Source organism: Miscanthus floridulus, chromosome 6 (genome assembly GCF_019320115.1).
Source record: "Miscanthus floridulus cultivar M001 chromosome 6, ASM1932011v1, whole genome shotgun sequence".
NCBI lineage: Eukaryota > Viridiplantae > Streptophyta > Magnoliopsida > Poales > Poaceae > Miscanthus > Miscanthus floridulus.
In genome coordinates this window covers 108,139,611-108,210,127 of record NC_089585.1, presented here as the reverse complement: position 1 = coordinate 108,210,127, position 70,517 = coordinate 108,139,611, and the positions used below count along the sequence as shown (strand labels likewise).

Below are 70,517 nucleotides of genomic sequence, written 5' to 3'. Positions count from 1 at the left end.
GCATTGCTAGTGAGCTTAGTTGGATTTGTGCTTTTGCTTACTAGAATGTGTAGGAGCTCCCTCATTGCTTGAAATACTAGTGGCATAGGTTTGTGTGACCTTGCTCCTAGAATTGGTTAGGTGAGCTCTAGTTAGCCCGACACTTTGTTGCTTAATTAGGATCTTTGTAAGGTGCTAGAAAACATAGATAGAGGGGTGTAGTCTTAGCTAGACCGATAGTTTTAATTCCACACTTGTTTTGGTTAGCCGACGCGATTAAGTTTTAGAAATGACTATTCACCCCCCCCCTCTAGTCACCATCTCAACCCTTCAAGTGGTATCAAAGCTAGGTCTCTCATTTGTGGTCTTCACCGACCCGAGAGGATGGCATCTAATGGGCTAGATGTTTGTGAGACACACATTTTTTATGGCACAAACTTTGCACTTTGGAAAAATCACATGCTTGATCATTTTCGTGTAAAGGGACCTAAATTTTGGTGGATTGTCACTAGTGGTCTCACCCATGTATTGGATCATAGAAATCTTACCAAAGCTCAAAGAGTTCTCTATGAACTTGATGCACATGCTTGTTGTTTTCTAATGGATGCTTTGAGTTTTGATTTGATGAAACAAGTAAACATCACGGGAACCGCTCGTGAGATATGGGAGTCCATCAAGGGCACCTTCGGTGATTCCTCCACATGGGATGATGGCAAATTCAAGAAGGAGGATGAGCCCAAGAAGGAGGCGCATGAGTGTGTCGAGCATGATCACAATTTGGTGATTGTGAAAGATTGCTCCACCTCATGGTCAAGTAATGATGATGATGATCGATCCACTACAAGTTCACTTGACAAGGTTGATGATGATGCCACAAGTGTTGCACATGAAGATTCTACCTCAAGCACACTTGGTGGTGATCTTGACGATGTTGGCTCATGCTCAAGCCATGATGATGATGCTACTACAAGCTCTCCAACTACACCACATTGTTTCATGTCACAAGGTGACACCAAGGTATCAAATGCTAATATAGTTGATCATGTTGATTCATGTGATGAGCTTGTTAGTAGACTTGCTAGCATGACCATGTCTTTAGAAAATGAGAAAGCTAAAACATTAAAATTGGAAAATGAAAACTCATTTCTAAAGAACTCTTGTGAAGAACATAAGAAATTACTTGATGCTTTTAAATCTTCACATGATGAGCTAAAATTGAATCATGAGACACTACTTGCATCTCATGATGAATTATTAGAACAACATGCTTCTCTCATTAAAGTGTTTATAAAGAAACTTAAAAATAATGAGAGCTCATCACATGGGTCAATTGATCAATCATATATTGTTGCTAACCCTTGTGATGTAGGCAAGAAGCATGTATCCACCTCTTGTGATGATTTATTAGAAATGCCATGCTCTTCACATATAGATGCTTGTTCTACTTCTATGTCTTGTGAGACTAACCTTTTGAAGGAGAACAATGAGCTTAAAAATGAAGTGAAGAATTTGAGCAACAAGTTAGAGAGGTGCTACAACTCAAAAGTCACCTTTGAGCACATGTTGAAGACTCAAAGAAACTATGGTGATAAGTGTGGCCTTGGCTTCAAGAAGAAGATGACAAAGGGTGAAAGAAAGAGAGAAAGAAAGATGAAGAAGCTACAACAAAGAAAGCTCTCTCATACCATGTGCTACCGGTGTCATGAAGCAGGACACCTTGCAAATGGTTGCCCTAACATTGAGAAGCTCAAGAAGATAAAAGAAGAAGAGAGGCTCAAGCATGTGAAGTGCTTCAAGTGCCGCACTTGGAGTCATCTTACCTCAATGTGCCCAACCAAGCAATTGGTGAAGCAACTAGAAGAGCCTCAACCAAAGCCACAAGTTGAGCAAGAGAAGACACCCCAAGAGCAAATCAAGATAAACCATGAAAATAGTGGTGATTTGATGATAAAGAAGAAGAAAACTAGAAGGGGTGGAAAAGCAAGAGAAAGAGCAATGCGTCCAAGGATGAATCAAGATGCAAAGCAAATGAGCAAGAACAAAGAAGAGAAAATGGAGAAGATTGCTCACATGAGATGCTATAGTTGTGACACATTGGGCCTACCTAGCTTCGGGTTGTCCAAACAAGCTTGAGAAGAAGGCTCAAGCAAATAAGGACAAGCAAGGCAATGAGAAGCACAACATGAGCAAAGAAGAAAATGCTCAAGCAAAGAGAAAGTGCTACTCATGCTGGGAAAGGGGACACATGGCACATTCATGTCCCCTAGGTAACACTCCTAAGATTATTTCAATTGATGATGATTCTATGCTTAGGAAGGATAGTAATGATACCTCTATGGTTGCTATTGCAAAACATTCCGCTACACATACTAAGGCTATGCCTAAGTATGTTGCTCATAACTTGAGAGGACCTAAAATTGTTTGGGTACCATCAAAAAGTAGATGATTGATTGTAGGTACCATTGGCATTGGAGACTTGATTCAATTGATTTCATATTGATCATCATATGTTGAGTCAAGATATGAAGCCTAGTGAACATCCAAACCCAATGCCAAGTGAAAATTGAGTGAAGTCCAAATGCTATCAATATACAAGTGTCATATTCAAGTTGGGGTGATTTATTGGAATATTTGATGGCTTGCAAAAATATTTGAGTTGAAACTTGCTAATTGGATGATCATAAGATAACCAAGGTATATCGCTTGTTGATCATTTCATTTGGGTACATATGAGTTGATTGAATTGGATAAATATGCAATGTTGCTTGCTATAAGTTGATTGAATGGATAATTGCTTAGTAATTAAGTTTGGATTGATTTGTGTTGGATAAATTCATGAGATGACATTTAGTAAGTGGATTGAATGGATTTATGTCTTATGAAAGTATTCAAACAAGTTGGTTTCAAGTTTGATTCATACTTGATGAAGTATAGCTCAAGTGATCGAAATATGTCCTATATTGAAAATCTGAGCTAGCTGTGATCTTAGCCATGTTTGAGTGATCAAAACTTATTGGATTGGCATGAAAATTGGTGTAAATTCTCTATACTTAAGTGTGAGATGATGTAGAAATTTCATGAGAATTGGATAAGAGATGCCTCAGTTTTGGAGTGAAACTTGTTAGCTATAGTGCAGAAGTTTTCAGCATATAGCAGTGGTGGAATAATTGAAATCTGGTAGCAATCTAGAAGTCAAATGAAGCTCAAATTTTTACAACTACTAGATAACTAAGTGAAGCACATCTTCACCAAATTTTGTGGTATTTAGATTTGTACTTTGGGAGATATGCTTATTTCTTTGAAGGGTACAGAATCTGCCAGAAAAATGACAAATGTTGGATTGATCTAGAGTCACTTTGATTGAAAGGTCCTTAAATTAAAAACATGTTTAAGAGTAATTGAGGTACCTAAGTTGGTTTTGAGATGATCTAAAAGCATGACAAGATATGAGTACAAGGCTATTTGATTGTGGAGTGTACTTTGCACACTTTTGGTACTCAAGATGAAAATCAAGATCAAACTTGAGTTGAAGATGAAGTTTAAGTTCAAGTGATGATTGGAGATCATTTGGTAGAAAGAAAAGGACTTAAACAAGTAGAAAGGAAAGGGCTTAAAGAAGGAATCAAGATTACTCATTAAGTTAAGTCCATCACTTGGATCAATCAATCAAGTTATTTCAAGTGAGTGTCAAGAATGGTTCTTGGAGAGAGATCACTTCTCCCTAGTGTAGGGGTTTGCCGCCTATGTGTAGGTGAACCAAGTGTGGTACTTGGAAGGCTAACATGGAAGTGGTGATCCAAAGAACATTTGAGATGCTTAGTTGAAGCAATCAAAAGGGTTGATCAAGAAAAACAAGCAACACCCAAAAGAGAGCTAGTCATGATATTTCAAGTAGTATTCTCAAATTGATGCTCTCACGCAAGTAAAGATGAAAAGAAGAAGCAAGCCAACCACAACAAGAAAGTGCACTTGATCATAAGTGGCATTTATTTCATATGGGTGAAGACTAAAATTCAAAATGGTGTCTATTGGTCTTCACCAAGCTTATAATTGGACTTCACATTGCTATTGGAGTAATGAATTGGAATCTATGTGACTATCCTCTACTCCAATATAGCAAAGGTATCATTGTAATGTGCATGATCATTTCATCCCTTACTAGTATGCGGTTAGTGCATATAGTACATGCTTCATAGGATCATGCATAACAAATGAAATGTTTAAATGCATAGCCTACCATTATTGCTTGAATGATAAATTGATCTAGTTGTTAGTATATGAATTTATTCATGAGCTAGTAAAACCAATTACTTGACTTAATTTGGATTGCTAACAAGTGACAAGTACAACATTGGCAAGATAACCCTTACAAGAGGTGTGAAGAAGCTTATCATTGGTTCAAACTGGATTTGGAAGCTTAAGCAAATCAATTTAGTTCAAGTCAACCATAGAAGCTCATGATAGTGATAAGAGTACAAGCACAAGACAACAATGCAAATGGATATCTAGTTTGTTTGTTACAAGTGGTATCTAGACTAAAGTATTTCATCAAGAATCTACAAGTGATGTCTAGATCAACTCGTAAGTGATATCCTATAAGTGGTACTCATAAAGATAGCAAATGTTCAAGAAATAGTTTTTATTGATAAATCCAACAAGTGGTTCCATACTAGAAGATTCTTTCAAGTGGTATCACATCTACACATGGCATCAATCATGCAAGACGATGGTTCCACAAGTGATCCTCAACTTTAAGTGATCATCAAATGAAGAATGCATCCCTCACCCACAAGAACTCAAGTGTATCAAATGGATGACCCATGCTATCACATAGGGGGAGGTGTCACATAAATTGATATCAAGATCAAAGATCCTATGTGTGGTATCTCAAGAAGCCCTACATAAGATACAAGTGGTACAAGTTAAAAGTGGTATCTTCAAGTGGTGTCATTCCAACAATCAAGTCATGTCCATCAAAAATGCAAGATTCAAGCCTCAACCATCTACCCCAAATGCATACCTTTGCATCAATGAGAAGCACATATTTTATGGAAATTGATGACAAAGGGGGAGAGATTGTACAAAGATATGAAAGCTTTAAGATTAAAATTGTAGATATGAAAGCTTTGGGAGAAATTGAAACAAAGAAGTAGAGGTTGGGCATGTACATGGATAAAGAAGGAGCAACATTGAAGAAAAGAGATGGATCAAAATTCTTAGACAAGAGAAACACACAAATAGGGGGAGCAAGCTCATGAACTTTGATTGATTGCATTTGATATGTGCATATTCATGTGCTTGCTTGCATTGCATAAGTTCTTAAATTCAATATGCATGCTTGTGTGAAGTATGCTAGTTGTAGAATTTGATTGATGAAATGAAAACTAGCATGCATAGGATGATAGTTAGACACTTGGTATGCTTTTCAAGTATTGCTAGTACCTTGGTTTTAATGTTGATCTCATGAGATATCTAGTGATTTTATTTCCAAGTGATATCTAGCTAACCATGGTGCTAAGGATGAACTTAAAGGTGCAACTCCGATTGGTATCACGCTTCAAAGGTTTACTCTATACACCTTAGCATCATTTAGTAGTAATTACTCTCCCACAATTTCAATCTATGCATATGTGCGAGCTTCAAAACAAACACTCTAGCACATATGTAGGGGGGGCTAATACTATCATTTTGGGTTTTTGGTACTTGTCCAAAATCATTTACACATGGTAAAATTGCTTGGGCAAGCAATATGAATCCAAAAGAGCTTAATTTCCATATATTTATAGAGTTGTCATCAATTACCAAAAAGGAGAAGATTGAAAGGTCCTTGTGTGGTTTTGGTAATTGAGTGACAACCCTAGGTGGACTGATTGTGTTTATGTGAGATACACAGGTGATTAGTCCACAAGTACATGTGTGTGAGCAACATATGCCATGAAGGTGAAAATGGTTTGGAGATGTTGCAAAGCTCACACATGTGATGATGAAGGAGCTTATTGCACATGAGACATGACATTGAGTCATGTGATCAAGGTTGAGAAGATCAAGATAAGACTTGGCTTGATGGACCGATTGCAAGCATGAAGGGCAAGTCGGAGGCTTTGGAGCGATGGACCACGTGGCGGTGAAGCTTGAGCAAGACTTAGCGCCGATGGACGAAGGCAACAGTGAAAAGCAAGTGAAGTCAAGATCGATGAACCAATATGATCACATGATGATATGAAGTGGATCATATCATTGTTGATCATGTTGGTGCATGTGTTGCATCGACATTCCAGGAGATGGAATGAAATGCGCAAGGCAAAGGTATAACCTAGGGTATTTCATTTCACTGGTCATAGATGTGCAGAGAAGTTGATGACCGGGTTTAGGATAGATGGCCGTACTATCAAGAGGGACAAACTTGTTTGCATATCGGTCATCTAGTGCCACTCGAGTGATCTAACTTTGCATCATCGCTAGGATCGAGTGGCATGGCAAGTTGAGTGGCTAATCCTTTGGAAAATATTTGTGAAAAGCTAACACACATACACATGGTGGTGCACACTTGGTGGTGTTGGCACATTTGCATAGGAGAAGAAGTTAGAGTTGTCGTGAATCAACTTAGAGAAGAGAAAAAGGTTTTTCGGTGTACTCCGAACTATAGGATGGTCCTTGGATTGGAATACTGTTTTGATACATTGTGATTTGGATCAAGTATGCATGTGGGATGTGTATCCCTCTAAGTAAGCTTTCCAAAATGTTCAAGATCATTGAAATCGGAGTTCGGAGCTAAGAGTTATAGCCATTTTAGCGCTGAAAGGTCTATGACCGGACGCTGGCGCGAAAAACGACCAGACGCTGGGGTCCAGCGTCTGATCAGCACCTGTGAGTCCAGTCACAGCGTCCAGTCAGTGTTTTTAGCGTGTCTAGAAGCAATCGAACGTTGGGAGAGTCTGGTCAGTGATGATCGGACGTGTTTGGTCGCTGAAAAACGTCGCTAGAACCTCTCTGTAAGTGACCGGACGCTGGGTTTCAGCGTCCGATCGTTTTGACCTGCGCGTCCGGTCAGTACGTGCTTTGCCCAGTGAAGGGGTAACGGCTATTTTAGCCCTTAGGGCTATAAAAGGAGTGTGTGGCCGGCCTTGGGCTGGTTGCTTAGCAGCCTAACGCCTATGTGGCTTGTGTAGGAGTGCATGGATATCCTCTAACTCACTTGTGCTTGCAAGAGTGCGAATCGATTGCGAGTGAGTGTGATTCTAGTGCGTTGCATTGTGAGATTGCATCGAGTGGCACTAGGTGATCGAGTTGCAAGCCGGTGGTGCTTGTTACTCTTGGAGGTTGCCACCTCCTAGATGGCTTGGTGGTGGTCTCCATCGAAGCCCGCAAGAAGCTTGTGCGGTGCTCCGGAGAAGAGCTTTGTGAGGGGCATTGTGCTCGCTCCGCGGGAGCCGCGAAGAGCAACTCTAGTTGAGCATGTCATTGAGCTACTCTCACTTTTGGGGTAGGTTTTTATGGTGCCCGACATGCGGGCTTGGCGGGTGATGCCAATTAGCCACCGAACCACCAAGTGAGCGGTCGACACAATGGGGACGTAGCGTGTTGGCAAGCACGTGAACCTCGGAAGAAAATCACCGTGTCTATCTTGTTCTTCCCGTTGGTTTGTAATCCCCTTACACAAGCTTGTGATTACTTTTATATACATTGTGCTTGTGTAGTTGCTCTTGTAATTAGTTAGCTTGTGTAGCTCACTAGTTACCTTCTTGCTTGTGTAGCATAGAAGTAGCTCCCTTGCATGGCTAATTTGGTTTGTGTAACCTTGTTAGTCACTTTGCTTAGTTAGTGTAGCTAAGTATTTGTGCTCTCTAATTTAGCATTGGTTGCCTTGTTATTGAGCATTGCTAGTGAGCTTAGTTGGATTTGTGCTTTTGCTTACTAGCATGTGTAGGAGCTCCCTCATTGCTTGAAATACTAGTGGCATAGGTTTGTGTGACCTTGCTCCTAGAATTGGTTAGGTGAGCTCTAGTTAGCCCGACACCTTTGTTGCTTAATTAGGATCTTTGCAAGGTGCTAGAGAACATAGATAGAGAGGTGTAGTCTTGGCTAGACCGATAGTTTTAATTCCGCACTTGTTTTGATTAGCCGACGCGATTAAGTTTTAGAAATGACTATTCACCCCCTCTAGTCGCCATCTCAACCCTTCACCTGGCCAGATCTTATTAGAGGCCATGGTATCTCCGGCCAAACGCTGGCGAGCATGGACCTCCTCGGCATCCACCATCTACTCTAGGAGTAGGAGGGCCTCCCCAGAGACGTGTAGGATGGTCTAGACGAGGTCGTGAGGCTCGGCAAGGTGGTCGGCCACGTGCGTGGGGTTGTTCCAATTCACGGCAAGGGCAGCGACGGCATTCCCAGTGACCTGTTGTTCCCTCGATGAAAATGTTTCATAGGAGAGGCAACCAAGTCAAGGAGATGCCAAAGCACTGCTTGATTGAGACAATGGAGCAAAGAACGATGCCTTGGCCGAGCACCCACTCTGACGGCCATGGTGGACCACCGCGAGGAAAATGCCCCGCAGTACCTCACTAGAGGATGAAAGCTCGTCGGGTTTGCTCCGATCATGAGCTAACCTCCAGAGCTAGTTAGGTTCATGGTAAATTGGATGGAGGTGGACAGTGCGAGACTAATTTGGTGTATGTCAGCCCCGATCCTCGTTGCTCCTGAACTAGGAGAACCCCTTCTCCCCTACATCATGGCTAGCAACCATGTGGTAAGCGCCGCGTGGGTCATGGAAAGGGAGGAGCTGGGACATCGACTTAAGGTCCAGTGGCCCATATACTTCATCGGCGAAGTACTCACCGACCCCAAGGTCCGGTACCCCTAGGTGTAGAAACTCCTATATGCCATGCTAATGGCGACACGGAAGCTCCTGCACTACTTCACCGACCACGAAGTTGCAGTCATCACTTCATACCCACTCGGGGACATCATCCACAACCACGACACCGCGGGATAGATCTCTAAGTGGGCACTCGAACTCATGGGCTATGACATGAGGTACATCCCCCATATCGCCATTAAATCTTAGGCTCTCGTAGATTTTGTCGCCGAATAGACAGAGGTGTAGCTACCGACCCCGGACGTCACCCATGAGTACTAGACAATGTATTTCGATGGGTCCGTAATGGCGCCTGGCTCGGGGACAGGAGTGGTTCTGATCTCCCCAGGCGGGAGTAGGCTCTGCTATGCCACCCACCTCCACTTTTTAGCCTCAAACAATGCTGCAGAGTATGAGTCCCTTATCAATGGACTACGCATCGCCATCGAGCTTGGTGCTACATGACTCTACGTTCGCGGCAACTCAGAGCTAGTCATTGATCAGGTCATGAAGGAGTCCTCCTGCAAAAGCCCCCTCATGGTAGCATACTACCAAAGAGGTATGCAAGCTCGAGGACAAATTCTAGGGGATCGAGCTACATCACGTCCCCTGAAAGGACAACGATGCCATCGATTTTCATGCAAAATTGGCCGCCAGGCGGGATCCATCCCCAAGCGGGGTCTTCATCAACGACATCCACGAGCTATCCGCCCGCATCCTAGAAGGTCTGATCTAGACACACCTCAATGCCTAGCTGGCGCCCAGGGGCTCCAACCCCACACCAAGCCAGCGCTCAGGGGCTCCGATCCCAATACCTCCATGACGACGTCACCCGCCAACGTCGCCATATTGGCACTCAATCAAACCGACTAGTGAGCGCCGCTACTCGCGTACCTCCTTGAGGAGGTTCTCCCACCTAAAAGGACTAAAGCCCGATGGATCGCTCGACGCGCCAAGACCTTCGTTGTGCTCGGTGTCAAGCTCTATAGACAGAGTCCATCAGGGGTGCTCATGAAGTGCATCCCCACCAACCAGGGGAAGCAGCTCCTCCTCGAGGTCCATGCTAGGATTTGTGGACACCACAAAGCCCCAAGGTCGCTGGTCGGGAAAGCCTTTCGCAAGGTTTTTACTGCCCCACCGCGCTATGGGATGTAGAGGAGGTCGTTCGCAGGTGTGAAGGGTGCCAGTTCTACGCTCGGCAAACCCATTTGTCGGCACAGGAGCTCCAAACCATCCCCATCACCTGGCCATTGGTAGTCTGGGGCCTCGACATGGTGGGACCCCTAAAAAAGGGCCCAGGTGGCTTCACTCACCTACTCATAGCAGTTGACAAGTTCACCAAGTGGATAGAGGCCAAACCCATCACCAACATTCACTCAGAAAGAGGCAGTCAAATTCTTCCTCGACATCATCTATCGGTTTGGCGTTCCTAACTAACCACGGGACTAACTTCACCGGAAAGAAGTTCCTAGACTTCAGTGATGGATACGGCATCAGGATCGATTGGGCCTCGGTCGGACATCCACGAACTAATGGTCAGGTCAAGCATGCCAATGGCATGGTCCTCCAAGGACTTAAGTCATGCATCTTTGACCGACTCAACAAGTACGCCGAGTGATGGGTTGTAGAGGTCCCAACGATCCTCTAGAGCCTAAGAATGACCCCAAACTGATCCATAGGGTTCACACCCTTCGTCCTGGCCTATGGAGCTGAGGTAGTACTACCCTCTGACCTCGACCATGACTCCCTAAGAGTGAAGGCTTTCGACTATGACCAAGCCACGGAGGCTCAGCAAGACGTAGTCGACCTGCTCGAAGAGGCCCGCGATGCGACCATCATCCATTCCGCTTGCTACCAACAAACCCCATGTAGGTACCACGAAAGGAAGATTAGGGGGAGGATACTCGAAGTCGGCGATCTCATACTCCAGAGGACCCAATCAATGAAGGAAAAACACAAACACTCTCCACCATGGGAAGGGCCCTATACGGTGACCGAAGTAATCCGACCGGGCACCTACCGACTAGTGGACAACAACGGCAATGTTCTCATCAACACTTGGAACATTGAACAACTATGTTGTTTTTTCTCCTAATCATTTCATACCGGGGGGTAAGGAGCAAAGGGACGCCCCATGTAGGCCATGTCGACTCCATCATTAACGATGAGCATGGGTCCCGGTCGAACATTTTCGACTAGAGCTCTTCAAACCCCGTCACTCGAGTCATCAAGGTAACACTACTGACCCCCTCTATTTCTTTATAATCATTTCATACATACATACACGCATTCGTTCCATATGCCCATGCCCCTAGACGATTCGGGCCCTAAACTACCCGAGGGCTCGGGAACTAAGCATCGCACATGCAGCGAAATGCATCACAACACTCTGTGTTGCGTCACGAAGTGGCAGTTGCCTCATTCGACATGAGCAATGACCGACCGGGGTTCAAAGGCCAGCCCACGAAGGGCTTGAGGCCGCCCCATGTCAAATAGAGATAGGGGAGAAAAATGCAGATGAGCCCCATGTGGCCCTCGCCTAGTCTGGCAGACAGGGTCATCTCAACCTTCTTGTTCGATCCTAAGCCACTGCTGAACCCATAGAATCTCCATCGAGGGGAGGCCATTAGGCCACCTGGGTCGGTCTCTGGAACGACGTAGGCATCTACCGGGTTATAGGTAAAGGAGCAGTGGAATGTCACAAGGGGGCTATGCTGACCCCATCACGAACGACGGACCCAGATTCCACTCGATCATACCCGTTAGCGAACTCACCGAGCGCATCACTCGAGCCCAAGCGATCGGGACAAGGGACAAACTCAGCCCCTCTAGTTGTGAGAAACCGAGGATGGGGTAACGCACACAACTCAAACCAACCCCTACCAAAAGCCCAATGGGGCTCAGGGGCTCAAGACACCAAACGCCTGGGTCTGTGACCCTGAACTCGCCCCATCTGACTATGCTTTGACTACACACCAAATGCCTAGGTCTATGACCCCGAACTCACCCCATCCGGCTATGCTTTGACTACACACCAAACGCTTGGGTCTGCGGCCCCAAACTCGCCCCATCCGGCTATGCTTCGACTACACACCAAACACCTAGGTCTGCGACCCCGAACTCGCCCCATCAGGATCCACGAGCCCCGGCTCGCCCGATCCCTAAAACTAACTAACTACCTACCTCGCCTACGGCGCGCACCGATGTCAAGACCCACGAGCTCCGTCTCGTCCAATCCCTAAGACTAACTACCTCGCCCGATCTCACGGCGCGCACCGATGCCAGGATCCATGAGCTCCGTCTCACCCAATCCCTAAAAAACTAACCGCCTCAGGCTGCACAATGACGCCTTGGTTGGCGACTTCATCTCAACTAAAAAAACACGCACACGCCCGCTAACAAACACCCTGTTTACACCAGAAATTGGGAGAAAGAATGCAGGAACTCATAGGCTTCTAAGATTGTGCCAATCAAAGAAGATTGATGTCAGCCATGATTCTGTAATCGGGTCTCTTGGGATGATGTCAGCGGATAGCGATGATGAACTAGTTGGCGCCAGGAAACTACATATCGAACTCTACAAAAAGGGAAAGATTAAAGTCCAAGTTATCTTAAATTAGGAATATTTTCATTTATGCCAAGGATTTTAACGAATCGTGCTCGAGTAGGATTCAGGTTTAGACTCTGGGTATAAATATCAGACCCCAGCTATTGTAAAAATGAATCAATCAATCCAAATACAAGTCAATTACTTTTTTTGGCTCCAGCCACCCCTTAGGAGTAGGAGTAGAGTAGATCTCAGTGAGTATGGCTGCATCGATCCGGTCAACCTCCACTGCTTGTCTGTAAGTACCATCATGGTTTATACATCTGTTCATATGGCTGCATCAATCCGGTCGACCTTCACTGTGGCTCTGGTATAAGCTAGTTATCGACTCTTATTTCATTCAAGTATGGCCTGTGTGATTCTGCCTCACACCCCACTGCTTGAATTAGATCAAGGTCAAGTTATTGGCTCTACCTTAGAATGACAGTCTTTGGTAGATTCATTAAGTTACCGATATTGCTTATTGCTTTCATTATTTATCTAATTACAGCAATATCATTCTGCCCGATTGAGATTGATTTAGATCGGCCTTATATCTTATTTGACCCATCATTTGCTAACCTAAAACTGATCCAATCTACACCTTAAACGATGAGTTATGTCTTATCGGCTGTTTTACATCAATCTTGATCGTGCATAACGTGCGGTTAAGGCATGTTGCGTCTTGAGTAGATCTATTGGCTAGAGAGAACCGTTCCATGGCCCGTTATCATGGCCTGTATGATTCTGCCTCACACCCCACTGTTAGCACCATAGAGTGGGGATCGATATTTAGTAGATCTATTCCTAGTAAGGCATGACTTTAACTGTGCGTTATGCCTGAATCGGCTGTTTTAGCCAATATTGAGCGCTTTTATGAATAGTTCGCATCACAAGACCATTGAAGTAAAGATAGGTTGAAAGATATGTTAGCCCCATGATCTTATTATTGTATTATGGCCTGTATGATTCTGCCTCATGCCCCACTGATATTAGTAATGAGTTAGGGTCGTCGAGTCTATTGTTATTTCTACAGCCTGCATGATTCTACCTCATACCCCACTGGTCATGATGATAGATGAGATCTAACATGTTCATTAGATTTATCTTTATTAAATGGTTAAGTGGTGTTAAATTGTTTCTTTATATAAAAAGGGGTTCGGTTAATTATAATCATTGGTTCAGCACAAACCGATCATTGTTGACATCTTATTGCCATTGATTAATATCTGTTCGATTAATGATATTTATCCTAAGTGATAACCGATTCTTCTTACACAACTCCGTGAGCTCTAATTGATTTATTCTCATGAATATACTAGAATCGACTATTTAGTCGATCTCCTTTCATATCGGCTCTCATAGCCGCATATTCGGGACTGCCTAGCAACGCTGGCAAGTTCCACCCTTAATTACTAATGAACTTTCTCTTCTTGTTAATTGCAGGGTCAAATTGACTGGCACGTCTCGGGAGGATCACGTAGGATCGACCACCCCTGCGCTGAAGCTAGGTGGATCTGCTCCATCGAGCGGACACTTCTAACTTGCTACGTGTGTCCTCGGCACGGGGCAAAAATTCTATGTCGACACACGTTTCTAGCACGCCCGGTGGGACACCACAATCGTCATAGTGGTTCACAACAACGATGACATCCTTATGCTACATTATGAAGATCTACCTGATGGGGATAAGGGTATCATCAGCAAAGCTATAGAATAGTTTCAGAACAAATATTTGTTGTCCTACACCAAAACACATGATAACACAATTGTTCAGAAATTTCTACTACCAAGAGTTCTGTTACACGGGCAGATAGACACAAATAAAGCTGAAGACAGGCGTTTCTTTAAAGAGGTTGTGGACAAATCTATTTGTGATGCCATGTCGAGCCATAACGAAGCTTTCGTGGGCGTATTCCATAACACCTTGAAAGAGGCAATTCATGGATTTCTAGTTGGTCAAGGTGGACCGACTTATTACAACATTCTAGATCCATCGACCCAGGGGACCAATCAAGTTGGTACCAGCCATCAAGAAGTAGCATCGGCTAGTAGTGGTGATGTCCAGACAGTTCAGGGTTCACCTAAACAAACTCAAGGAACTTGTGCTTCTTCTTAAACTTGGTCGATGATCAACTAGCTGCTTTGGTTGTTCAAGGAATGCTGCCGATGTGGAAAGAAAAGCTGCCGAGACAAGAATTTGACAAGTTGAGATAATTGGCTCAATGAGTAGTAGCGCTTAATAGCCAATTTCAGAGTATGCGCAGAGATACCCGGTTCTAGAAGAGTACCTCAATAGCCAAAGCTTATGATTCATACTCAATCGATGACGGCTATGAAGATGAAGAAGAAGAGGTTGCTGTAGCTAAATGGAATTGGGGCAAGAAGACAGTGATGGTGCTAAATCCTTGGGAAAGAGGAGTCGAGGAGAGCTATGACTTTGATGTCACCAAATCAGATAAACTCTTTGATTTTTTGCTGGGGAAAAGGCAGATCAAGTTGCCCGATGGTCATGTCATGTTGCCCCCTGATCAGTTGAAGAATAAGAAGTTTTGCAAGTTCCATAATGCTACTTCTCATTCCACTAATGAATGTAGAATCTTCAGGTAGCATATACAGAGAGCTATTCAGCAGGGGAGGCTCAAATTTGATATGCCTCAGAAAATAAAAGTTGATGATAATCCTTTCTCGGGAGATCAAAACATGGTTGATGCTGGGCTATTCAAAGGAAAAATCAAGGTCCTAACATCAACCAAATCAAAAGAAGCTAGAACAATCAATCTTAAGATGCAAATATCGGCTGACGAGTATAGAGAAATTAGGAGACGTTGTGCTGAGCAGGGGAAGACGTTAAGAGCAGAGACGACAAAACCGTGGGTCACATCTCGGATTCTGTTGAATAAATGGTAGTGATAGAAGGAAAAGGATTATCAGAGTTGGTTAAAAGATCAAGCGTACCGGCATCAATTGAAGCAAGAAAGGTATGAAAGGGAATAAGCCGAATTACATTGGAATTGTCCTTTCTTCAGACATTGCTGGAATGAAGGTTTGAAGTTGCCTACTAGACATGACTGTCCAGGATGTAGCAATCAATATCGGGAGTATAGACAGTCTCAAACTAACCGCCGGTCTATCCATGCTCAAGATGCATATTATTATAATAACATGGATCGGCGCTTAAAAAATAAAAGTGTTCATGATCAGCTTGGAAAAAGAGTCGTTGATCAGGACTGGGCTGATCATGAAGAAGAAGGCACTGAAAGAAGATATGTGTGGCAGGAAAGCCTGTGGTGCCTAGAAGGTTTAACAAGAAGCCAGAAGAGAAGGGTGCAACGCCTAAGGAATAAAGAGATGGAACAGGCTCAGGCATCCGGTAAGACTCAAGTGTGGTGTACCAAACAGATAGCCGATAGAATGCAACCATCGGCTAATATCCAAATGGCTTTTCTATTGCCATCAGAATTCAAAGCTCTGGCAGATCAAAAAGTTTATTCAGATTTTGATGAATCAGAGTATGAGGAGATAGTTACCAAGTTGATGGTTATATAGCAAGCAATATTTGATAAGCCACTCAAACATCGGCACTTAAAGGTGTTATATATGAAAGGTCTTGTCGATGGGAAGCCGATGAACAAGATGTTGGTGGATGGAGGTGCTTCTATCAATCTTATGCCTTACACTACTTTTCATAAACTTGGCAAAGGACCAGAAGATTTGATAGAGACTGACATGATGCTTAAGGATTTTAGAGGTAATACGTCTAAGACCTAGGGGGCAATAAACGTCAAGCTAACAATCGAAAGCAAGACTCTGCTCACTATATTCTTCATCATCAATGGGAAAGGGTCTTACAGTTTGCACCTCTGTCATGATTGGATTCATGCAAATTGTTGCATACCATCAACCATGCATCAGTGTTTGATTCAATGTCATGGGGATGACGTCGAACTGGTTCGCACTGATGAGTCCGTGAGTATCACAATAGCCGATCTAGACTTTTGGGAACTAGAAGACTTTGAATGTTTTTCTGGCAAGTCATGGGAAGGAGGCTTCATTAAGAACAGCAATGAAAGCCAATAGCCGATGTAAGCAATTGGCTCTGATAGCTTGTTTTAGTAGAAAAATCACAACTTCACGTCAGCCATTGGATTAAAGGAAAAAATAAGCGTTGAGTCTTGGAGATGGATTTAGGCCGATGTATGTGAGTCAAAGTGTGAGTGCGATTCAGAGTTAATGGATTTCTTAAGAAGTTATGTTTCACTTAATAGGATGCTTGACCTGGGTTCATTAATCGTTTGACCTTTGATATAAAAAGTTCTATGGTATGTTATCCTGACACCCGATCAACATTTGATAGTCGATTCGTTCTCGGCTCTAATAGCCGGTACCAGGAGGGTATCGCCTCTAGTTCAAAAAATGAAAATCTTCAAAGACAATAAAAGCCGATACGATATGTATCGCTTATAGAGCAAAAAACACAAAAGCAATCATATACAAGGGCATTGCACTAAGGCACATTCATGAAAGAGTAGGAGTCTTTGTTCATCAGATTACCCTAAGTATAAACTAATCAAAGACCTTGTTCACCACATCTTGAGCGGATGTGATGTCTACTATGGCCTCTGCTGCCATGGTGAATTCTTTGAGTAGGTCCTTGTGCTCCTTGGGGCCATCGCCCATAGGGAAACCAGTCTCCATGACGTGGAACTCGTACCTAGTTTGGACTTGTGCCGCGGTCAGCGCCACCGCCACACCATGACGGACACCGTGAAGGGTGATCTCCTGAACGTGGATCGGGACATCCTAGAGACGAGCGGCAATAGAGGAACCCCGCGCATTGACGGCATCCGTTGCCACATTCATCGCCAGTTGGAGAGACTCCAACTGCACCATCAGGGCTGACAGTCATAGGAACAAAAGACTATCAAGATAAAGATAATGGGAATCAGAATGAAGTGTTCCTGGAGTTTGTCTTACCCGCCACCATGGCATTAGACTTGGCTAGCCATGCTCGGACGGCACTGGCCTCCTCCTTAGCCACATGAAGGATGGCCTGAGAGACCCTGAGGCGAATCTCAAGTTGATCGTTCTCCCAAGTCACCTCGAAATATCGATTCTGAGCCATTCTCCACTCATAAAGGTAGTGCCGGGTGTCGTCGTCATTATAGGAGTTGGAAGAATCCAATGATGATGTTGGCATAGAAGATACAATGTTAGAGGGCTCACCGGCCCTAGGAGGAGGACAAAGGCTGTCATTCACGATGAACCTAGAAACAAAGTAGAAGAGTTCATCGCTGCGAACAGAAGATTTGCAGATCATCGCCATGAACAAAAGCCATTAATCTCACCTCATACGTCGGAGGCGCTAACTCTCTGGCATGTTCTCCTCTAGGATCTCCTCCGCCACTCGCTTGCCGCGGTTATCCTCACCGACCATGGATTCGATTGGATCTACAAGAAGGGAAGGGAACCGCTATAGGGTTTTGGAAGGCAGAGAAGTGCAAAGGAACAGTTGCTAGTGGAGATGCGTTCGAGGCCAAAACCACCGGCTTGTATTTGAAGACCTAAAGCGAAGAGGCAGACACCTCGGGATGTGTAAAAGGTAGCCGCAATTAATGGAAGGCGAGATGCCATTTCATTAATACTAATGGGAGTACAACATCGAGCAACTGAAGGTAGAAAATCGAAGGGTTCTCTTAATAAAAGTCATGTTTTTAGACTCAAAAGGATTGAGATCAAAAGTCTAGGATCAGTTGTTTTAAATCGGCTCTTTAGCTGAAACGAGAGATACAATGAGATAGCAGAAAAGTATGTCAGTTTTATGCAAGATACATGTGTTAACCTATGGAATACAAGTTCAAAACATCCTGGATAATTTTCAATATTTCTTGTCGAACGACATCAGCTTCTGCAATCTTTTGCTCGTATTCTTCGACTGTTCTAGGAGTGTTCTCAAGACTACTACGAATGGCTCTGCTTCTTTTCACTTTGGCCAACAGTTCCTATTTCTTCTGTTTGACGGTATCGGGTATTTGGGCCAGAGTAAACTTGCGACGGTCAATAGCAGCCTTCATGTTTTCTAGTTCCTTCTCAAGTTCAGCACGTCTGATTTCTAGCTAGGAAAGCTCTGGATCAGTCCTGGGGGAAGAATTTTTTAGATCATCAATCAACCGCATCAACTCTTTAGCCTCTTGCCTATTAGAGTTATCCTGGGCCATCAAAGCTTCACGATTGGATAGGTTCCTTTGAATCGTTTTCACCTTCAGAGCTTGATCTTCAAAGGCAGACAAATACGATAAGACTCTAGAGAGGGCTAGAGATGGATCGCCCTTTATAGCCAAGAAGACTCTACATAGAGTCAGTGTCTCAGACCAAATCGGCTACGTTCTTCTCAAGTATTGGCAATATGTGTCTTAGCCGATTTCTGGTCTCTTTCGATAGGGCTTCGCTAGAAGTAGCTAACGATCTAATCTCATCCTCATCAAGATATTCCTCAAAATTGAGAGAGTAGCTCTAGGCTGGAAGACTGAGTGCCTGTGTACAAAGGAAAACATGATTAGGAGGTTTGAATCGGTTTATCAAAAAATGGATGGCAAAGAAGGTATAGTACCTTCTCTGTAATAGCCTCTATCGGAAGAAGGGGAACAACTGATGATGCATTGACGACATCTGGTTGAATCGGCTCTGAGCTTCCAACATTGGTATCTATAATAACAAGGAAAGATTTTTAATTCATGATTGTTGCAAAGAAACAAATGGAGCAAGTGACTCCCTCACCGTCAGTTATTTGCCGGGCTAGGGAATCAGTAGCTTGAGTATGGACGGCAACAAGACCATCTTCAGCGCCGGTAGGATCGCTAAGCGGACTATCAAGTGTTTCCTCGAGAAGTATCTGGCGCAAGTAAAAGTCAAGAGGAGGGTAAAAGACTAAGTAAATCAAAGAGTTAAAGAAAATGCTTCGACAAGCGTCAAGGAAAAATTCACATTTTCTGCCGTTGTGGAAGCATCGGTTACTTCCACCAAAATCGACTCCTGTTGAGGATCGGCTGACAAAGGTTTGGTTGGGATGAATCAAGTGCCTGAGATAGTAGTCCCGCACCCAAAGCAGACTGGGATGCAATGCTCGATAACTGTGAGAAAATGGGATCAGAAAGTTGAACATCAGTTTGAGGAAAGTATGAATTGTTCACCTAAGTAGCTGATGGCCTTGTTCTACGGAGTCTTTTTCCAGTAGTAGCCTTCTGAGTTACCCCTAGAACTGCCTTGCATTTTGGGGATTGTCGTGTCACGATCATGGGAGTGGTAGGGGTTCTCATCAACTTCTTCAAGGAAGGTGCAGTTGATCCCATCCTTAAAACTAGGCATGACGGTTGGTAATCTGTAGGATGCCCTCTCCTGTCCAGGCTTAGAGGATCAAATTCAATGTCCTAAAAAGATCGGTTAGAACGGTTGGCAAGAAAATTCACCAAGTAATCTCTCTAAAAAGAGGATGAAGGATTACCTCACTATCAGAAGCAAATTCCCCGTCTAGAGCTATACACAGAGGATAGACTGGCCCATAGAAGAGATGGGAACGCCATTCTTGCCACCGGGAGTCAAAGAGGTTGGAAGAAAAACTGGTTCTAACCCAGTCATGCAAGGAAAAGGAAGGAAGGTCTGATCCCAATTGAAATACTCTAGAAGCTTCTAGCACATCACTAATATCCTCTCTCGGCTTCAGGATATTCTTGAAGAACAGGCAAGGGGGAAGTTGACCGAGGCCAAACTGATGGGCCACAAAAGAAGGGTTGTAAAACTCATAGGTTGGAGTATTGCCTAGAATGGAGGAACCTTTAACCATTTTGCCACGACCGTGACAAAATTCGGCTAGGAGAACGCAAGGTTTAATAAAGGAATTGAAGATCGCAGTCGCTATCTCATCCGAACAGCCGGATTCAAATCAGAATTTGAATGGAAAAGTTAGTTCATCATCCTCATTATAAGGTAGCCAAGTCAAGACGGCTACGTCAAACCCTCTGTAAAACTTTTTGAAGAGGTGGGGCCAACGTCGAAGTCAATTATTCTGGCTGATGCAGCCTCGCCATTACTCGTACACTGTTGAGCTCTTCCTTCTTTGCCTCTATATTCCTCATCAAAATTAGAGGAAGGAAAACTCAGGTCTCTGAGATCAGGCCTCACCATCTTGTGCATGTACAAATTGAGCCACAATTGTATCAGCCACCAGGGGCCACTGATAGTCTGTATTGGTTCATTCTTCAGCAATTGGGCAACCACCTGGTACATCAGATGATAAGCAGCTCCTAGCAGATATTTTCCAAGAGGGATATCCTTGCCTAATGCTAGGTGCTCTGGCATGAGTTTGTGATTATAAGTTAGACCACAGGATATCTCACAAAAGATGAATCTCTCTAACCACATATTAAAAAAAGCCACATATTCTCGTTCGCTGACAGATGATTTGTCTTCGACGTGATTCAGAATATAACTTGCCCATCTGGTGCAGTCTGCTATCTTGGCCAATCTTTTGGAGCCGACACTCAAGTACTCATAGGGTTGCACTGATCCAATAATTCGAAGGCCGGTCAACATATATATACATTGGCCAGAGTAATGGTCATTGGGCCATAGCTAAAAATAAAAGCATTCAGAGCATTAGACCAGAAATAAGAAGCGGAGATCAAGAGTGAATCATTCCTCTCCATTTCAGACAACGAAAGTGTCAGGCACTGGTTTAGATCATAAAGCTCCTAGTCTCCACCCTTTTTCATGGATACCCTATAAAACCAATCTCTCCATCCCTTAGGCGCTTTAGGCTAGTTCCTAAAGGGAGTTTTGTTCTAGGAAGATGAATCCACTATAGACTATTTAAAGGGGATCTGGTTGGTTTCTTGGTGGATGAAATCGGATGGATCAAGATCACCCATAGGCCCGAGAAAATAAACATTAGGAACGACAACTGATGGAATCAAGATCTCGTTCCTCATTTCCTAGAAATCGGATAAAATAAATTCGAGAAGAGAAGAAATACGGGGTAATGGCCAACACTTGGAGAATGGAAATTTGGAAACATACCTCAGGAACGTAGTCGTTGGTCACCATCACAGCTGGAGCAGGTTCAGATCTGATGAAGATAGCTTGAATGACGGTTCAATGGAATGGCAGATCTGCTAGGGTTTGAGACCTTGGTGATGACAGCGTCGGCTGTTGGAGTTGGCTTAAGAAAAGAGGAGAAAGCAAAAAGGCCAAGTGCGTCAAAAGGGATACTATTGAGATGTTATATGAGACTTAGGCCGAGAAGTCAGGAGTTATGCGTATATCTTGGGATAAAGCGGTTACGGCGCGATAAACCAATAAGCTAAAATTTTGGAATAAAACCATTTTATCCCAAAATTGGGGGGGCATGTGTTTACACCAAAATTTGGGAGAAAGAACGTGGGAACTCATAGGCTTCCAAGATTATGCCAATCAAAGAAGATCGATGTCAGCCACGATTCTGTAATCGGGTCTCTTGGGATGACGTCAGCGGATAGCGATGATGAACTACAGTTGGCGCCAGGAAACTACATATCGGACTCTACAAAAAAGGAAAAATTAGAGTCCAAGTTATCTTAAATTAGGAATATTTTCGTTTATGCCAAGGATTGTAATGAATCGTGCTCGAGTAGGATTCAGGTTTAGACTCCGGGTATAAATATCAGACCCCGGCTATTGTAAAAAGGAATCAATCAATCTAAATATAAGTCAATTACTTTTTTCGGCTCCGGCCACCCCTTAGGAGTAGGAGTAGAGTATATCTTGGCGAGTTCTTCAGTGAGTACGGCTGCATCGATCCGGTCGACCTCCACTGCTTGTCTGTAAGTACCGTCATGGTTTATACCTCTGTTCGTATGGCTGCATCGATCTGATCGGCCCCCATTGCGGCTCTGGTATAAGCTAGTTATCGACTCTTGTTTAATTCAAGTATGGCCTGTGTGATTCTGCCTCACACCCCACTGCTTGAATTAGATCAAGGTTAAGTTATCGGCTCTACCTTAGAATGACAGTCTTTGGTAGATTCATTAAGTTATCGATATTGCTTATTGCTTTCGTTATTTATCTAATTACAGTAATATCATTCTGCCCGATTGAGATTGATTTAGATTGGCCTTATATCTTATTTGACCCATCGTTTGCTAACCTAAAACTAATCTAATCTACACATTAAACGATGAGTTATGTCTTATCGGCTGTTTTACATCAATCTTGATCATGCATAACGTGCGGTTAAGGCATGTTGCGTCTTGAGTAGATCTATTGCTAGAGAGAACCGTTCCACGGCCCGTTATCACGACCTGTGTGATTCTGCCTCACACCCCACTGTTAGCACCGTGGAGTGGGGATCGATATTTAGTAGATATATTCCTGGTAAGACATAACTTTAACTGTGCGTTATGTCTGAATCGGCTGTTTTAGCCGATATTGAGCACTTTCATGAACAGTTCGCATCACGAAACCATTGAAGTAAAGATAGGTTGAAAGATATGTTAGCCCCATGATCTTATTATTGTATTACGACCTGCATGATTCTGTCTCATGCCCTACTGATATTGGTAATGAGTTAGGGTCATCGAGTCTATTATTATTTCTACGGCCTGCATGATTCTGCCTCATGTCCCACTGGTCATGATGATAGATGAGATCTAACATGTTCATTAGATTTATCTTTATTAAACGGTTAAGTGGTGTTGAATTGTTTTTTTATATAAAAAGGGGTTCGGTTAATTATAATCATTGGCTCAGCGTAAACCGATCATTATTGACATCTTATTGCCATTGATTAATATATGTTCGATTAATGATATTTATCCTGAATGATAACCGATTCTTCCTACACAACCCCATGAGCTCTAATTGATTTATTCTCATGAATATACTAGAATCGACTATTTAGTTGATCTCCTTTCATATCGGCTCTCATAGCCACACATTTGGGACTGTCTAGCAACATCAGCAAGTTTCGCCCTTAATTACTGATGAACTTTCTCTCCTTGTCAATTGCAGGGTCAAATTGACTGGCACGTCTCAGGAGGATCGCGTAGGATCGACCACCCCTGCGTTGAAGCTAGGCAGATCTGCTCCATCGAGCGGACCCTTCTGGCTTGCTGCGTGTGTCCTCGGCACAGGGCGAAAATTCTGTGTCGACACACCCCTAGACGATTCTGCCCAAATCACCCGGGGGCTCGGGGGCTACACCCACCGATGTGCTCGTGCGCACCCGCTGACAAAACAAAAACCTCCCCCGCTGGCAACACGAAAACCCCCCAGACGATTCTGCCCGAATCGCCCAGGGGCTCGGGGGCTACACCCACGGGTGCGCTTGCGCGCACCCACCATCAAAGACAAAAAAATCCCCAGATGATTCTACCCAAATCGCCCGGGGGCTCGGGGGCTCGGGGGCTCCAGTCGAGTTCATAAACCCAGGGTCCCTCGCGGACCGGCTTCCCGACAGAGACTCAGCCCAAGCAGACAACGCGCAACTCATGGGCCGGCCCAAGTATCTAAACAAACAGGCCAGAAGGGCGATCCAATCACCGATTGGAAGGTCTAGCCGAGGAGGAGCGACGTCCGTTTTCCGACTTCGGCCCGCCTCTCCGATCGGAGGGCTCCCTTCGGTCTCCAGCCCACCTCCGAACGGCCTCTCCGACCGGAAGGCCTGGCCAAACACTACTTTCGATTCCGACCCCACGTCTCCGACCAGGGTACGCAAAAACCCTGCTCACTGCTCATCTTCGACCGGCGCGATCAGAACCGACTGGGACCAACCGACCGGGGACGCCCGCTCGGAAGGAACCAGGGAACGAACGAGGAAAGTAAAGCAAGGCGCACAAGTCAAACCATAATACCAGGGACCGTACCTTATACACCTGCAGAAACAGTACTCTGCAACCTCCCTGACACAAATAGTATTGTAGGCGCCGATATTTTTCCTATAATATTGTGGGCGCCATTAACTCCCATACGGTAAGACTTCCCCACACGCCTCTGGGCATCGACAGTGTTGTGGGCATCGATAGTGTTGTGGGCACCGACATTTACCGTACCGAGTGAACATGGTGAAACCCCTCACATGCCTCTAGGCATCAACAGTATGGCAGACGCCGACGTCTGCCATGCCCGAAGAAGACAACAACACCTCCCACGTGCATCTGACATTCAACAGTATTGTGGGCGCCTACCATCGTCCTATACCCATCGGCGTGGGCAGCAAGGCTCAGAAGCATACGTACTCTCTCTCCCTCACTTGTAAGGCTATCCCCTTTATCTATAAAAGGGGATGTGCTCTCTCCCAACATTCAAGACATTCCAGATTCATTAGATCGATCAAGTTCACTAGTTCACAACCACAGAACCGCCAGGTTCAAATCTCAAGTACAGCTTGAACACTTAGCTCATAGCGGAGCTCCTATCGCTCTCGGCCCTTCCGACCAGGTCTATCCGGACCTCTTGTACCCCCCATCTTTCTCCTTCTCGTTTGTAACTCCACTGCAAACTTCGAGCACATGGACTCAGGAATAAAGTCACCAACCGACTCAAACTGGACGTAGGGCACATTGTCTGAACCAGTATAAACCTTGTGTCATTGAGTGCTAGGCCACCTCCGATCATAACGTACGACAAAACTACAAATATTTACTTTTTGGTCACTTTCTGCTCTGACACATATACTATCTTTTAGGATCTTAACAATCTCAAATATAAAAACTCAAAACTAAAAGGTCGTAAATCTTATTGGGAACTATAACTTTCATATATAAAGTATCTTCATTTGACGTCATACAAGAAAGGTATTATTTTTCTAAGACGACAAACACATGCACACGACTAAAAGTTTATATTATTTTTTGGAGCATCTTAGCGATCTTAAATAAAAAAACTCAAAACTAGAAAGTTGTTGATCTTATCGAGTGCTATAACTTTTATATATAAAGTATTTTCATTTTACATCATACAAGAAAGATATTGTTTTTCTAAGGTGACAAGCACTTATACGCAATTATTATGTTGCCGAAGATTTATATCATTTTTAAAACATCTTAGGGACCTCAAATGAAAAAAATCTTAAAATTAGAATGTTGTATATCTCATCGAGCCCTATAACCGTCTTCATCCGACGTCATATGAAAAATGTTGAGTCTTGTCACGCCTATCCCACTAACACGATAAAACAATACTGTTGCGCCAACAGAAGTAGCATGATAAGGTTTTCCATGTGGAAATCGACATCCAACGTGGCACAACTTGCTACGCCAACACATGTGGCACGATAATGTTATTTTATCGTGCCAAGCACGTTGGTGCGACCAAAAAAACAAAACAATAAAAATAGAAATAAATGGGGCTATTTTAATATAAAAAATTAAAACATTAATAAAATTTAAAAATATTCTGGTGCCCTTGCCCATGGGGACCTTACCCAATGGCGCTCCATTAGTCAGAAATGCACCTATAACCTGAGGCTGCCTGTCTGGGCGACTGGGCCCTAGCCCTTAGCCCCTAACCCAGTTTTACTAGGTGGGAGATTGGAGAATTGGGAGACCTAGGCCCTCTTCGGCTAATTGTTTTTTTTTTGTAGCTAATAAACCAACTGATATCATTTTATTGTGAGAGAAAAACATAATACATCATGGTTGATAAGGAGTTCAAGTGAACGGTGCGCTAGCCTCATTCTTTGTTGAGCCAGATCTTGGTCTTTTGAGTATGGATTGGGCTGTTTCGTAAGATGTATGTGGCACATCCTTGTCCTCGTTCGTCACCATAGTGACACAGACCTAATCTAACCTAATGTGTTCGTCGTGTGGGTGTAGGCTAAGATTCGTCGTGTGGGTGTGGGCCAAGATTCAGGAATATGTTTAGTTGACAATAAGGTTAGTCTCAACTATTTATTTATTTTTAAGGCTCCTTTGGATTATCGGACTTTTTTTAGTCTAAGTTTTTTCCATGAAAATAAATTGATTCCTACAAAATTCCTAATCAATTTCTGTGAAATTCCAAATAACCTTAAATTGCAATGTCGCTATCAAGCATACCCCACGCGTTGTCGCGGGAATTGCGGATAACAAAATGCTTATTTGTCTTGCTAACATGGACATTGCAGTTGCATATGCTAGTGAATTTTAATTGTATATGATAGTACATTACCTAGTTGGATAGCTTGCATGTTGAGATAAATAGCTAGTGAGGTTTTGCTTAGTGGAGTTTAATTTTATGAGATATTACATTGTCTAGTTGGACAGCTTGCATGTTGAGATAAATATCTAGAATGATTTTACTTTATAAGAGTATAAGATGAGATAAGATGGGTTTTAAATAATACCCTTGTCAGAGGTTGGTGAAAATTACTGGTTTTGTTAAACAAATAAACATTTTTGTTGCGAAAAAGAAAAATCACCCACGCGTGGAGTAAAGTGTTTGAACTCCGCCTCCACCTCCACAACCCGCGACTCGAGCGGTGCGTCCCACGGCCGCGGGGAAATGGCGGAGCGGGACCGGATCCTGGAGAGGGAGCGGAGGCAGATGGAGCAGATCCTAGAGCTGGACATGGAGGAGCTCCAGGTAGAGGAGGTCGACGACGACGGTTCATCCTCCTCCTCCGACGTCGACACCTTCCTCAGGTCCGAGCGCCCCCCTTGCCCCCTTTCTTACAATCCCTTGCGAGAGCGGAGTTTGACGGGGATAGAGTGGTGTGACTGACGATGTTAGTTATTGTGAAAATACATTACAGACTGAATTCGGAGGCGGTGGAGATTAGGATTGGGGGATTTTTGCAAACTTAAGCTTTTTTTTTTTACACGAGAGTTTTACCTCAGCTTTTAATAAAGCATAGTCGGATACAATACTGGGGAAGCCAGTTTCTCAGGAAAGCCAAAGAACACACGACAGCTTAGTACATGATCTAGATTTCACAGATATCAGTAGACATCAACACACTAGGCCTGAAATTCTTCATCCAGCGCAGGATTTGGTCCTTCACTTGCAGAATGCGTTAGCGATCATCCTCCTTGAGGAGTACACTCCACTTCTACAGGAATGATAATGCAACATAGATGATGTCAGACGGGGCCTTTGGAAACTTGTTTTCAATAACCATCTTGTTCCTATTATTCCAAATAGCCCAAGCAAAACCTGCAAAGATGAAAAGGGTTAATCGGATGGGTAGGGGCCCCTTGCCCTGTAACCATGTTTCAGATAAGTTCTTCACGGACGTTGGGCAATTTTGCCATTTAAAGATCTCTCTTAGGAAGCCCCAAATCATTCTAGCTATAATGCAATAAAAAAAAGATATGATTCACAGATTCCATAATCCCACACAGGCAGCACTTCTCACAACCTTTCCAACCTCTCTTGCTGAGGCTTTGAGCACATTGCAGTTTAAAACCTGCCAGAGAAAAAAACTTGATCTTTAAGGGAATTCTACATTTCCACAGATGACGAGCTATTCTGCTAGTAACCCCACCATTTGATATGAATCTGTAGAGGGATTTTGTAGAGAAGTGGCCTTTTTTCTCCAAGCCCCAACTAACCATGTCAGAGCCCTCCTCATCTAAAGATATTCTGCTAAGCTCTCCCTTGAGCTCAATCCATCTCTCAAATTCCCTTAAAGATTAGGATTGGGGAATTTTTGCAAACTTAAGCTCATAGCAAACAGCAAAATCTGGAGCTTAAACTAAAATTTGTTTGAAGCGCAGAGTTTACAGCGGAGATGGTTAGTGGTTACTTCGCACTCATAGCCAACATTTAGTTCGCAACCACAATTTTACTGATGTACTCAAACTTATGGTTGGTGGAGTCTTGTCTTTTGATCTATATTGGAAGACGGGGGAATGACCCTAAAACTGTAAAAAAAGGTTGGTAGAGGAGTGATGAGGTAGTATACATGGTGCTCACAAGTTCGGTTATATTCAAAGTTTTGCTACTAATGATTAATACGCTAGATAACATCTTAAGGCCCTTGGTTCAATGGGATGAGTGAACATAGTATATGGTCTGCTAAACATTTCCCCACTACCTGTACCTGCATTCATTTAAATGGTATAGATAGAAGTGAATTTGTATGAGCTTGTTGCTACTCAATGTTTGTGTGAACTCTTGTTTTATTCTTTTTTCTTCTTCACATTCTTTAATCGCAGAAATGCTCATGGAGATGGAGGGATTAAAACTTCTGAGGAGCTTATGGTCGATACATCTACTGTTTCCTTGCAAGATCACACCTACCTTGGTAAATATCCATGCTAATCTTATTTGTGTATTTTATATTCCTAGATTCAATGCATGAACAGTGGTTATTTGCTAGAGGCAAAGATTGATGGTGCACGAGGCAAATTTGCTTTCCTGGATGGAGACAGAGTCCTCAATCTGCCGATGTTTTATCTTCAAGGTAGCATTCCTGCTTCCTGTGGACCATGCAGTGTATGACAAAGCTTACCTTAAATTAATTTGAATATGAGGACAATACATTTTGAAGTGGGCCATCCTGTTGTCCTTCCCGAAATCTGAACAGACCTAATATTGACTGTGTGGGATTATATTAAATGTTCTGTAATGGAACTTCTGCAGGAGTTGTTTTGTTTCCTGAAGCTTCCCTACATCTTCGAGTGTTTCAGCCTAGATTAGTGGAAGCTATTGACAAGGCTATTAATCATGTTGATGCTCCATGCATGATAGGCGTGGTGAGTGCCATTTCTCATTGTCGTGATGCATTGTTACATTGTCTGTTTTAATTGGCTATGGTCCAATGTCAGGTTTATGTTTATCGACACACAAATGATGGACATTATACTATTGCTTCTGTTGGGACAATGGCAGAGGTGTGGTTTCTAAGCTATTAGTTACTAGTTATGTCATGTGTACTTGTGGTCTTCCTCCTCATTGAGTTGTTTGTACTAGTGATTGAGTATCTGCTCATATGATAAAATGATAAATTATTTCTATATTAATGTGCATGATCTTTCTATCTAGGAACCAAAAAGAGCAAATATCCTTGATGTCTTCTATAATAAGTTAGTAACAACTAAAGCCTAGACGAGGGGCGACAGAACATAGGGCTAGGGTGCTGCCCTACAGTAAAATGAAATTTAGGTCACAGTTGGCTTGTTTTGACCATATCCTCCTGGTGCACCACTGCCATTTTGGTTCCAGCTTCACCACTGGACTAGACTTGGAATCTGTAAAAACATTTAATGCCATCTAAAAGACATATATCAAGCCATTAAAAAGAAATAATGAATTCACACAGGACATAGACATTTACTTACTGGAAAACATCCTTATGGTATCTGCAGCTTTAGTTGATTATTGTGTTTTTCTTTTCTTCTTTTGAGAAGCTATGGTTGATTATAGTCTCCTTATTCTCGAAAATAGACCCTGCAACCAAATTTCTGGATTTGTACATTGATCAGTTGATGAGTCTATCCCGACTTTCTTGGGACTATCTGTTGTTTTGCATCGATCAGTTGATACAAAACATCTTGGAAGTTGGAATTCAAGTGCACACTAGTGCACTACAAGTGCCATTTTCATGCCACTAACATGTCTCTGAGTCTGACTTCTTTTGGTTAACACCCTTTTACACATTTTGCAATTTTAAAATCAACTTGACTAGTATAAGTTGTGAGTTTAATGCAATACCCAGGCAGTGGCGGAGCCAAGGGGGGGCTGGCAGGGGCCATGGCCCCCCCCTAATATTTCACAACAAAAAAGTTAGTAGTATGACTTAATATTTTTTATTTATATTAAGAGGGAGATTATATAAAATTCTTGTCATATATACCTATTAATGTCTTCTAGATAATATAATCATACAGAACACAACTAGATAATAAAATTATCGCAATGAAAAAGACTGAGTCGGTACTCAAGATTTACAAAATCACCCTAGACGTCTTGCTGTTAACGGGCATGTCACTTACCAGTTACCACTGAAAAAATAGCGCCTTAGATCCTAGGATACATATAAGAAATTGCGAGCACCCGTTCAAGTCAATGAATTAATTCTGACAGTCATCACAAGGAACCTAACGAGTTGAGTTTCACTTAGTTTTTACATGTTGGCTCTTTTGGCCAGCGCCCCCCCCCCCTGTCTTACCCCCCGCAGGTCGAGTTTTTTTTTTTTGTATAAGTTGTGAGCTATATATTGGTGCAAGTTTTATTTATTTGTTATTTCATCCAAACTATCTATATTCACCTGTAGCCCTTCCTTCTCATTGGTCAGACTGTCAAGAGTTAAATTAACTTGTGTGTTTATGTTGCCTTCATAGATACAGAAAATTCAACATTTGGATGACAGTTCATCATGTATTTTCTCTCATGGTCAGCAGCGGTTTCGTCTTATGCGCCATTGGTTGGATGTCGACGGAGTAGTAAGTCTTAATAATCAAGGGCCTCTTTGGATCCACTGCGATTATAATAATCAGCTAAGATATTGTAATTGTGATCCAAACAAGCTAGATTATAAGGTGGTCAGGTGGATTAAAAAAAAAAGGGGCGTACCCAGTGCAGAGAGCTCCCGCTCTGTGCGGGGTCTGGGGAAGGGTGTTAGTGGCAAGCCTTACCCTATAATCCACCTTGGACCTGCTTTTTGGTGATGATCAAAACACCAGGTTACAATAATCCTATAATCCACCTTGGACCTGCTTTTTGGTGATGATGAGTATTTGTCACTTGAACCAAGAATAATCCACCACAATAATCCAGGGATCCAAGCACTCTGATTATTAATCCAGATTATAATAATCCTATGTATAATCTAGATCATAATGATCCAGCTGTGATCCAAACAGGGCCTAAGTAAAAAGTATGTAATTCTCTGAACTAAAAGGAAGAGAGCATATTCTCATGGCATTTTTCTTGTTGACAGCCATGGGGTGAAGTCCAAATTATTGAAGAAGATACACCTCAAAGAACTCCAAGAGATGCTTTTGGACAGTTAGCTGCAACTAACAGTTTCAGGCATTGTGCTTCATCGACAGTGACCAGTTTGCATGCGTCATGTTCTACACAACTTGATCATGTGGATTCTGATATGGATAGGGATTCTCTATCACCCACTAGCACTTCAAGTGACTACTCAGTAACAGATAAAAGAATATACCTTTTAGGTTCCCGGTCCAGTGGCTTGGTAAGGTGTGGTATTGTGGATGAATCCTCAAATGAAGGCCAAAATTCTATACCTGAACAGTCTTGCCAGAGCCATGAGTCTGTAAAAGAAATCGATGGGTATGGTCAGCCAGATAAGAATACAAACACAGGAGACGATGATAATCTTTGTTTCATATCCTCCAAATCCTTTCAGAGAGCAAGAAACAAAGATACTAAACAGCAGAAACACTACTTCGCAACAAAAAATGCATCACAGGCCCCATTGTCATTTTGGCCGCGCTGGGCTTATGAGATGTATGATTCGTATTCACTTTCTAGGAGAGCTGCAGGTACCAAGTTATTTCTCTGCTCCTTTTTATTTCTCTTGAATTGTAGCAAACTGAATTTATGTTACTCTGCATTCATTGATTGTTAACTGTATAATATTTGTTCCTGTAATTTTTTTCTTGGACATGCTGGAAAGCTGCTTATATCTTTATATTATAGAGAAATAAGTCCTGTTATGTCAAAGTATAAATCTGTTCAGTTGTGATTTAAGTGTTGTTGTATGTATGACCTTGGATTTTCTTCATGGCAGATTTGTGGAGACAAGTAATTTTAAACCCAAGCATGGATGATCATGTGAGGAAACCAAATTATTTGTCATTTTGCATTGGAAGCAAACTTCCTATCTCAGAGTCTCTAAGGCAAGAATTGCTTGAGATTGATGGAATCTCATATCGACTACAGCGGGAGATTCAGCTACTCAAAGCCTTCAATATCATACGATGTAGAAATTGCCTGGTATTGTTTACTTTCTTTTAAACAGTAACAGTTACTTTCTCAAAGTTTCTGATCATGCTCCATTTCTTCAATTCTGTTCACATAGCCAAGACTTGTGACCTTATCTCTGTCCAGTCTGCAGTTGGAACCAGTGGTGGTAATGCATAATGCATTCATGCATAGTGCCATAGTGGTGACATGAAAATGAAACTGGATCCAGGATTTCAAATTTTGTTGTCATTTAGGTTCTGCAGGATTTCAACCTTTTGTTTTGCATATGTGCAGTGTTTCGAATACCTAATAAAAAGAAAAAATGAAGCTGACTTATTATTTCCACACTTCTATATTTGAGGTGCATGAATTTTAAGATAATTTCAGGCAACACTCTTGTACAACCTAGTGCAAGTAAATTGTTACTTCTGTGATTTGTAAATGTCTTTGTATCATAACATATCAATTTTTTGTCCTTGTCTAACTATAGAACCAATTGTAAATTGTTAATTGTCTTTGTGCCAGTTTAGATCAGATTTTATCGAGTTTGTGGTTTTGTCTAACAGTTTTTTATTCTCGGAATAAAAAATTGCAAACTATGCCTACATAAATTGCAACAAACTAAAGCTGCAATTTTAGTATAAAATATATGCAATAACCGTCGCCTGAAAGAAAGCTTTAGCAAGTCCCTTATTTCCATAGAGATGGTTACAACTCACTGGTCGAGTGGACTTTTGGGGAGTTAATTTTTGAGAATCAGCACATAAACTCTTGCTTGGTTGCCTGGGGATATCAGCTATAAAACTGATCAAATAGTTTATGCATAGTTTTGACTAATACAAGAGGTGACAGGTTATTTTCTTGTTGTAGACCCGTATTGCAAGACGAAGTGACATGGTGGTGACGTCCAGTGACAGCCCGATGATGACTCACAGCAAGCCCCACAGTTCTGTGGAAGAGATTATCACAGTATACAGTGCCACTGGCCTTGCACTGCGCGGCGACCCTTCCAAAACTCACAGCTGGTTTCCAGAGTATGATAATTTTACCAGCTCCTTCTCTTTTCGTTTCTCCACTTTTTCCTCGAAATCACACAGTTACCATGGTTGCCTGATACACTGGCTAAGTTCTTTTTCTGGTTGCAGATACACATGGACGATCGCGTTGTGCAGTGCCTGCCAGTCCAATATAGGCTGGCTGTTCAGAGCCGATAACAAGAACCTGCATCCGAGATCCTTCTGGGCGATACGCACTTCCCAAGTTTCAGATGATACACAATCAAGATAGAACTGATCAGATCATCCGTGTATAACCTGCGTGACCTTTTGTTGCAGTTGCAGCAGTCCATTAACTTCTGCCTTCCATTATTCTCTACCAGACCCAATTTGCTTTCAGATCCATGTGTGCGTCCGAACTCAAAATTTGCGTGGCATAATCGACTCGTTCTGCACATATTTTGACAAATGCGGTTTGATGCGACAATCCTGAGTTCCTGACGTCCGGATGATGGCGTTCATTTTAAGAGTTTGACGTCCGTTCGTAGTAGCAAGTAGCAGCTAATTACAAAGCATCACGTATTGTACTTGGGAGTTTTAAGAGTCTGTCGTCGCCGAAGCTTGTGTAGAGACCTCAAGACTGCATAGACGCCGGCAAATCATGTACTCAGTACAAGAAACCCCCGACAAGCATGAGAACATACAGGAGTAGACTAGTACGTAGGAATATGTCAAAACTTACATCCCCTGAACTTTATTACACAGCTACATAAAAGTACGAACGTGTAGTATCAGCTCCACAGTAGCGGACTTCGCCACACGTTTTACAAGACGGTCACAGGGAGGATATGTACAACAGTACAAGCATAGCAGGCAGCAGCTCAGCAGTAGATGTCAATGTATAGGCATACGCAAGTGAAGCTATATATATATAACACACCCATCCGTGTATCCGATGCCAGCACTGTTCGCTCTTCACATCACCTGTACGATCGGTAGACGGGGCTGTACATGCAACTCTCAGCGTACTTCACCAGGTCTTTTGGCCGAGGGAGCTGGCTAGCCATTCCTGCGGAAAGTGAAGCAGAAGAATGGAACTTACATGGTGTCTCGAAGTCGCTAAAGTTTTCTAGTAAAATGTACCCCAAAGCAGCAAAAATACCGAGATCATAAGCTTTTGCGGCTACACGGGCAGCTATGTTAGCTGAAATCTTCCTGATGATGGAAAAGGGCGGGTAGATAAGGCCTTTCTCAATATGCTCCGGGGTTACCTGTTCAGCTAGTCCTTCAGCTGTCCAATCCGCAAACCAATGACCCCAAAAAAAGATGCAGAATTAGTGACAACTGTCGAACAGGAAAGCATATCGAGAAACGAATGATCCTCTTGAAATCTTGCAGATTGGGTTTACCAGCAGCAAGGACCATATCGTCTGACACCCGGACTGCTCCTGAGATCACCACCCCTAGTCCAAACCCCGGGAAAATGTATGCATTGTTTGCCTGTTATAGTTTAAGATAAAGTTCACAAGTAGTTGAAACTATCAATAAGTTAAGGACTTTGTGGGCACAAGCCAGTTTTCATACCTGGGCAGGCACAAACAGCTTGTCATTATATTTCACCGGATCAAATGGGCTTCCACTCCCAAATATGGCACGCCCCTGTTTACATATGTATCCTCAGATTGAGGCATTCGAAATAAATTTAGCATGTGGAAAGATGAAACTATGCATGAAACGCTACCTGACTCCATGTATATGCTTGTTCAGCAGTACATTCAGATTGTGACGTTGGGTTTGATAGAGCCAGGATAATCGGTCTCTGCAATTGGAGTTAATTCTAAATACTTGATGAAATGATACAAAACAAACTATCTAGACAAGGAAGTGATGTTAAGTGTCACCTCATTAATCGAAGACATAGCCTCAATCACCTCTTTCGTGAAACTTTGACCCACACCAGCTGATCCTATTAGTGCAGTCGGTCTGACAGCCTGAAAAATGGAAAAAGACTTATGAACCATGAAAATCCACAATGGAAGCCTATTTGTATCCCCTTTGGTTCAGCCTTGTACCTTAACAGCACCTAAGAGATCTTTGACAGGTTCATGCTCATGTGCATATCGCTTCTTAAACGGCTGGAGTGTCTCTTTACGTGAGGTCACAATCAGTCCCTGCAACACACGACAGACTCCTTTATAATGTGTTCACAAAAATAAAAATAAAAATAAATAGGAAGGGAACACTTCTTAACCTTTGAATCAACCAGCCAGATCTTTTTGCGAGCCACTTCTACAGAAACCTTTGCCTGAAAAGAAACATCACTAATTTATGGTCACCAGCAAATTCCTCCAGTTAAGCCAAACTTGAAAAGTTACTACCTGTCTGGATATCTCCAGAGCAACCAGTTCAGCAATGCCCGTACCAGCCTGCAAGATAGACAGATGGACCTTTAAATTGCAGTCTTTATTTTTTGAATTTCAACGGGGGGAGGCGTTCCCCACCTGATTTATATATTGGCCCAAAAACCGGCCCGTTATATAGTTATACAAGGTGTTTGGTTACATATCATCACACAGGTGGTGATGATAGTTGTTTATCAAAAACAAGTATGAGCACTAGTCATCCATTTCTTGCTGATTCGAAAACCTGACACCACTGATCAACAATTGGCCTTTTCCTTCTTGGAAATCTGTATCGCCATAGCTCTGCCGATGCTTTGCAGTCTTTATTGAACATGAAAGTCAATGACATATATTTGTGTTTATGATAAACCATAGTTAATACTAGCATACCAATTATGTACTTATGTTTGCCAAAGTATTGACAATCTCAGGACAACCAAACCATTCTTTTGGAATGTAAACCAGCAAGTACAAGATGATTTCCAATACGATCCTATCCCCAAGACACCAAAGGGCATGTCTATACTGAAAAGAACCTATTGGAACTGATAGTGTTCCCTACTATCTTCATCTGATTACAAGATTCATGGGAATGTGAAGGCAAGTAAGCAAATGCGATGTAGTTTTGATACATGCAGTAATTAATAGTGAGCAGTAGCATTTACTCTACAATTTCCAAAAAAGGGTCGATCACCTCTCCTGCACCAAAGAACAAGAATGTATGATCAGCTAGAGTCCCACCAACAGATTTCAGAGCAGCGATAAGCCCTGCAAGCACTACAGCAGCCGTGCCCTGTAAATATCAGGGTTTCAGAGTTAGTACTGCTGTCTGGAACAAAATTCAATGACTTTTTAAGAAAAGTAAGATAAATTAACTAACATCTGATTTGATTACCTGGATATCATCATTAAATACAAGATGGTTTGTCCTGTACTTCTCAAGAAGTGTAAATGCATTGTGGTTTGCAAAGTCCTCAAACTGTGAGGCCAAACAAATTTTAGAAAGTGGTCTGTTACAGTTCAGTAGGAAACAAATAATTTATTTTCAACTATTTTCCATACCTGGACAAGAACTTTTTGTCCATAGTTCTGCCTAACTGCAGCCATAAACTCATCCAGAAGTTCAGAGTATTCCTGATTCAGAAAATGAATATATTGAGATCCATAATCATAAGGTTAACATGAATCATGATAATTGAACGAGCATAGCCAATGCAAGTAGTATGGAACCTGGCCAGTTGCTCTTCTTTGCTTTAATCCAATGTAGAATTCATCCTTTAGTAGATCTTCGTTATTTGTTCCCACATCAATGGTAATAGGCAAGCACTATGACACAACATGGAGGAAAATATTACATCAGACTGCTAATAAACAACTGTATATTCACATGGGCCAATTTAAAACTGTATATTCACATGTAAAGTACTCACAGCTGATGGCCGTACACCTCCAAGAGCAGTATACAGTGCAAGCTTCCCCACAGGAATTCCCATGCCCTATACATATTTCACACAAAAAAAGATTATATATAAGCAACAAACTCTGCGCTTAACAAAAAATTCAGAAGCACAAATGATCCTTGACAAAGCAAAAATGGCAGGGCAATGTAACTAACCTGGCAACCAAGATCTCCCAGGCCTAAAATACGCTCACCATCAGTGACCACAATAACCTGAATACTCTTCTCTGGCCAGTTTCTCAGTACCTCCAAGATCCTCCCCCTAGCATGAAAAGCACATCATAAGCACCCTTAATCCTTTAAGGCTCTCAGCAGATATAAGCAATTACTGTGAGGAGAGGTGGAGGGACAACGCACTTATCCTTCAGGCTGACGTATAAGCCCTGCGGTCGTCTGAAGATCGACCCATACTTCTGGCAAGCTTCCCCCACTGTTGGTGTATACACAACAGGAAGTAGTTCTTCTACATTGTCAATCAGGAGCTTGTAAAACAGCCTCTCATTTCTCTCCTGGAAAACAAATGCATCGTTCAACAGATAAAAGCACTCACGACTGAAATAATAATCTGGCTAGCTGCAACTGACTTTGTGAATCCAAATTTTCTCTTGGAGAAGTCGATGGGCTTACCTGAAGGTCCATTAGCGCGGTGTAGCGCAGCAACGGGACCTGGAATTGCCGAACATTCTGCAACATCCTCTTCTCCTGTAGAAGATGCACACGCTTCACTGAAATCATCAACTGCTAACGCGCAAAGTCTAAGGTAGAGAAAGTAGAATAGAAGTAGCAGACCTGGAGGTCCTGAGATAGCACTACAGGAGGCAATAATCCTCGCAGGTAGTGCGCGTCCCGCTCTTTCTCCGTGAACGAAAGCCCTTTGTTGTGCCTTGGATCCCTCAGCAGGGAGTGACCACTGAAATCCCGGTAATGACAAAACATCACAATCTTGAAGCCATGCACACATCAGAACACCAGTTGAGTTTCGTCCTAGTTCATGGCCAGATTGCTCCACGATTTTCGTATATCAATATGACACATGTTCAAATGGGCAGGTACATCCAAACGAATATCAACTTCAGAGTTCAGCCGATACGTGGTCGTCTTAATATTTACAGTAGAATCAGAGGATACCAAACATAACAGGAGCAGCAGAATGAAACCCGCACATACCTTGCGATGCAGACGGCCCACGGCGTGACAGGCTGGTCCTCGGTGGCGCGGTCCTCGCCGTAGGCGTCCTCCACGCCGCCAGTCACGACGCCCGGTGCCATCGCGACTTCACCTCCCGCCGGCACGCCGCCGTTTTCCCCCTCTCCTGATCCCGCCATACGGTGCACCGCTCTCGCGCCAAACCTCCCGCCACGGCCGCAGCTGTTGCTCCACCACCAGCGCAGGCCCTCGCCCTCCAAATGCAGCGCAACTGAGTAGCTGGCGGTGCGCTGGAGCCGTAAATATTCTCGGGCGCGCGAGGAGGAGCGCTGTAGAAGCACGGCGGACACCGAGGCCATGGGGTGACGGCGACGGCGGTGCCTGTCGTCCGCGCCGGACACGCTGCAGTAGAGGTGTCGCCACGTGCCCCCGCGGTAGGCCGGCTCTAGAATGTCCTGTTGGGTTGGGCTGGATCCGCACCGTCCGGTTCCACCCGGTCCTGTTTTACGCGGCCCACCCTGCCTCAGCTCGCCATCGCGGAAGACACGTCCAAGCACGCTGTCCGCTTGCGGCTTCTCCAACCAAAGCCGCGCAGCCAAATCAGAAGGGTAGCGGAGGACGGGGACGACGCCATGAGCCGCGCGCTCCTCTGTCACGTCCTCCACCGCCCGCCGCACTTCGCGTACACCTGGTACGCTCTGCTCAAACCCTGACCCTTTTTATTACTTCGCCGTTGATGCTGCAACTTCTGTTTTTTTTTCCGCCGTTTGGTGTCGTAGCTTAAGGAATGGCGTTGGTGCCCGAGGAGGAGTGCTCGCTTCTGGCATCCACCCACTCCGTCGTCTCAATTGCAGCGCGGTTGAAGCCGTTCCCGGCCCCACCGAGGAAGCGTCTGCTCCTCCGGCAAGGAAGTAAGTCCAGCGCCTCCCTGTCAGGGTGGTGTTCGACGTAATGCTTTGTTGCGTATTTTCGGGTTTGTGTGGCATTTTGGCTTTTAGCACGTCGCCTTTGGGAATCCCTCGTGGACCTGCATTTTAGTTTGGCTAATTCACGAGAGAGAGAGAGGAGATTTTACGAGAGAAAGGAGATTTTAATACAATGGTATAAGCCTCTGAGTTTGCTCAGATGTTGATGCGTTCGGGTATACCTTCATTGAATATATAAAGTTTGTGATGTTTTGGAATTCTGCAAATGACCAATGCTAGAATTGAATTGCTGTAGAATGCATTTTACTTGCTGCTTGCAGTCGTGGTTGAGGAAACTCTCTACACCATGGTTGCAATACAGCTCTTTTCTCCATATGCATTTACTAATGATCGTTTGGCCTTCCTTTTGCTTCAACGACATGTTTCGATTGACTGAAAGTTCAACAGAATAGAAGGGGACATGAGACAGAAAGTTTAGCACAATAGAAGGGGAAAAAATACAGGACTAAAATTTCCTTATATGTCACAGAAAGTTTCCATAGGGCCCGTTTGGATGGGGAGGATTTCTCTAGGAACTTTTAGTTATCCATAGACATCGTGCCTATTTCCGTGATGGCTCCTAGTTGTGTAATGAATAGACATGGTGCCTATTTCCATGATGGCTCATAGTTATGTAATGAATTGATGTTAAGGTTGTGATTTGGTTCTGATAAATCTATTTACCCTCTTTTCCCTAAATCGAACAGCTAGCTGTGTTCACTGTTGCAGGAAAAGAGTAGTTTCTGGTGTACAGCCAACAGGACTGGTTCACCTTGGAAATTATCTAGGGGCAATTAAGAATTGGGTTGCACTTCAGGTATTACATATGTTGCTTTGAAATTACAAGTTCCTTTGAATTGCACTGTATAGGCTATGCTTAAGTGGTAGAGAACTAAAAAGAACTTGAAAGGAATGAAAACAATCAGAAGTATTAATCAAGAAACAGTTTGTTCAGTACCAAGGCCTTTTCAGTTATGATATTGTTTCATCTATATTGAACTATATTCAAGAGGTAACTACAAAGTAGTGAACTTATCAGTGTTAATTCATCCCTTGTTCAGGGTAGTTTGCATCGTTATATCTTCTTATATGTCACTTCATTGCAGGATTTATACGAGACATTCTTTTTCATCGTGGATCTTCATGCAGTAAGTTCTTTCTTAGGATATGTCCATCTTACAACAGAAGCATAATAATTGTATTAGTTTAACAGCTTGATAAATTGGTATTCACATAATTGTTATCAATGAATTTTTCTACCCTGTTCTGGTGTCCTTAGACAAATTACAGCCTTCCTATTAACTTGCTTTCTTAAATATCTCTTTCACATATGCTGCATGATATTTGTGTAATACATGATATTCTTTCAACCTTATGATGTTAGCTAAGTGTTTTCCATGTTGTATATTCAAACTATGTTGTTACCTTGCAGGAGGATTGGAGGAATAAGGAGCTGCTTTTGTTCTTGTTCTATTTATTTCATAATTGATTTTTATAAAGATATTGCTGTCTATGGTTCATTTTGTTGCTCTTTTAAATTTGTTAGGTTATGTTTATCACTTTGTTCAAAATATTTGCAGATTACTTTACCATATGAGGCGCCACTGCTTTCCAAAGCAACAAGAAGCACTGCTGCAATATATCTGGCGTGTGGCGTCGACAGCTCCAAGGTCTGCCTCACTGTGTTTTGATTATTCTGTATGTGTATGCTTCTGTTGTTATGTATTATGACTCTGTGTGTTTTCAGGCTTCTATCTTTGTACAGTCTCATGTCCGTGCTCATGTTGAGTTGATGTGGCTATTGAGTTCTTCTACTCCTATTGGCTGGCTGAATAGAATGATCCAGTTCAAAGAGAAGTCTCGCAAGGCGGTGCGTCACTTGCTGTACGACAGCTTTCACCATCAAATTTTGTTTGAGAAATTAAACATGTTATGAGAAGGGACAAGGAATATAGATGTCTCTTTCATTGTCAACATCTTATTTTTTGTGATTCAAACACCTGATGAAATAATGAACGATATGCAACTATTCTTGCAGTTCAAAATGCTCTCCAATAACATGCACATGTCTACATCATACTAAGAACTGGGATAAAGTATTTCATCAAAACATTCCTTTTTGTAACTAGCAATTCCATGTGCTTATGGGCCACTACCATAGTCATGTTTGAGGATACATCAATTCCATGCTAGGGTTTGGCTTTCACATTTGATGGATTATTGAGTCAAAGGTGCAGATAAATGATCTTGCAATATCTTCCTTGTGTTTTAATACTTTTGGCCTAATAATCACTCTTCATTGTGGATTTCTGTTTGATCAACATGAGTGCTTAGTTCACACCATGTGATGTCTAATTTTATCATCAGATCACAACTGTGCCTTGTCACTTTATACAGCTTCAGTGCTGCTTTAAACTTTAAAGCTGTTAGTTCTAGCCCTACTATTTTACTGAAGCATTAATTCCATATGTAGTGATAAGGTGGAGTCAGATTCCATTCTTGCAAAATCCCTCAATGCCTTACATTATGGTGTTAAAGATATTTCAGATTTTATAAGGTTGACTATAATAGTACTGCTGATGCTTTTTTTATCAGGGTGATGAAAATGTTGGGGTTGCACTTTTGACTTATCCTGTTCTAATGGCTTCTGACATCCTTTTGTACCAGGTGAATTATTAACAGCTCATTTAGGTAGCATGAATGCAACATTTCAATTCAGCTGTATTTATTCCCTTGTTTTTCTCACCTCAATATGAACAATGGCTTACTTGAATGATCGCAGTCCGATCTGGTACCTGTTGGTGAAGATCAAACACAACATTTGGAATTAACTCGTGAAATAGCTGAGCGTGTAAATAATCTTTATGGTGGAAGAAAGTGGAAGAAACTGGGAGGGTGAGATAAATTTTTTTGTCCCGCTTTTTGCAGTTCCAGTAGTAGTTTGTCTTTTCATGACAACTCATTTATATTTTTTGCTTGGCAGGAGAGGGGGTTTGCTATTTAAGGTGTGCAAAATGTCATGCATATACACAATTTCACATCCTTCTAAGTTATCTATGCTATACTTAGATTAGAGTACCTTCTGGTTTTATTGTTTAGGTTCCTGAAGCTCTTATTCCTCCAGCAGGGGCTCGTGTTATGTCCCTAACTGATGGTCTCTCCAAGGTGATTAACAATACTGCTAGATATGCATTTAATTTTTGAATTATGTTCTGAGCTGGTTCATATTTTTCTACTTACCTGATTACTGTGCTCTATACATGTACTGTGCTGACTTCTGTTTTGGTGACAGATGTCCAAGTCTGCTCCTTCAGATCAGTCTCGTATTAACCTTCTTGACCCAAAAGATGTAAGGATCTAAGGATAGTGATATGAATTGAATCCTCATGCCTCCATATTTTTATAACTTTAATAACATGTTCATATATTTCTATGATTGGATTTATTCATAAATAGCTGTCTTCTTTTTGGTAGGTGATCGCAAATAAAATCAAGCGCTGCAAAACTGACTCATTCCCAGGGTTTCTCTCTTCCTCTCTTCTCCGCCCTCTCTACCTCTCCTTTCATTGTTATGGAAACTCATTTCATTGAACTCATATATTACAGTATGGAGTTCGACAACCCAGAGAGGCCGGAATGCGGAAATCTTCTCTCTATATACCAGATTATCACTGGGAAGACTAAGGAGGTATCTAATTTTTGCATGCTGTAGTACACCTATACACAGGCTAAACATGAAGCAGAGTTGCCTATATATAGACGTTTCACCTATATCCAGTATAAATTTGTTATTTCAAGTTAGTTAAGATTGATATTTTTACTAATATTGTTTTTCAGGAAGTTGTTAGCGAGTGCCAACACATGAACTGGGGAACATTCAAGACTACTCTTACGGAAGCTCTAATTGATCATTTGCAGCCTATTCAGGTTCCATGACCCTTGATCTGTACAGTTTGATAATGTGCAACCCTTATGCTTACCCCTCCAATTGGACTGAACCATTGTATTTGACAAATTTAGCGATCAAGTTCTTTTTATTTGCATAATTAATCTCATACGAATCCTTTCTTTTAATTCTGTTTTTTTCACACATTTGTAGGTCCGTTACGAGGAGATAATGTCTGACCCAGCCTACTTGGATAATGTTCTTTTAGAAGGAGCAGGAAAAGCTGCTGAGATAGCGGACATCACCCTAAACAATGTTTACCAAGCCATGGGTTTCTTGCGTAGATAATATATGGGTCAAAACAATTGTTCGGGAGCTTTTACCGAATCTTTGGCTTCGAGCTTTGAGCCATGCTTCACATTAGGTGCTACTGTTTTTTTTGCAGACGGACCTGCTGCTTGTGCAGGGCCTTCATTTTACAACTTCAACTCCCTTTGAGTCGTCTCACGAGTTCCTTATCATTGATTCATCTGATAATTTTCTGTCTGCTGTTCCTTCAGATTCTGCTGGAGAAATATTCTAGTTTCTAGGTTTGAACAATTTTTATTTTGAGTTTCTTTACATATTGGAGTGAAGTAAACAAGAAACTGACCTACGAATGTTGTTTCACAGCTGACACCAATGTAGCGACAGCCGACAATCACCATTTATAACGCAAGAAAATTCCTTCCTTGGACCTGAGAAGAGTTTGGTTTTTTCCATCTTTGATCGGTCCTTCTAGATTTGAAATTACCTATTTGGTCTGAAATCTAACTTTCTTTTCGTATATGGCCCTTCCATAAAATTTGGTCACTTTCGGTGTTAAGTGGTGGATGAAATGACAGAACCCCTAAGCAAGATAGGTAAGTTCAGTTTTTAAGGGTTATTTTTAGACTATTTTCGCATAGTTTGAAGTCATCATAATTGTAGAAAATAAGGTACATTCTATCCAAAAGTAGTCTAAATAATCACCAAAATGAAATATATGAAAACTAAACTTACCTATTTCGCCCATGGGTAAAATTGATATTTCATCCTCTACTTAACACCGTTAATGGCCAAATTTGATGGAAAGGTCATAAAAGGAAGGAAAGTTGGATTTTAGGCCAATTGAGTAAGTTCAAATCTAAAAGGACCAAGGAAAGAAGTTGAAGTTTTTTAGGGCCAAGAAAGGAATTAGGAAAGTTGGATTTCAGGGCAATTAAGCAACTTCAAATCTAAAAGGACGAATGCAAGAAGTCGAACGTTTTTAGGGACAAGGAAGGAATTAGGAAAGTTGATTTTCAAGCCAAATAGGTAACTTCGAATCTAAAAGGGCTAAGGAAGCCGAATTTTTTTTGAGTAAGAAAGGAATTTTAGCACATAGAGCCACGAAAGCATTTTCCTTAAAAAGAAATTTACGGGTGGTAATCGCAAACTCGTCTTGAATTATTTGTAAATTACACACCCTACTCGTTAAACTTATTCTGAGTTAGACTTTAAATTGCATGCATCGTACTAGGACTATTGTCGGTGTTTCGAACAAACATCGGCTAGTAAATTTATAATTGTTGCGCGTTAGGCTCGGATGGTATACTAAAGGACACAAGGTTTATACTGGCTTCGGGCAGAATGTCCCCATGTCCAGTCTGCTGCTGCTCATGTTATTAGTACCGGAAAAATGTTCGTAGTAGGGGGTACAAACAGTCGAGAGAGTGACAGTTCCCAAGTCTCCGATGGAAGGGTCGAAAGGACGCCAAGAGCTCGGTTGCTACTTGACTGCGTGTTGTGTGTCCTAAACGATCCGTCAAAAGTCGGTCCCTTAAGTGGGGTGCCCTGTCCTCCCTTTTATAGACCAAGGGGGAACAGGGGATACAGATGGGAGAAAGAGAAAAAAACCAAAGGTAGAGAAGGTCCTTCGGGGGAGTCGGGTCTTCCTTTTTTCGTGTGCCTGCCCTGCTATCATGGTAGACCGTGTCAGAGATGGCGTGTTCGCTGATCCTTATAGGGCCGTGTCCTGGCTTCTGTCAGTAAGTGGGTGCGTCCCATCCTTCGCCGGCCGATGGTGCAGGCGTGTCAGAGGGCCAAGCTGCGACCCTTCGGGGAGTAGGCGGGGAAGTGACCCTACGTCCGTCACTGTAGATAATGTGAATTCTATCTTGGATCGTAGTGGTTGTCGCATGCTTGTGTTAGTATCCACGTCCGAGGACTGATGGCGGCACCTACAACACCGTGGGATAAAAGTCGGCGCCTACAACACTGTTCGGGCACTGTTAGGTCGGAAAGGGCCCTCAACACTGCGGTTGACTCGAATGTCCTGTCGTACCCTGTGCTCGTCTTTATGAAGGATCAGGGTGCAGTCGTCGGGCGAGGCGGAGCTAGCCCTTAGTCGTCAGACGAGGCGGAGCCCGCCCTCGGGCGTCGGGCGAGGTGGAGTCTAGCCCTTAGCCGTCGGGCGAGGCGGAGCCCGCCCTTAGCCATCGGACGAGGCGCAGCCTAGCTCTCAGGGGTCAGGCGAGGCGGAGTCTAGCTCTTAGCCGTCGGGCGACGCGGAGTCCGCCCTTAGCCATCAGGCGAGGCGGAGCCTAGCCCTCGGGGGTCGGGCGAGGCGGAGCCCACCCCCGGACGCCGGGCGAGGCGGAGTCTAGCCCTCGGTGGTCGGGCAAGGCGGAACCAATCTTCCGTCGTTCGGACAAGAAGTGCGGTAGCGTTCTTGTCTGACCGGAAGTGTCAACGTTTAATGGTTATTAGTTCCACTTCATAGGGTATCCCGGTACTAGGTCCCCGACAACCATCTAAACTTATTTTGAGTAAACTTGTAACTATATCATAATATCAGCCCACCTCCTCCCTCACTTCGTGTCGGCCTCACCTAGTCGCGCTACATGTGTCTACCTCACCTATGCATTTGTGTTGTGTTGCATCGTGGTTGCCTTGTCACCACACGTGTCCCCACTATCGTGGCCGTCCTCGCTCTTGCTCATTTGTGTCCTCGCTTGTGTTCGATGAGTGGCCAATCAACTAAAATCAAGCCCCCACTATCGTGGCCCTCTTCACTCTTCCTTGTTTGTGTCGTGTTACACCGCTGTTGCCTTGTCGCCACACGATGTGTCATGGCCCTCCTCGCTTGTGCTTGGCGAGTGGGCAGTCAACGCTGTTGCTCGATTCGCTCCTACCCCACCTTAGCAGCACCAACCCCTGCCATCTCCTTGCATCACTTTCACTCCCCACCCTTCCAACCTTTCTTGCCTCCCGCCGCGATGAGCTCGCCTGCTGCCTGCATGGACGTGCACGGCTACACGACCATGGATGGGTGAGGCACCTCGGCAAGGACACAATATGGGGGCATGCATGCACGTTGCTGCGGCGTGGCGGTGCGACGTTGAGCCAGCGATGAAGCGTAAGGGCACGTTCGGTTCGCACGGGAGCGTGGACCAACCGCATGGGTGAGGTGTGCACGTGCAGCAGGGTACAATCGGAATAAGGATGAGAACCTGGACAAGTTTGGACAGCGAAATATGCAATTTACAAGTAACGAGATCATCAGATCAGAATAAGAACTCTGATAAATTTAAGTATTGGCAGTAAAATTTACAGTTTTTTTCCATATCACATCCACCGCAATACTGTATCAGTCCAGCTACTGGTTTCAAGAAGTTATAGCCAAGGGCCAAGGGCCATGTACCACCAGAAACGGGGTTATTGTAAAAAAAAAATATACTCAAGTTAGACCTCCACTTAAAACTAGCGCTGCCTGATTTATGACTCGAGAGACCCTGTAAATCTCATGCTGTACAGATTGCCAGGATTCAGAAGTATTTATTTTCTTCGCCCTCTGAATGGCGTCATCAACACCTGGATACACTTGAGCCCCGTAATCGTTGTGCAGTGAAGGTGCGTAAATCTGCGTGATTTCGTTTCGGTGAGTCTGGCAATAACATAAGCTGATGACAGTATTTTCTCAGAACCCACCAAAAGAACTTACCAGGTGTTTGTACCATGGCCGTCCAGACAGTCCTTCCCGGTCTGTGAATGCCCGCTCGGTCATCATCAGCCGGTCATTGATGTCTCTGACCTTCAAGGGACTGTTTCTCCATGGGGCCCAAATTTTCCATGTCTGTAGAGCCTATAATAAAAAAATAAAGTAAAAAGTTAAACAAAGTTGAAAACATGGATCAGGCAATAACACGCAGCAATCAGGAGAATGGATACCTTCAATTCAGAATCCACTTTCAGAACTGCCTTTCTGAACTCTTTGATTGACTTGTGCAGGGGTGATAAGCTGACAGACATTCCCAGTACTCTTCCACTTAAACCCAATGCTCCATTCTGATAACCAGGACCAACTGTCATGATTCTCTAAATTTGGACTTCTCATTGAAAGATAGAAAACGAGCAATTCTGAAACAGGTGGATCCATAATTTGTTTGAGAGCTCCGAAGGACAGGTTACCTCAAGCTCTGTAGCATAACTGCTGTAGTTGAAGGGTAGGATCTCCTCATCTGAGAGCCTAAGAGCAACAAGCCCCCACATGCTTGCAACTAGAAAGGAAACATAAAGTTAATTTTACATGTTGCCGATGGACTAACAAAATTTAGCATAATCCACTTTCACTGAAAGTACAGATGAAGGATCACAATCACAAAGGAAATTTCACCCCAACAATTTTATATGCATGTTTCATTCTACAAAGACAACGAAGCTTTTTTTAACATACTGTGGCTGTACGACAGAGCTAATAAGTAAACAAGATGTACTCCCTCCATCCTAAAAAGAATGCAATTCTCACTTATCGAGAAGTCAAACAATTTTAAGTCTAACCAAATCTATACAAAAAAAGTTAATAACATTTACGATACCAAATAAATACCACTAGATTAGTTATGAAATATATTTTCATAATAAACCTATTTGGACACAAATATTTATACTATTTTCTATAAACTTTGTCAAACTTAAGAAAGTTTGACTCATCCCAAACTTAGAATTGCATTCTTTTTGAGACAGAGTACATTATAATCTGACCTAAAGTAGTGTTCTAGAGAAAACAGCATGCAGAAGTAAAAAAGTTCCAGTCTCCTCAAAATGAAAAATGGTTAGAAATGTATCACGTTTCTCCTTCCAGCAGCTAACAAAGCATGCAATGAAATATAGCATGTTAGTATGTAAACCCAAGGGTCAGACACATCCGTGACAAAGGTACAAATCCAAGTCATTATATGTAGGTTGGTGTAAACCTACCTGCAACATGCCTCTTGAACAAGGGATCTCCAAACTTTGCCATCCATATGAAGTCATCATACAAGCTATGATAGACTGCATAGTCTGCAAACAAACAGCACAAAATGGAAACAAAAATCGATAGAATTCCCTCTTTTGCATTGTTTCTCAATGAATTGGCTATGCTTCAGAATTATATTGTGAAAGGGAAGGTATCTAGTAAAAATAATATTTTATTTGATTAATCCAAAAAAATAAAATTTAAAGACGAATTTAAACAACAGTATAGCAGATCATTTCAAGGAAGGTTGTTAATGAAAGCAAGTATATATACAAGAAAGTAGAACAAACCTGACCCAATCGTCATGTCCACTGATGGAATACCAATGTGTTGAACAAATGCAGAATAATCCGATCCTCCACCTCCTAATCGTCCAATCTTAATGCATACATTTGTCAACAGAACTCTCATTAAATCATAAAAAATCTTAAACTTGCATCTAATGCAGCAAAAGCAACACATCCTGAACTTGGAACAAAGACGAAACAAAACTAGGTCTATGATTCCCTTTACATGCTAACCACTTGAAATACTGAAAGATGACAAGCTTGTGTCAAGAAAAAGGAATGGCTTTAGCTAACATTAACTACTTACCAAAGGAGAACTGTTAGAAGCCATCCACAAATCATAGAGACTCTGTGTCCCATTGTCTGGATTTTGGACCTTCCTCAATAACAATGAAAACAGAAAAAAATTAGAGAGACAGAATAATTGATTCGTATGGGAAGTCACCATTTGACTTTAGTCATAGTCAGCAGATGTTCATACTAACAGCAATTGTATATCCAAGAAAACCAATTACATCACAAATCAAACTGCTAATAGTCAATAATAAGCATTTTTTGTTCCTCTGATTGTACTATTTTTTTTGGAACTAATGTGATTGTACTAATTATTGGACTGTACCCTTTGCATAACTACAGTATCCATACAATTAAGGCACTTGTACAATTTCTGGTCACATAATGAGTTAAATTCTCTCTGTTAACTCCAAAATTCTGCTATAATTCTTTCAAATTGCTATACCTTCTTACTAGCTTCTTTAAGCAATTCATCAAGTTGAGGAGTTGCAGATGCGTAAAATCCATAACCATCCACCGCACAATCAACATTTAGGTATGCAACAGTTCTTGAAGTTAGCATTGCCCTGTTCTCCTCGACCCATTCAGTGGATCCTGTCTGCAATGTTCCCCAAAGAAAATTGTATCAAGAAGACATGTTATTCAAAAAAACAGGACATTATTATGAGCAATTGAGTCGAGAGAGAGACCAATCCATACTCTTCAGCATCCCAGTTGCACAAGATGATGGTCCGTCGAGGTCTCCAGCCCTTCTTTTGCAGCTCAGACAACCGTTGAGCCAGCTACATCTAATGGAAGTTAATAAACAAGAAGTCGAGCAAATCTTAATTAGAATATAAAATTGGGTGACCAGATATAGCATACCTCAAGCAGGGTTGCTGTCCCACTGTTCGGATCAACTGCCCCAAATGTCCATGCATCGCGATGATTTCCAAGGATTACATACCTGCATGTTTTACAAAGATAATTGCACAGAATTTGTGCAGTTTTTTTTTAACTTTCAAAGAACGAGATTGGTAAGCGATTAACTAGCTTGAAATACCATACAAGATCTGTGGTATATCTTTAACACTAAGTGGTTCATGGTGACTGTTTCATCACTAGCCACCCAAAGTTCAGTAAATGATGGTCACCACACGAAATATAACTCTGCCTTTATAGTATGATTACAGATACTTAGTGTGTGTCAGCACACTGTTTCAATGAAAAAGTGTGTCATACACTGTTGAAAGAAAAAGTGTCTCGTACACTTCAAATTTTACGAGTCACATTTACCTTCCATTCATAGCATTCAAGCTGACGCTTGAGGCCACAGACGGATTTGTACTATAGATGCTACAGTGTCCCTTTCCAAAATTGGAGTTTAGATGGGGCATTGGGGATAAGGTGATAGTGTTGGTTTGGGGATTTTGATCATACCGTTCAGGTTCTTCTCTCCCTTCAATCACCGAAATGACGTTCTGAATAGTAACCATCGTCTCATTCCCCTATACAAAGAAAACAACAAATATCAAAAGAAGATTTTCTCTGTCCTTTCCAAGTTTCCATCTCCAGCTCCTGTACAGCAAAAGAGCCACTTACTATGTAGGTCAGGTTGAGCACTGCCGGGCCGGGCCCAATCCTGTAAGCCGCCGCGCCATCGCCTCCTTGCCAATCCTTGGGCGCCACATCGCCGCCGATGAGCTGTAGTATGGTCTCCCCATCCTTCCAGGACACCGGCAGCGCCGGTATCCCCGGCATGTCATCGGAGCTCATCGCCTCCGCGATGCTCAGGCGCTCGCAGCCCTCCGCCGACGGCCACATCGGCGTCGTGGGGTCCCCGACCCCCTTGAACGTGCTACCCACCTGCACGCCTGTCGGCGGCATCCACGGTCCGTCCGGGAAGGCCTTCCCGGCCGCGTAGTCCTTCGCGTCGCTGTATATTACCGCCGCGGCGGCGCCGGCGTCGCGCGCGTTCCTGACGATATCGCCGCGGAACACTTTGCCGTAGCGCGCGACGGCGACCTTTCCTGTGACGTTGATGCCGCGGGCGGCGAGGTAAGCGTAGTCCTCTGCGCGGCCGTAGTTGGCGTAGACGGCCTCGGCGGCGACCGAGCCGGAGGCCGCGTAGGCGAGGAAGGTGGGGACGGCCTCGGCGGAGACCGCGTCGTAGGGGTCGCCTGCGTAGGTTTCCTGCTTCAAAGCGAAGAGCACCGTGTCGCGACCCGGCGTGGAGAGCGAGAGAGAGCGGTGCGCGGGGTAGGAGAGGAGCACGGAGTAGCTCGTGAGGCGGGTGGGGAAGGAGTGGGAGGAGAGCGTGGAGGCGACGTGCGCGGCGGCGAGGGCGTTGGCGCCCGTGCCCGCTAGGTGGGGGCGGATGGTGAGCGCGTGGAGGTGCGTGGCGGCGGTGTCGTTGGAGCCGAGGGAGAGGAGGAGGGACTGGTAGTAGGACGGCGCGGGCGCGAGGTGGAAGAGGAGGCGGTAGGAGGCCGCGAACGCCGCGGCGATGAGGAGCGGGAGCGGGCGGAGCCTCACGGCCGCGCGGCGCGGAGCAGGGGGCGGGAGGAGCGGGACCCGCGCCGCGGAGTCATGGACCCCGTCCTGGGGAGGAGGCATGGCGCCGCGTCGTCAGGGAGGGTGACTAGGCGGTGGCGTCGTGAGAATTGAGATGGTTAGCCGGCGGCTGTACGCGGCGGAGACGCTGCAGTTACACGAGAGAAGCGGAGGAGACGCCGAGTCTGGGAGGGTGTGTCTCCTCCGGCTGTGACTGGCGCAGGGTGTGTCGCTGACAGCTTGGGGCCGGCAGCGTTCGCGTATCGGATGTTTTCGCCTTTTTATTTTTAAAATTTTATATATTATATTTATTGTAAAAAAAAGGAGCAAATTCCTTCATTGCCACTAAAACATATAACACTCCCTTTACTGCCATTTAAAATTATATGTTCTCTTCACTGCCATCCATTCTAAATTTCAAATTCCTTCACTACCATTGCAGTCTAACATGTAGATTTCGTTCCCTTGATTGCCATTCGTACATATATTTTGTTTCCTCCATTGCCACTGAGGTAACGGAACGGCGTTAGAAGACTATCCTATGTAAATGTTGTACCAATTTTACCCTCCTCCCGACGATGAAAACAGAGACCACGAGTGGTCTGCTCCCTCGTCCCAAATCTTCTCGAGCTAGAACCCTAGATCCCCTCCGACCCTGCCCGACGCGACGCCCGCCTCTGACACCGCCCGACGCGACGCCCCGCCTCCGACCCCGCCTCCGACTCCACCGACCCGACGCGACGCCCGCCTCCAACTCCACCGACGCGACGCCGGACCCGCCCCACGACGCCGTGCCTCCGACCCCGCCCGAGCCTCACCACCGACCCGCCCCAAGCGACGCCCCGCTCCAGCCGTCACCCGGCCGCCGGGCCTTCCCAGCTGACGCCCCACTCTAGCTGTACCTCGGCCCGGGAACTGACTGGAAGGAACCTCGGGGCGACTCGGCGGCGCTGCAGCAGCTCCCGCCGGGGGGCGACTCGGATGTGACGGCGACTCAGCGTTCTCTCCTGCGGCGCCTATCATCTCCAGCCGCCTTCTCGCCGGTAACGCACCGCCCTCCTTTTCCTTCCTGTATTCTCAGTCCTAGGGTTCTTGGGTGCGCGTTCTTGATTCCGTCCTATGGTTCTTGGGGGCGAGGAACCGGCCTTGGGTGCGATCAGATGAGAAATCCTTGTGGGCATGGAAATATGCATGTATCCGTTTCCAATTTGTGGTATGTGGTTGCTCAACACCTTTCACTGGTCAGATGAGAAATCCTTGTTGCCTGGTTGTATATTTTGATCATTTGCCTATAATTAGTCCATTACTGTTCTATTTCATTGTGGCCTGAATCTAGTTATCAATGTTACAAAAGACAGCATTGCAGTAATATGCTGGAGCCATCTTGTGGACCATTGTGACCTGTTCTTGTCAAACTAAGAATCATGTGTGAGCTTTAATTTATACTCAGCAGAAACTTTAAGTAGTCACTATGCAATGAATTAGCCATACTTCTTTCTGATGGATTGCCTGGAGTTATTTCCAGTTTGAATTATAGGTTTATTTCCTTTTTTTCATTTATTTAGGCCTCATACTAACGATCAGTATACTCAGACTTAAGTAGTCACTACGCAATGACTTGGTCATGCAGTCATGCCTCTTTGCTTATCACCTAACATAAAAATCTTAACGGCTTGCACATATAAGGCACTAAGCATCAACAAGAAATCATCTCCGAAACAAAAGAATAATCAACCAAACAAAACATAGTATTGCATGAATTTTCAAAGATACCAACCTGGTTTATTTAAAACAATCATGCTGGTAATCGGACAAGCCTGTCCTCTACTGAACAAGTAAGCTATTAACGAAAGTGTACCAATATAAGGCCTTGTTTGGATTCACTATCTGATAGTAGTTATCTAGATAATAGCTCATATCTAATATTAGCTAGATAATTATTATCTACCTATTAGCTAAAGAGTGTTTGGATTCACTATCTGATAGTAGTTCTATTATAGATACTATTAGCTGAAGGCGTTTGGATGGAGAGCTAATAGGTGCACATGCATTTGGCGCCACTGCACGTATGCTGCTGCTGCTGCTTCGCCTGCTGACAAGCAGCGACTGCACGCATGCTGCTGCTGCTACATGCCCTGATGACAAGGCTGCATGCCTGCTGCTGCTGCCGACCTCCATCACAAGCACATTGCCATTCAAAAAAAAATCACAAGCACAATGGACTGCTGACATGAAGCATTAACAAAAATACATGTTTAAAATTCATACATAAGCTGGCTCAACATTCATACAAAGATAGGTTTGTTTCCTTATTTTCATTTATTCAGGTATGATGTAAAAATTATAAATGAAAATCTATGAACTGAAATCTCTATACCTATATTTCATGTTTAAATCTATTTTATTTTCTTTCATTAGTACTGATATGTCCTTTTCAGACATGAGTGAGCATTAACTGCTAGGATTGAAGGCTAATTGGGCTCATCAATACCCTTGTCCTTGTAAATTTTTCCATCCTGAAAAGTTGATAATGCCGTTCATGTACTTGATCTGTGACTACTTTTTTGTACATAAATGTTTCTGAATATGCTCTTTTCTTTGCTTAGATACTTTCGAATTATACACCTTGTGGGCTAGATTTTCAGACTGACCAGCAAGACTAAGCCCTTTTATAATCAGGTCAAGTATGTGCCCAATATCCAATGTTATTTGTTCTTAATTATAGCATTCTCAATATTATTCTCTAAAATTGTAAAACTCACTCACATGCAGGTCTGGTAGTGGCTCAAACCAACCTGAGACACTTTCCATTGAGTACCCTTTATTCACTTTAGGTGAAACCACACCACCAGCTGCCACATCCATGCCTATAGTAAAGAAAAAGGGTAAAAGGAAGGCAAAGGCACAAGGGAAAAATAAGAAGCAGCAAGTTACAACATCAACAGATAGTTCAGCAATGGGGACTAGAAGCAAGAACCCTCTAAGGCAAAGCCCTGCTGCACACACTAGAAGCAAGAGAAAACTTCCAGATTTGAATTTGTAATTCAAGCAACTCATTTGTATGGTCTGTAATGTCGTACAACCCTCTTATTTTGCTTGATATATAAACTTATGGCTGCTTATTTTGCTTAGAAAGTATGAGCCTAGTTAAGAATTAACAATGGCTGCTTGAACCTGTTATTTTGTTTGGTCTGTAATCCAATGAATTGCTAGTTTGGTTGGTAAACATTTGAACTAATGAATATCAATATATTATATGGATTGTTGTCATATTTCTATGCATGTGTTGAAATGTTATCATTTTTGTCACTGTATATTGCTGACAGGTCTTCAATTGATTTGCGCGTGTTCTAAAGTTCAATGGCAACCAAAGGATTGATATAGAGAAATTTTTAAGGGTAAGATTGTCTTTTACATGCTATCTAACAACAATCTCTCTGTATTGGACGGCAATGGCAGTGAAGGGATTTGAAATTTAAAATGGATGACAGTGAAGGGAACATATAATTTTGAATGGCAATGAAGGGAGTGTTATAGGTTTAAGTGGCAATGAAGAAATTTGCTCAAAAAAAAGGCGCGGGCCTAGCCGAGGGATTGAGGTTAGGAATTAGTATTTGGCACTGTAGTACTTTTATTTGTATTTGATAATTATTGTCTAATCATGGTCTAACTAGGCTTAAAAAATTCGTCTCGTAATTTACAATCAAACTGTGTAATTAATTATTTTTTATTTACATTTAATACTTCATGCATGTGTTCAAAGATTTGATGTGATGGAAAGAAAGTGAAAAAACTTGTAATCTAAACTAGGCCTGGATGGGGATGTGGAGATTCGGACTGGGCCTTTTTAATCTCTTGACTTGACATAATGATTTATTTTGGAGGTGGGTTGGAGTTGGAGCGACGTAGACTGCTGGGAGGGAAAAAATATTGGGCAGGCTGATTTTCGCTTTCTTTTTCGACTTTCAGCCTGTTTTTTTAGTTAGTTTTTAAGTTGATAAATCTAATTGATGTTGATTTGGTGTGAGAGAAAAATATTATAATATAACTAATAAGTCCTAACTAAAATTAATGAGCTGTTGTTGCCTTCAACTCAAGAGCATCGAAGATGTGGTTGGGCTTGGGCCGAAGGCTTCCTTACATCAGCTTTCATGGCCTACTGCTCTGCAAAGAGTCTCCCCTGGAAAAAAAAACCAGCCTCACCTATAGAGGAGTTAAGGGAGAGAAAAGAAGGAGGCTTTTACATGTGTGCCGTTAAAAAAGTTCACAGACCATTAAAAAAGTTGACCGTACATATATGCCACCGTTCTGAACTTCTTCGCTCTCTAAGCCATTCCGTCCGTTTTTCTACTTAACGGTGTCAAACCGACAGGTGAAATGACCATTTTACCCACGGTGAGGTCTGTTTGTCAGCTACCCAAACTCTCTTTTTCTCTCTCTTTCTCTTGCGCCTCCATTCTGCGCTCCCCGTGCTCCTGCTCGTCGTCGCGACGCAAGCGGTGTGCTGCCGCTTCCCCTTCACAGTGGTGGAGCTCATCGTGCTCGCAGTCGTGGGCGTGCCCACCGCGCTGTGCCGCCGCGCGCTTCGCGCCCGGGCAAGGCGCAGGCGCGCCTCCGGCGCCGCCACGGCCAAGAAGAAGGAGATGGCGGGGATGGACACGGTGAGCAAAGGGGAGCTGCAGCAGCCGAGAGCGGAGCTCCCCCGCGCACACCGACACGAGCCCCGACGGCGACAGCGAGGGCCCCGGTGTGCAGGGAGGCGGCCTCGTCCCCAACGGCGGCGGCGAGAGCCAGGAGGAGGCACGCGTGGAGCTGCCGCAACGCGCGTGGAGGTGACGCGAGGAGGTGAGCTCCACCCCGCCCTGCCGACGTGGGCGTGGGTGCGGCTGTGGGGGAGCTCCGCCCCGGCCACCACGGGCGCGCGCGGGCGAGCTCCGCCCCGACCAGCCACGGGCGCGCGCGGGCGCGGGCGAGCTTCGCCCCGGCCGCCGCGGGTGCGCACGGGCGAGCTCCGCCCCGGCCAGCCACGTGCGCGGGCGAGCTCCGCCGGGGGCGCGCGCGGAGAAGAGAGATGAGGTCGAGTTTGAGAGAGAGAAAGAGAGGATAGAGATGATAGGTGTATTATGGACTTTTTGACAGACCTGACCCACTTGTCAGGACTCCCAAACGGTGAAAAATGAATGGAATGCGGATGGAATGGCTTGGAGAGCAAAAAAGTTTAGAACGGTGGCATATGTGTACGGTCAACTTTTTTTATGGCCTATGTGTAATTACAAACTTTTTTAATGCCACACATGTAAAAGCCTCGAAAAGAAGCCATACAAGAACTAGTTTCGATACAACGGCCTATTCCATGATATGATTGATCTAAACATGAGGCCAGATGATCCAAACGATGCAACTAAAATTTAGCTAGCTAAAATTTTAAAGCTAACCTTTAGCGGCTAAAAGTTCTTGCTACTAAACTTTAACCGGGACATTTGGATCCTCCGGCTGATAAACTCAGCTAAAATTTAGCTTGTCTTTTAGTTAAGTCGTTTAGATCCATAGCAGCTAAATTTAATTGCTAAAGTTTAGTTGATGTATCCAATCGTCCAAACAGGCCCAAAGTATGGGAGGCTGGAAAACATAAATAAAAAGGCCTAACACCAGTTTGCTGCAATCTGCTTATCTGCTCTTGGGAGCCTTGCTCCCCAGTCCCCACAACTGCGCTTCTGCCTTGGAGGCCGCCAGGGCTCCGGCTAAAGTTGTTCGTTCCGTTCTGAATACTCGATTATTGCGCCATTTCTAGATGTGCCAACAACATAGGAGTAGGAAGGTCCCAAAGTGCGGATGTGGCTCGGGTGTTGAAGGTCAAGTTTCTGAATTTGCCAGTCCGGTGCTGTTGTGATGCCAATTGCATTCCAGAAACTACCCAAAGCTGCACAACCAAAGAAGATATTATGTATTGGGTTCTCATCCGAAGCATGACAGATTTCACAAGTTGCACTGCTGATGACACCTTTCTTCACCATGTTCGTCCTACACTGACTTCATTCGCCCCTGTGATAGCAGCCAGGCAAAGAATTTCACCCGCGGAGGCGCTTTGTTTTGCCAGACGGAGCCATCGGTTTCAGCGCTTTCCCTGCACGGAACGCGATTTTAAAATGCAACCGACTGCGTTTACACTGAATTGCTTGCAAACTTCATCACCATGATGACGATGATGCCCCCATCTCGCGCTTAATGCATGACCGCAGCGCCGCAAACTGACAAGAGGTCGGTGCGTGACGTACAGGGGCCTGGCCGGCGGCTTTGATTACGCTAATGATCATATGCATCGGCTGATCTCTCGATCGATGACGCGAGAAAGCATGCCAGACCGGCCGATCGATCGGCAGCCACCGAATCCACCACTGGTCGCTTGCTTCTAAACCCGTACGTACTGGAACGGGAGTGATTGCATGCAAGCTGCCAAGCTGGGTGATCTAGCGTCCCTTTTGCTCTAGTGGACCGCCGACCCCGGTGATCCTCTGATTCTGATGTTGTACGATCAGCCGTCACCATCACCATAAGCAAGCTCGTGGCTGATGAGAGAGAAGGTCCACTGCCGCACGAATGGACGCCTAGACGGAGACTGTCCTGGCGGTTCCTAAAGTTACACAGGTACACGCAATGCGAGAGAAAAATATAAGTGAAGATGGAGTTAGTCAGTGCCTGTGCCGGACTGCCGGTGCCGGTGCCTGATTGTTAGCAATTGCTTAAGCAAAAACTAGAGGCCATCACTGACCAACGCAGAGGAAGTACGGGAACGTGAAGAAATGTTGTTGGTGGCCGATAAAACGGACCTGCATTAACCTGAGTAACTGAACAGTCAGGTACGGTTGGTGGACGAAGAACGGAAGGAAGAACCGGAAGTGGAGTGCAAATCGGAGCTGGAACACAGCCAAGCCTGCCACTGCCAGCCATCAATGTGCGCGATAGAACATGGCATCATGCATGCTCGACGGCAGAGAATTGAGACGGCAGGCATGCAGACGCAGCGCTGCCGCATGGGTCGAGCACCGACGAGCCTAGCGAGACGTAGCACGAGTAGAAAACCACACGCGGCGTGTGGGCACGGACACGTTGCCTCTGTCCTCTTGTCCTAGGCCTCGGCCACAGCCCACTCCACAACCTGTAAAGCCAGCCCGCGGTGTTCAGGACTTCAGGTTCAGCCCGAAGACGTAGAGGCCGGGTTCACGGAGTCGCGGTCACGGGTAGGGTAGCGGCAGCAGAACGAACAGGGCGACAGATCGGCGAGCTGGACGCATTACAAGGGTGGCGAGGATCAGACAGCAAGGAAGTAGACACTGCCTCGAAGAGGGAGCTGCATTTGCAATTCTGCATGTGTACATCCGTCATCCGACTAGAATTTCATAGACAGATGGGCTACAGAACCTATTGTAGATAGACCATGGAAAAGGGTCATGTTTATGAAGACTTCGAACAGTGCACGGAGTCGTGGAATCGGCTTGGGTTGCCCAAACTTCCACGTGTGGTGCAGTACCTTTGGGCTGCTCGCGCTCCATGCGTTGTTAGAGGGCGCCTACGTGACGGACTTTTGTCTTTCTATTCTTTCCTCCTCTCTCTTTTCTTTTCTTTTTCTATCAGGGATCCTTTTATTTTAGCGGAATTAGAATCTACTACTTAATGAATTAGACTATTTGGCTTGAATTTTAACACTTCTACTTAATAGATCACCATGATATCTTTCTACTCTCCAAGTTATAGCACGTTCTTCAACTTGCTTCCCTACAGTAGAAATACAACATATAAGTATCTCTCTTGTATGACTAACAATACAGATATATTCCATATACAATCATGCTAGCTTAATTAATATGTGTCTAAATTATAATTATTGGAATAAATTCAATTTCAAGGATCCAAACGGGACCTCAATTTATTTGCTCCTTCCTTTCTTTATTGCTACTTTTGGTTTTCTAGAAAATTTACTAGGGAAATTTGGTTTGTATAAACTTGTTTATAGAAATTTGTTGGCATAAATAGTTGTTATCGTTTGCTAGAGACTGCGGTAATGGAGATCTTCATTGTACCAAGAATGGGTAGTTGTCTTTTAATAGGCCTAGTACTTAGTATGCCATTGAGTTCGTCTTCAAACTTGGTTTTTGCAAGTCTTTAGTTAGCTGAAGGTTGAATCTATAGTAATGAATAGTTAGGTGCAAAACTATGATGAGAACAGTTATACTTAAAATTATGCGAAAAAGGTTGTGCATAATTTTTATGCTAGATAAACTATGTAAGTTTTGTACACATATATCGAAAGAATAAAAACCTATGTTTATAGGTTGTTCCTAAAAGTTGTACGAAAAAGTTAGGTTGAAAAGTTATGCTAACAAAATTGTTATAATAAGTTTGTTTGCAAAAGTTATGTATAGAATTTGTGCTGAAAACCCATGTTGAAATATTACGCACAAGTTTATTGCGCTTCAAAAATATAAATTTGCCAAATTGAATTTTGCTAAAGAAGAAAAAATCTTAGCTGAGGGCATCTGGAGTGATTTTGTACTGTGGTTCGGAAAAAGGTGAAGCTTTGTCGGAGAAGTAGAGTTTAAAGATTTAGTATTGCACCTTTATAAAACGTGCGCGCGCATATCCTACTATCTATGAGCACCTTCGAAAGGCTAGAAATTGAACCTGACAAATCTTAAGATTGACAAAATCACTCCAGATGCCTTGTTGTCGACGGACAAGTTGTCTATCAGCGAAAGAACAAAGCCATTACATCCTAAAACAAATTCAAAAAAAATACAAGCACCCATATTAAGTAGATGACTTGAACCAAGATAATCAGATAGACAGGTTTCAACACAAGAAATCCAACTAGCCAAGGTATGCTCATATGACATAACTTAACAATGGTGAGTGGCACTTCAGTTGAATATGATGAGTAGTTGAAATCAATAATGTACCATCGTTTTTTAGGCATCCGAAGAATCATGATCATCAGTGGATTTCATATTGGCCTTAATTCTCATTCATACACCACTTAAATTGGGATGTTCTTATTGCTTCATTCTTCATATAGACATCATTTAAAATTATTTTAATCTTTTAGCAGCAACGCGTGGGAAATCACTTAATACTAAAAATGAGTGATGAGACCACAGATTTTCTTTTAGTTTAAGATACAGTGAAATGGCTCACACAAAACAAAATAATAAGCTTTTGATTCTAAAAGGTGAATACCCGAAAAGAAAGGGAAACCAAAAGCAAAATGTGGTGCAGCATACTCATTGCCACCCCTCTCCAAGCATGTAGTATGTGGGTTCAACCCAACTGTCACAATAATACAATGGCTCTGTTCGCTTGTCTTATAATCCGTACTTTTCGACTTATCTTTTCAGCTGAAACCAGTGTTTTTTCTCTCACAATAAATCAACCGGAACAGTATTTCAGCTTGTTTTTTCAACGAAGCGAACGGGGCCCATAAGAAATGAATAGGAGCAATCCCAATTAAAACACAAACAAAATACCCAGAAAATGACAAACAAGAAAACAATGAAACACGAACACGCACCAAATCGCAGAGAGAACCTTATCTGCTCCCCGCAAGAAAATTCCTGTCAGCGAGCTAAAAATTCTCGTGCGCTCACTAGCTCTGCGCGGAAGTCGCCATCACCACCCCTGGCTCGACGCACGATCGAGAACAGCGACGAACACATGCATACGGCGGGCGTCCTGCGCCGCTGCGCGCTCGCAGCGTTGGGCGGTGCGCGGCGCCACGCGCCAGGGGCCACACTAGCCAGCGTACCAAACGCACTTCGCAGCTCGTGAACCGTGGCGACTCCTCCATTCCCTTTCTGTTCTCTTCTTGCCCGTGATCGAGCTCCTTTCTTCCTTAAATTATCCCCCCATCCTCTCCGCCTCCCCCACCTCACCAAACTTGCCACGGCCCTCCAGCTTCCCCGCTCGCCGCAGTACTGCGCGGCGTTGCCGTCGTGGCACTGGAATGGGCATGCCACGAGCACGATTCTTGGCCCGCATTGCCGTGGCGGCCATCGTGCTCCTCGCGCCGACGTCGACGTGCGGAGTGGCCGGGCACTCGCGGGGGCTGCGACCTGGGCGCGGCGCCGGCGCCGGCGCGGGGGATCCGCCGCCGCTGTTCCCGGTGAACGCGACGCGCGCGGAGATGATCGAGCGGCAGTTCATGGAGTGGGTGCGGTACATGGGCAGGCCTCCGGCACAGCAAGTTTCAGCACGCGCTCGCCCGCGCGTTCCCCTCGTACTCGCTCGTCGTCGACAAGAACCCGGCGTTCGGCGACTTCACGACCATCCAGGCCGCCGTCGACTCGCTCCCGGTCATCAACCTCGTCCGCGTCGTCATCAGGGTCAACGCAGGCACCTACACGTACGCACGCCACGCTGGTGTCCCGGCCTTGCGCATAGCTACGAGTGAGTGGCGTGGCCCGGTGGTGACCGCATCGTAACTTGTGTGTTGTGTCGCAGGGAGAAGGTGAGCATCTCGGCGATGCGCGCGTTCATCACCCTGGAGGGCGCCGGCGCGGACAACACGATCGTGCAGTGGGGCGACACCGCGGACTCGCCGACGGGGCCCAAGGGACGGCCCCTCGGCACGTTCAACTCCGCGTCCTTCGCCGTGAACGCGCAGTACTTCCTCGCAAGGAACATCACGTTCAAGGTACGTAACGTAACTGGCGCCCGTTGCCCTACTACGTAGAGCTAGCTTGGTTTGCTCTTGCTCAGCTCAACTCTCTGGCATTGGGTGGAAACAGAACACGTCGCCGGTGCCGAAGCCGGGGGCGACGGGGAAGCAGGCGGTGGCGCTGCGGGTGTCGGCGGACAACGCGGCGTTCGTGGGGTGCAAGTTCCTGGGCGCGCAGGACACGCTGTATGACCACTCGGGCCGCCACTACTACAAGGAGTGCTACATCGAAGGGTCCGTGGACTTCATCTTCGGCAACGCGCTGTACGCTGTACGAGGTACCCACGCTCGACACAAAGCAGAGGCTCCATCTCCAAAACAGAGCACGCTAGTGCGAACCTTCCAAATTATCGGCTTTTGTTAGGAAGCCTCTGTTCCACGAAAACGAAATTAGATAGATGCTGTTCAGACGATCTTGAAAAGGATAGATGCTGTCTATAAATACCAGTGATCCGAGGCTTCCGGGGCGCACTCAGGGACCGTTTCGATCGGCGTCAGGCAACGTTTGCCTAGCTAGGCAGCACTCCCAGTCATCCGTTTTCAGTCGCCTCAGGCTGGAAACAATGCCTGGCCGGCGAGCCGTGACCTGACCCAAACGTGCCCGCAAAGGCTGGAAGTACCACTGGAGTCACGGCCTAGTTTGATTAGAGCCTTTTCCGTGCGCCTTGACACATGGGTTTATAGTACCTTGAAGCAATCACCTCCGCACGGGACAAAAGAATACCGAGGGTTTGGTATGTACTGATGACTCATGACTAAGATCGTACAAGTCCTGAACTTCTGACTAGTGCATTCCCATCTTTTTTACCCAAAAAAGCACGGGCTACACCGCTACACACTTGTGGCTTCCCTAACGTGAACCGGGCAATGCATCAAGTGCCAACGACTCAACAGTCAACACACCAACACACTAGCAAGATGGCCGCAGGGCCTCTGAGAAGTGCGAACCCCGGACCGCGGTAACACGTGCTCGCCGAGCAGGTCATTATTTGGGTCCATGGGTGCGCGATTGGCCCCACAAAACTCTAGCACACAACACCTAGCTTTTGTTTCGTGGCCGGCGGCAGACGCCATCATCAATCGATCACCAAGCACTTCTCCTGCCCGCGGCCTCTTTGCTGGTGTCCGCTTGCGCGGTTGCGTTGCGCCTCATGACCTGGCGACGGGCCCGGCGGCGCTAGGCTACACCCACGGGCGGCCTCCGGCATCGCGACAGCACGACAGAGAGTCAGAGACGTGCGGCGGCATCTGATGCCTGCATCACGGGCACGGCGAAGATGCGTCGGCTCTACCGTCGGTGTTTTCGGACCATCGACGACTAAATTTGTATTTACGCGTTCTGGCTCGGATGGTGTGCTCGGAGGATATAAGGGTTTATATTAGTTCGGGCAAAACGTCCCTACGTCCAGTTCGCTGCTGCTCGTGTTACTGATACTTGATTTGCAGTAGGGGTTACAAACAGGCGAGAGAGGGAGAGGATCCTAAGTCCCTGGCGGAAGGAGTGAACGGCCGCTTGCCGCTCAGTCGTGTGCTCGTGTCGTGCTCTTGTGTTTTTTTCTCTCGTGTCGAGATCAGACCCCTTTCGTGTGGCATCATGCTTTCCTTTTTATAGGCGAAGGGAAAACACGGGTTACAGAGGAGGAAAATGAGAAGAACCACAGAGAGAAGAAGGCTTTCAGGATCGCCGGGTCCTTCTTCTCGTTCATGCGGGTCTCGCCGATATTATAGATGTCAACAGGGATGGCTCCATGTCGCGGCCCTCATCTGCCGGTCATGGTGTTTCACTCCGTCACGGCGGACGTCGTGGTGAACTGACGCTCCTGTCATCGTCCGTACGAGGGTTAGGCAGAATAGCACCAGTACGTCCGACACTGTTTTTTATGTGAATCCCCAGATATGGCCGGTCATTGCCACGAGTTACATCGAGACGTGACAGCCTCTTCCTTAGCGTCAGAGTTTTGATCCAGGCCCATACGCTTGGACCTGGAGTGGTTGGCGGCGGTATGGGTCCCCGTCGGACGAGACGGAACCCGTGTCCTTAGGGTCGGGCGAGACGGAGCCCCGCGGCCTCGAACTCGGGCGAGACGGAGCCCGCGGCCTTGGGCGAGACAGAAACCGCATCCTTAGGGTCGGACGGGACCTTTTAATACGTCTCGAGCCATCCGGAGAAGTCAGGATGATACTAACTTTCTTGCTTTAGATATCCCTAATATCGATACTCGACCCCTACCAAACTCTGCCAGTGCACAGCTGATCAGCACCGACCTACGTACAAGTACAGTCATGGTCCATGCATGATCATATCATACTGCTATGCTATATACAGTAAGCTCGAACAAAGACAAGATTGACGGGTAGCTGGATGATGTTGGTGCAGGACTGCCACGTGCACGCGATCGCGCGGGACTACGGGGCGCTGACGGCGCAGAACCGGCAGAGCATGCTGGAGGACACGGGGTTCTCCTTCGTCAACTGCCGGGTGACGGGGTCCGGCGCGCTCTACCCGGGCCGCGCCTGGGGCACCTTCTCCCGCGTCGTCTTCGCCTACACCTACATGGACAACATCATCATCCCCAACGGATGGTACAATTGGGGCGACCCCAACCGCGAGCTGTACGTCTCTCCTCCTCTCGCTCTCCTTCCATCCTCTGCTCTCGAGATCGCCGCAAAACATCTCACGCATGCTTTTGGGCCATTGCCATCTGGGCTAGCGGACGCCGGGCGTGCTTGACGCGACGACGGTAGTGCCATGGTCCGAGACATTTTGAGTTTTGCCAATCTCATCTAACGGATTCCATTCCTTTTACTGCTTTGTGGTATGGAAAGCAAAAGAGCAGCTCATCTAGTCAGCTACATTGCACGTATAGACGAGCGAATGCTGCTGTAGCCTGTAGGTTCGTGATCGATAAAGGCGTGCACAGCGCAGACAAAGGGAGCACTCACCGGCTCCCATTCCATTCCGGTTCCGGTGAATCATCCCGTTCGCACGGGTGGCCGCCCTCCTGATCTCCTCGTGATCGTGGAGGCTTTTCAGATTCGATTCCCGCTGCCCCGCCGGCACAGGCGCACGGGCAAAAGGACAGTCCTACCCTAGCCCGCTTGGCCTGTCAGGATCCCAAATGCCAAAGGCTACCAAAACTTTTCTGACATTCTACGTACGGCAGAGTTTGGAACTGAAATAACGCTCGCGTGTTGTTGCTGCTGTTGCAGGACGGTGTTCTACGGGCAGTACAAGTGCACGGGCCCGGGCGCGAGCTACGCCGGTCGGGTGGCGTGGTCGCACGAGCTCACCGACGACGAGGCCAAGCCCTTCATCTCGCTGAGCTTCATCGACGGCACCGAGTGGGTCAGGCTGTAACTGTAAATCTCGCAGTCGATCGCTCACGGTCACGGCACGCCACACCATGTAAAGAAACAGAGCAAGACAATATACAGATTTTTTACTTTACAACTGCTCTGCCATTTGTCACCGAAAGATAGACGTCAACGTCTGCATGTGCCGGGTCCGTGCGGACTCGGCGAGAAGCCAGAAAGTTCTGTGCCTAACCAATGTGTCTCCATTATCTAATCATCATCGTCGTCTTCCAGCAGCACATGATGCTGGTGGCAATTTCATGATAAATAAGTATAGCACCCAACTATTTCTTCGGTACTAGCAACAGCAAATCTTAATGGTGAGAATTAAGGAACTTATTTTAACACTACATCTTTGGATTCCCATAATTCTCGATTATTTTGGCTTCATCGGGGTCCCATTTCTTTGTCTTGCTCCAGCGAAGCAGGGCGCATGAGATTGTATATCTAGGATAAACGTTTACTGGAAGCTGAAAGTTCATCTTTAACCTACAGCCTATTCTCCTCAAAACAACCATGACTAATTCTTGGAGGGGCTCCATAAAATCATTGGCGGTAGAGGGCTTGAACCGCCCCCACCCCCAGATCCATCCCTGCTAACAATAGAAGGGAGCAAAACCGGCTACTAGAAGCACCAGAGACTGAAACTGAGACAACGTTCTATCAGACTTGAGCTAAACTGAAAAATAAACTATTCAGCGTTCTAGTCTTCAGTTTAACTCCAGGTCGCCAACCTCTTGAAGAAAACTTGATCAAAGAGCAACTATCAGGCTACAATCTTCCATAGCTTCTTCTCCGCCAAAGATACATCCTGACCACCGCAAATTGTCCAAAGAGAGACTACAACCGAACTCCAGGAAGCACAACTATCTGTTACAGACTAATCTAGCAGTGATAGAGTTTTTGACCATCTAGACGTAGATCAGTGGCTAAAAACATAAACTTGATGATGTACCTCGCCATGGCGTGGCGCGACGCGTCTCTAATGTTGGAGTAGAGGTAGCATCGTAGTGGTGGTGCGGTTTGGTGACGGCGGTGAAGGCCGGTGGAGCTTCCCATCGCTCACAGCGCTCCCTCTAAATCAGGACTAGGGTTAGAAACCTCGGTGGGGCTGGCGGCTGCGATCAACCTCGTGTCTCGAAACCCAGCCCCCACCTCCTTTAGATAGCACTGCGCGATGGAGGCCCACTAGCCAGGAGAGCGGCTAGGCGCCCCCGATCAGAGGGCGAGTCAAGGGCTCAATTGACCGTTGGGCCAAATTGGTGGAGATCAACCTAACATTCTTTCTCTTGATCTCACCTTATATCTCATACTTAACTTACTTTATCTTTTTCTTATTTCATCACAGATGAGTTCATAGAGCGTGCCCTGATCATTCATATTGAAACTTGAGGACAAAACTTCTTCTTCTCCAATGACAGATTAACATCACTACTAGTGAGTAGAATGTCATCTATTCACAGGATGTGGAAAATGAATTTTTCATTCTTGAACTTCGCATAAACGCTATTGTCCTTCTCATTTTCTTTAAACCCAAACTTTCTTATCGTTTCATCAACTTCATAATACTACTATCTAGAGACTTGTTTTAACCCATAAATGGATTTCTACAGGACGGCATCCCATACGTTCTTTTCTTCCACGACAAAACCTTTGGGCTGTGCCATGTAAACATTTTCATACAATCTCAGTTGAGGAATGTCATCTTTACATCCATCTGATGTAACTCTAAATCGTAATGTGCTATTAACACCATTATGATTTTAAAAGAATCCTTGCATGAGACCGAAGAGAAAACTCTTATTGTAATATATTCATTCTCTTTGCGTAAAGCATTATGCTACAAGTCATACTTTATATCTTTCTATATTTTCTTTGGAGTCACATTTTGTCTTGTAGACCCATTTACAGTCTAATATTTTAGCTTTCATTAGGAATTTTTTCTAAGTCCCAAACATCGTTGGTATTCAATGAATTCATTTCAACTTCCATAGTTTCTAGCCATTTAGACGAGTAAATGCTTCTCATGGATTCTTCAAATGAGATGGGATAACCCTCTATTTGAATTTCTTCACTAACATAAACTTCATAGTCATCAGAAAAACTGATTTACTAATTCTTTGAGACCTTCTGGGGCCTCAGCTACTGACACTTTCATATGAGGCTGTTGTTGCTCTTCATTACCAAGAGACAATTGATTCTACAGGCTCCTGTATCACAAGATCCTTGTTTATATTATTCATCTTCTTCGAAGATGAAAGGTCCTAATGGCTAGAGGGGAAGGTGAATAGCCTAATAAAAATTTCTACAATAACACTTAACAAAATGGTTAGACAATTATGAGGCGAAGCAAGTAGTTACGCTAGCCTACTCAAAATGCAAGCCACCTACCATAATTCTAGTTTAGATAGTATATATTCACACAATAGCTATGATACTACTCTATGTTAGTGTGCTCTCAAAGGCTAACTAAAGAGCCACACCAACCAAGCAAGCAAGCTCTCACAACTAGCTACACTAAAGAGCTTGATACTTAGTTTACGGTAATGTAAAGAGAGTGATCAAGAAGATTATACCGCTGTATAGATGAAGGAACCAATCAATCACAATGATGAATAACAATGAAGACCAATCACATTGGAATCAATGATGAACACAATGATTTTTGCCGAGGTTCACTTGCTTGCCGGCAAGCTAGTCCTCGTTGTGGCGATTCACCCACTTAGAGGTTCACACGCTAATTGGCTTCACACACCAAACCCTCAATAGGGTACCGCACAACCAACACAAGATGAGGATCACACAAGCCACGAGCAATCCACTAGAGTACCTTTTGGCGCTCCGCCGGGGAAAGGTCAAGAACCCCTCACAATCACCACTGATCGGAGCCGGAGACAATCACCACCCTCCGCTCAACGATCCTCGCTGCTTCAAGTCGTCTAGGTGGCTGGCAACCACCAAGAGTAACAAGCGAAATCCACAGCGAAACACGAACACCAAGTGCCTCTAGATACAAACACTCAAGCAATGCACTTGGATTCACTCCCAATCTCACTATGATGATGAATCAATGATGGAGATGAGTGGGAAGGACTTTGGCTTAACTCACAAGGTTGCTATGTCAATGAAAATGGCCAAAGATGTGAGCCATAGCCGGCCATGGGGCTTAAATAGAAGCCCCCTCGAAATAGAGCCATTATACCCCTTGACTGGGCAAAACATAGGCTGACCGGACGCTGTAGTCCAACAGACCGGACGCAGCACCGGACGCTCCAGGTCGTGAATACCGGACGCGTTCGGTCGGCATATCGGACAGTGTCCAGGTAGCCCCCAGACTGCCATGTGTCCTGTTCCAACGAACTTAGCCGTTGCTGCCCCTTCTGCTGATGACCGGACACACACACCAGGACGCAGAGTCATAAATGATCGAACGCTGAACCGCAGCATCCAGTGGAGTACAGTAAGCACCCTAGCTCGATCGGACAGCGTCCGGTGGTACCGGACCGGACGCTGCCAGCGTCCGATCAGGCTGCTTTGCCGTATGCTGACTTTTCTGATTCACACCGGACGCGTGATATCAAACCTAAATGTGATTCACACTCTCTAAGTGTCTTGATCACCAAAACAAAATAGCTCCTATGGTTTATACCTTTACCTTGAGCCTTTTGTTTTTTCTCTTTCTTCTTTCCAAGTCTAAGCACTTGATCATCATCATCATGCTATGATTTTCTTTTGCTTCATCACTTGGAGTGTGCTACCTATCTCATGATCACTTGATAAACTAGGTTAGCACTTAGGGTTTCATCAATTCACCAAAACCAAACTAGAGCTTTCAATCTCTCCCCTTTTTGGTAATTGATGACAACCCTTTCACAAAGATATGAATTGAAATTCAATTGAATCCATGTTGCTTGCCTAAGTATATTTACCATGTGTAAAAAGATATGGACAAGTTTCATGGACCCCAAATGGTAGCAATTGCTCCCCCTACATATGTGCTAAGAGTTTGGATTGTAGCTTGCACATATGCTTAGATAGGAAATATAGGAGTCAATGTCTACCACATGATGCTAAGGTATAAGAGATGGACCTTTGAAGCGTGATACCAATCGGAGTGCACCAATATACCATCCTTAGCACCATGGTTAGCTCAATACCACTTGGAAACAATACTTGGAAAAGAAAGTTATCTAGTGATTTCAATTCATCATTCAATCTTACAACTAACATACATCACACAAGCATGGATGTTTAAATTTAATACTTGTGCCATGCAAGCAAACATATGAAATACACATTCAAATGCACCATACAAGTTCATGAGCTTGCTTCCCCCTACTTATGTGCTCAAAATTTTAGTTGATCCCTTTCCTTTGTCATATCTCTCCCCCTATGTCATATATCCCCTTTTTCACTATCTTTGCTACTATCTTTTGTTTCTCTCCCCCTTTGTCATCAATGACCACAAAGGTTTTAAATATAGATAGTATTACTTGTAGGGTCGAGATTATCAATGTTAATCAATGGGGTGAGGATCATTTTTCCCAAATTTGGTCCAATCTAGATTATTTGCCAAAGAGATTTAATTCGGTTTGATCCAAGGACAAGCTTCTTCACACCTCCAAATAAGGGTTATCTTGTACCATATTGAGTTAAACACTTATAGTTTATTTTCTAGATTAAACACTAGGTTTACAAGCCCATAAACATGTCATATGTTATCACTAGATCAAGTCAAGCATAGAAGCAATAGTGATACCATTTAGACATCAAAATCATTTGATTTTGATGAATGAGCCTAATAAGATAGAACCACTTGAAAGGTCCTAATAAGATTGAAAATATGACTAGATGCACTAAACATGTCCTTAGCAAGGATGT

The 70,517-nt window shown here is 44.4% G+C and overlaps 4 protein-coding genes, 1 long non-coding RNA gene and 1 pseudogene across 8 annotated transcripts; 4 read left to right on the top strand and 2 right to left on the bottom strand.

Annotated features, from left to right (window-relative positions):
• The first annotated feature begins 26,874 nt into the window (after positions 1-26,874).
• Positions 26,875-33,791, top strand: LOC136456539 (uncharacterized). 3 transcript variants are annotated; one of them, XM_066456445.1, is made up of 10 exons: positions 26,875-27,073; positions 28,589-28,677; positions 28,753-28,836; positions 29,016-29,128; positions 29,201-29,266; positions 30,722-30,817; positions 31,315-31,885; positions 32,134-32,339; positions 33,180-33,343; positions 33,455-33,791. In XM_066456445.1, the coding sequence occupies exons 1-10, from the start codon at positions 26,934-26,936 to the stop codon at positions 33,594-33,596; spliced, it is 1,671 nt and encodes a 556-aa protein (XP_066312542.1). In that variant the 5' UTR covers positions 26,875-26,933; the 3' UTR covers positions 33,597-33,791. The 3 variants fall into 3 exon arrangements, with proteins under 3 accessions (XP_066312542.1, XP_066312541.1, XP_066312543.1); XM_066456444.1 differs by having other exon boundaries at positions 30,716-30,817; XM_066456446.1 differs by lacking the exon at positions 30,722-30,817.
• Positions 33,792-33,910: 119 nt separating this feature from the next.
• LOC136456538 (NADP-dependent malic enzyme-like) lies at positions 33,911-38,750 on the bottom strand. Its single transcript, XM_066456443.1, has 19 exons — positions 38,333-38,750; positions 37,955-38,075; positions 37,793-37,867; positions 37,523-37,674; positions 37,322-37,427; positions 37,137-37,202; positions 36,937-37,032; positions 36,769-36,840; positions 36,602-36,685; positions 36,401-36,499; positions 35,683-35,730; positions 35,556-35,609; positions 35,377-35,475; positions 35,206-35,295; positions 35,046-35,123; positions 34,889-34,963; positions 34,714-34,804; positions 34,467-34,595; positions 33,911-34,373 (listed from the first exon to the last, which is right to left on the bottom strand). Exons 1-19 carry the CDS (start codon positions 38,668-38,670, stop codon positions 34,285-34,287), a joined length of 1,962 nt encoding a protein of 653 aa, XP_066312540.1. The 5' UTR covers positions 38,671-38,750; the 3' UTR covers positions 33,911-34,284.
• Positions 38,751-38,836: 86 nt separating this feature from the next.
• LOC136456540 (tryptophan--tRNA ligase, chloroplastic/mitochondrial-like) lies at positions 38,837-43,844 on the top strand. Of its 2 annotated transcripts, XM_066456447.1 has the most exons (15): positions 38,837-39,002; positions 39,091-39,222; positions 40,006-40,093; positions 40,383-40,424; positions 40,857-40,946; positions 41,024-41,146; positions 41,872-41,943; positions 42,059-42,171; positions 42,260-42,281; positions 42,376-42,441; positions 42,569-42,625; positions 42,751-42,797; positions 42,883-42,964; positions 43,114-43,203; positions 43,376-43,839. In XM_066456447.1, the coding sequence occupies exons 1-15, from the start codon at positions 38,944-38,946 to the stop codon at positions 43,508-43,510; spliced, it is 1,218 nt and encodes a 405-aa protein (XP_066312544.1). In that variant the 5' UTR covers positions 38,837-38,943; the 3' UTR covers positions 43,511-43,839. The 2 variants fall into 2 exon arrangements, with proteins under 2 accessions (XP_066312544.1, XP_066312545.1); XM_066456448.1 differs by lacking the exons at positions 38,837-39,002; positions 39,091-39,222 and having other exon boundaries at positions 40,709-40,946; positions 43,376-43,844.
• Positions 43,845-46,726: 2,882 nt separating this feature from the next.
• Positions 46,727-51,774, bottom strand: LOC136456536 (probable glutamate carboxypeptidase LAMP1). The gene is made up of 12 exons (XM_066456441.1): positions 50,624-51,774; positions 50,462-50,529; positions 49,907-49,988; positions 49,732-49,824; positions 49,488-49,640; positions 49,056-49,124; positions 48,752-48,839; positions 48,422-48,505; positions 47,633-47,721; positions 47,393-47,509; positions 47,166-47,306; positions 46,727-47,084 (listed from the first exon to the last, which is right to left on the bottom strand). Exons 1-12 carry the CDS (start codon positions 51,635-51,637, stop codon positions 46,902-46,904), a joined length of 2,181 nt encoding a protein of 726 aa, XP_066312538.1. The 5' UTR covers positions 51,638-51,774; the 3' UTR covers positions 46,727-46,901.
• Positions 51,775-52,211: 437 nt separating this feature from the next.
• On the top strand, positions 52,212-54,760 carry LOC136458977 (uncharacterized). Its single transcript, XR_010760113.1, has 3 exons — positions 52,212-52,617; positions 54,181-54,258; positions 54,347-54,760. It is a non-coding gene; the product is annotated as an uncharacterized lncRNA (long non-coding RNA).
• Positions 54,761-61,507: 6,747 nt separating this feature from the next.
• On the top strand, positions 61,508-65,713 carry LOC136458976 (probable pectinesterase 53; annotated as a pseudogene).
• The last annotated feature ends 4,804 nt before the right edge of the window (positions 65,714-70,517 follow it).

Coding starts and splice junctions, on each gene's coding strand:
- LOC136456539 (XM_066456444.1), top strand. CDS start 26,934: ATGGCGGAGCGGGACCGGATCCTGGAGAGGGAGCGGAGGCAGATGGAG. Junction 29,129..29,200: donor CTCCATGCATGATAGGCGTG/GTGAGTGCCATT, acceptor GTCCAATGTCAG/GTTTATGTTTATCGACACAC. Junction 32,340..33,179: donor TACGATGTAGAAATTGCCTG/GTATTGTTTACT, acceptor TTCTTGTTGTAG/ACCCGTATTGCAAGACGAAG.
- LOC136456538 (XM_066456443.1), bottom strand. CDS start 38,670: ATGGCCTCGGTGTCCGCCGTGCTTCTACAGCGCTCCTCCTCGCGCGCC. Junction 36,686..36,768: donor GACAAAAAGTTCTTGTCCAG/GTATGGAAAATA, acceptor TTGGCCTCACAG/TTTGAGGACTTTGCAAACCA. Junction 35,610..35,682: donor CTCTGGAGATATCCAGACAG/GTAGTAACTTTT, acceptor GTTTCTTTTCAG/GCAAAGGTTTCTGTAGAAGT.
- LOC136456540 (XM_066456447.1), top strand. CDS start 38,944: ATGAGCCGCGCGCTCCTCTGTCACGTCCTCCACCGCCCGCCGCACTTC. Junction 40,094..40,382: donor AGAATTGGGTTGCACTTCAG/GTATTACATATG, acceptor ACTTCATTGCAG/GATTTATACGAGACATTCTT. Junction 42,172..42,259: donor AAGTGGAAGAAACTGGGAGG/GTGAGATAAATT, acceptor TTTGCTTGGCAG/GAGAGGGGGTTTGCTATTTA.
- LOC136456536 (XM_066456441.1), bottom strand. CDS start 51,637: ATGCCTCCTCCCCAGGACGGGGTCCATGACTCCGCGGCGCGGGTCCCG. Junction 48,506..48,751: donor GGACATGACGATTGGGTCAG/GTTTGTTCTACT, acceptor GTTTGTTTGCAG/ACTATGCAGTCTATCATAGC. Junction 47,510..47,632: donor GTTATGCTACAGAGCTTGAG/GTAACCTGTCCT, acceptor CCTGGTTATCAG/AATGGAGCATTGGGTTTAAG.